Raw genomic sequence first — 72,089 nt, 5'->3', positions numbered from 1 at the left:
AAAATACAACAGATTATTACAAATGTAGGTAATGATGCAGACATTAAGCAAACGATAACGGAACACTTAAAAAAATACAAAATATTGAGTCGATTTTAGCTGAATACAATTTACGCTGCAATGACGATGATGATGATGATTTATTAAAATCAGAAACATTAATACAATCATTCAGCAATGATATTGATGTTATATCAAAGAAATATATGGAATACATTAATTCTGAAGTATCTACATTGTATAAAAACGGTTGAGGTGATTGCGGATGATTATAGAAATAGTATACAGAATATGCTTTTCAGTAAGTATATTACAGAACCCATAGAAGCATTATATCAACGATATAAGCAATGGGAACAAGAATTATTGAAATACGAAAATAAATTAAATGATAATGTTAAAACGCTCACGCATACTATCGATGATATATCGAATATAAAGGATGTTTCACATGCGTTTAAGGAATATGTAATTAAAATGTTAAAGATGAAATTAACAAACGAGAATAATGCTTATATGGATTGTCTACAGTATAAATATACATTGAAAGAAGATTTTCGTAGGCTATATTGTAGTAAATTAAAGCAATCTTTACGAGATGCACGGGAAACGTTAATGAAACGATTAGAGGAATACAAGCATGCGATGAACAGCGTTAATAGTGTTGAAGATGCTACTAAATTGAAGTTAAATACGTATAGTTTAGAATGGCGAAATCAGATGTTGTTGGAGGCATTTCAATCCTATCAGCACTTAAAACAATTGACTATAATAGAATGTACAGTATCAGATGATAATTTTAAGGAAGAAGCCGATGTCGGTGAAATCACGCAAATGTTTCAAAACAGTATGGCTGAATTGGATAAAACGTGTGATGCTTACGCGGATCAGATTCAACTTGAAATATTGATGAAAAGTACGCCTAATATTGAAAACAAATTGGAGAATGTTCAGAATATTAAGGAGTTTCATAAAGATAACGACTTCGTACAAACTATTCAGTTATACAAGATCATTTGCATGCAGTGTATGAACACTAATAATGATATATTAAATAATATAAACGCATTGCAATCTGTTTTAGAAAGGGTTGAGTCGCTAAATCCTATTAACCATACCCAATGGTCTGCTTATATTGCAGATTTAAAAATGAAAATAGAAACGGAAACTAATATGATGAGTATTATACGTGAACAGCAGGATCGCATTAGGGAAAGGAGTTGTTTGAAAAGATCAAAAGCGATTTTAATCTTAAAAAAATGAAATCGATGCTGCCTTGTCAAAAATAGTAGTAGATTTTACAACCCCAGATATGCATACATATACAGACTGCGTAGCTGCTAATGATATGGCACAACAAATCGTAAGTACGTACACACCTATTTGGCAAACAAAAATATGCACAGATATACTAGCTAAATATTTAGATATAGATCGAATGCGTAACGAATTAAATATTACTTGTAATAATTATTATGATGTGGATGAAGTCAGTCGAGAATTTAAAGCATATGTAACGAGAATTATGAATGATCTTAATGTAAAAATTGACGCTTTTCATCATGCAAAAGACAAACTATATAGTATTGGTAAAGAGGAATTACATGCATATATTGATGAATATATGCAAATGGTGGAAACATTGAAAGAGCTTGTAATGCGACTTACATCTGGTACAGACTATAGCTCAGCTGTACAAACATACGGAACATTTTTGGAAAAAATAGAAAGTGCAGTTTGTGATAGTACTAATATAATGATAAATATACGTGAACATGCACAAGCTGTGTATACAGCATACGATAAATATATACATTTGATTGATAGTTTTGAAGCTGCAATTAAAGCTGCATATGCCAAACAGAAACAAATGTTGATATATTTTGATACATTGACAAGTATTGGCATGTTGTTTGATGATAAGAAGATGATGGAAACAATGATATCTGAATTACAAGAATTACGTGATCGTAAAGTAGATATTGATATGTCTGCATGGACATTGCTATCCGAGCGTATTAAGAATATTGTTACATTGATCGACAAATACAATGTCATTAATTCTAACACAGATTTTACTAACGCAATACAAGTAATACGGAAAGCTTTAAAAAATGAGAAATATACTAATGTATTGCTGCATGAAATTGAGATAATCACAAGTTATATTAATATGCATAGTGATATAATTGAAGGGATAATTGATCCTTTTAAATATGCATTACTTAAAGTTGATCTTAAATCACAAATATCACAAATGGAATCTAATTTGTATAAAACAATTAAGGTCTCACATGACAATGTAATGTTCGTATTTAAAAATATTGAAAAAATTAAAAGTATTTTAAATAATCAGAACCTTCAACATGCACAATTGGTCAGTAGATTTACGGGTATGCGGTCCATATTCGATTCTAAACTTAAGCTATACCATGAGTTAATCACACAATCTTTGATAGCGGAAGACTCTGAAGCTCTAAAGGTAAAGATTGCATCATGTCAGACGTTGATGCAAGAATTAATGGGACACATATCTGAAATTACACAATGGTTAAAGGATGACGAGTGGATGGACCAAGACTATGCAGATCTTGAACGATATAAACAAGAAATGATAGAGGCATGTGGGGTATTAGAAAGAAGCACGGTACCTGATTTAGAACGCCGTATGTTACTCGCTATAGAGCGGGAAGATATAATTACAAGAGAAAAAGATCGATTAAATTCCATGTATAAATCTCATAGCACAGAGCTTACACGACTAGAAAAAGCTTTCAACGATTTAAAGGAAGTAGTGGATGAAATGTTTAATTCATGTTTGAATGAACACTTATATACAAATTTTAAGGAAAAAATTGATGATTACATAAACAATTCCGATTCGTCAATAGCGTTGGAAAGTAAAATTCATATGGCACAATTAGATGGAGATAATGTAAAGACTGAATATAGGAAATGTTTAAAACGGATAAAGGATAAACAAGAATTATTTTTAGTTCACAATAACACGTTCGATATGAAAATAGAAATACCAACTGTACCATTAGAAAATGATACTGACATGATTGCGTTGGTTAAAAATTTTGACAAATTAAAATATCGATTACATAAAATAAACAGTAATATATCCGAGTCAACGGAAAAATGGTCTAAATCTATTCACAACGAAATTGAAACTTTTAACATCAAAATTAATACACAAATCGCAAGACTACATGCTAAGTTAAATGAAATGTGTGATGCAGAATTACAAGCGAAACAGAAGTTAGAACAGGAACATAAACGAAAAATACAGCACCGTAAACAGATCATACACACTCTACAGCAACATATAGAAGTTAAAAGTAACCATATTGAGGAATTGGTGGAATCTGCAATAGAAACATGTAACCGAAAATTTAAGGTTATATCGGAACCGAATAATTACACATTAGATGATCTCAATAATATGCATACATTAAATGTTAACGTTTGCAAAATGACATTGGATGAAATCGATAAATGCTATACTAAATTTATGACCGATGTATGTAAAATAATTGGTATAGATAATGTTTTATTCCGATACATAGTAGATGGAGAAATTCCAATGAACAGTGACGATACAGTTGATGAGTTACAATTTCAGTTACTTCAAAAGGTTGAATTTAAGGAATTGAAATACGAATTTGAACATAATCTGAAATGTATGAACAATAAAATACGTGGTGTTATAGATAAATATAGGAAACATATTATTCAACTAATGGAAGATGCTAATATTAATTATGAGCGTGTACAACAAGAATTAGTTAACGCGAAAGTGTCATTTACTAATGAACTATTACATAATGAAGAAGCAATAGCAGATATGAAACAACATTACAGTTTAGATTACAATTTGTATTACACAATTGTTAATAATGTACAGAGAAATGTTCAAATTTTTAGGAATCTCGATCAACAATTAGAAAACAAGACGATTCGTGATCTTGAAAGTGAAGAGATTGAAATAGACGAAATAATAAATAAATGTTATAAATATAGCGAAGAATTAGAGGATATAATCAACTCTATGAAGAATGGAAGAGACATTGAAGGTGCAAATAGGCTACTTGCAGATATACAAACTTTTATTGATACCTGGTCTATATATGAACAGTTTAAATACGAGCTGAGTATGATTACTGATGATATAGTTGCAACAAAAAGTAACATCATGACGTATAAAACATTAAATGAGCTTGTAAATCAGGTATATCAAAGCGTGGGGAGTTTGAATGAGGAATTGCACATGTACAAATCGAGATTACAAACAAGACGAAATACTTTAATTGCAAATGAACAATCTGCACGACAACGTAATGCAGAGCTTGTTGAACATTTTCTGAATGAATTAAATATAATCCGAATTAACTTGGAAGAAGAGGAACTTGAACTAGTAAAGTATACTAATAATATAGATAAATGTATTGCAGAATTTACATCTGATCTATTAAAATATGAAACAACTATTAAGGATTACGTGAAGGAATGTGAAATCAATGATAGTAAAATATTACAAGATATGTATCCTCCTACAGTTACTATGATTCCTCAACAACTTAATTTCAGTATTACAAATGTAAAAACAAATGTGGTACTAATAAAACAAATGCGAGAAGATTTCGCTATTAAGAAAGTATATGATGATAAAGTAGAATTACTTTTTACGACACTTTCAGAAAGTTGTAGAGATGTAATTTCTAAATTGGAACAATTACAATCTAAATACAATATTGCGGTTAGTAATCATAATTATAAATTAAATGAAATTTACGAAAATTTTAAAACTACTATAAATTCAATTGAAACTAGAAGAAAGCTTTCTATGAAAAAGCGAGAAAAGACTAAACAACATATAGAACAAGCGATGGTCACATTAAATGATAATGTGGGTGATCTGAGAATTCAAGATTTAAGATCTCTATTATCCTTAATCGAGGATCTATTTGCGAAAATTGATGAGTCTAGTGTTATTTCATTTGATTCGTCTATTGCAGCGGTAGAAAAACAAATAATCATATATAATAAGCGTTATGCACAATTTATGAAAAAATATATTCAATGTACTAGTTCAGTAAAGGTAATGAATGAGTTATTGGAACAGTTGCGAGGAGTAGATCAAGATGTGAATTTTAGTGATCTTGTGCATAAATTCGAGAGCTTAGAAAAAACAATACGTATAGCCGAAAATGATATCATTAATAAACATGATAAGTATTTAGAAATAACACAAAATTTAAATATATTGAAAGGGTCCCGTCGTAAAGAATTGATTCAAAAAGAAAATGATCGTGTGGAAAGAATCAATATGGTTGTACTTGATAGTTGGAATAAATTGAAGCGAGAATATGACGTTGCAATTCAAACCTTTAACACTACTCTAAACACGTATCAACAGTTATGTAAAAATGCAGAAGATAAATTTCTTAGTATTAATAAATTTCTTGACAATATACCCTCTGTAATTAAATCCCGTGAAGAAAATGATCGTATATTAAGTACCATTAAAGAGTATGAAGACGAATTGTCGAAAATTGAATTCAAAACCGAGATGGACATTGCAAATAAAGCGTCTAGTCTTATAGAAACACAGAAACAAACAATTAGTAGAATAATACAACAAATTGATGAACTACCAATAGATGTGTTAGAACGTAATAAGATATCTCTCAATAATATATCACGAGACATTTTGAATACATATATACAACCATATCATTCCCCAATATCTGCTTTACGATCACAAATATTGCAGAAAAAGATTAATATTGAACGTAACATTATTTCTATAACAGATAATGAGGATAAAGATCGTATTTATAATTTGTATGAAGAGGAATATAAGAGGGTAGATAATATTAATAAATTGAACAGCAGCAGAAACTATGCCGATACATTAAGAGAATACGTTAATAATCAAAAAGAGCAAATTGAGATATGTATTGCATATATTAAACAAAAGGAAACATTGGTTAGGACGGGTGTGGAGGAAAAAATCATACAACAAGCTCGTGATGATATCAAGTCTACATACGAGAATGGTAGAATTCAATCAATAGACGAAATCGCATTGTATTCTGATTGTATATCTTTAATAGAAAGTGATAAACAACTATTGCTTAGCATAAATGATTTATTAAATAGTACGATTAATGGTACCACTGAAGATGCACGCCGCACCGTGAAATTGTTGGGTACAGTATATTTTGATCGATTTAAAACAATACGAGATCTCACACAAAAAAGAATAAAGGATAACATACACGTAAAAGAGACTTTTGAAAATGACATTCGATTGATTATAGAAGAATTTAATAGTGCTGTATTAAACACGTATAATACGATTGATGATGTTGCAAAAACAAGAGTGAAAACTCTTTTGGACAATATTCAACAATATGATTTAGAATGTAATAACTATATCGAACGAGTAGCAGATGCGATAAATATTTTAAATGAGAATCATTCTAGCTTTAAGAAAACACTTGTTTCTGAAATAGCTGAATGCAAAAATCAAGTTACTGAGTTACGTGATAATATTACTAGTCACGTACTTTTATCGTCTTCACAAATTGACAAAATATATTCAAATGTTTATAATATTATATCTATAATTGAGAATAAATATGTACTAGTTATGATGGATACACAAGATACGCAAGATATACAAGATACCGCTAACATAGAGCGTTCAATGCCTTTTTTTCTTCACTATATACCAGAACATGTGACGAAACCAATAATAGAGTCGCTTAAAAAAGTTCCCAAACACCACCCTAGCATGCATGGTGAAAATGCCAGTGTACAACGAAAATCTGCAGATTTATTAGATGAAATGAAACGTATAAATTTCGATATTGAAAATGAGTTGACAAACGTGCGAAACGTAATGAAAAAATTAAAAACAGTAATGGATGAAACTCGAGAGATTGTATATAATGAAAAGAGAAAAATTGATGCTACGCGTATTGATTTTAAAATGAAATTAGACAATATCATGCATGCAATTGCGTCTCGTAGTAAAACGATACAGGAAGCTAAACAACAGTCAGCAATTCATACAATTCATGAGGTAATGACGATTGCCAAAGTGCACGTAACAGCTGACGTAAATGAGAATATTTTAAAGAAGCACTTAGAAACTCAAAATGTATCACTAGCCAATATGAGGCATGTGGCTGATGTTCTTAAAAATGCAATTGCATCTGCTAAATATTCAGAAACGGTTAATGAACTCGCAATCGAAAGTGATCGTGTAAAAATGACACCCGAATTACATGCTGTATTTGAAGATACAAAACAATCTCTTAAAGATTCACATGATGTAATGACTAATGAATCATGAAGGTTTTTGACCAAATATAAGACTTGCAATGGGATTGCTTCAATGACACCGAAACAAACGCCTCCTCTTCCTACATGGGAATGGCAATGTATTTGGCAGCGACATGTACAGCCATGGATTAGGGCATATATGGACGAACGTCCTATATTTAAAGCGCTAAGTAAAGCCGAAGAGGACTACGATCCAATTGACATACGAAATATAAATTACGTAACACCCTCTGTGATACCAGCCTCTGATAGTATAGATTTACAAATAAAAACACATCCTTCCGATTATGAGACCGAATGACCAACCCTTCATTGTTGACGACTTATGATCGTTGTACACACTCGACAAGCCATTATGGCATCTCTATGTGCATGCCGATATCCCATTTAAAAATAGTCTATTTTGTTTGAATGACGCGTTAATAATTGGGTAAATGCAGGTGCTATAAGAGTATCTATTAAATTTTTAATAACAATATAGGAATCGAAACGTTCGTCATTTTCTTTAGTTATAGTCTTTCTGTACGGTTCCTCGTTATTAGATATCCGTGTTTCGTAATTTAACATGTCTTTAACGAGATATGTGTATATGTATCGCATACGTCGCTCTAACTCTACATCTTCATCTTCTTTATTATTAGTAAGGTCACCAGTACGATCGTTGCACGTATCACCGCCAGCTCCATCCAGCCAGTCCCTAAAATCTTCGTCTTCTGTTTGTGGAATAGTAGTATCATTACATATAATGATTTCTTCAATCAGCTCACATCGTCGCTGCAAATCAGAAATACAAGTACCCACAAGATTGAAAAATAAAGAATTATCACAACACATCATTGTATCTTTGTTATTATTCCATCCATATTTCCACACCGCATATACAAGCATCATATTAGGTAGTGTCGATTCGTAATAAAATAAAATCCGAGTGATTTCGTATATATACCACGAAATCTGACACTCCTGTAAATATTCATTCTCGTTGAATTCCATTACGAGAGATACAAGGTCGGAAACTGTGTTCGGTATTGCCTCACCTAAACGACTCGTGTTATGAAAGTAGAATTTACCACCTGGAATGTTACTGACTAATTGATTAAATTCACCTATGGAGGTCATTGTATTCACATTAGGTGTAGTACTGTAAATGCTCACACCAAATTTTAATACAGGAATGTTGGCTTTGCTATTAATTGTTCCAAATAAGAACGATGTGTGTATTTTTTTCTTGCAAAGTAAAACTGCAACGAGATGAAGCATTCTCTTTTCTCGATCCGAATAGTCGTCGTAGGATGCACAATCAGCGAGAATGTCGCGTTTGAATACAGTATACAAAAGGGGCGTTGGACCGTTGTCTACACCACCACATTCGGATAATTCAAACGCAATAGGAGATTTTTTGATACCACGTTCTGCAACCCAATTTCTAACGTTTGTATAAGGATGATAATTAACGATGCTAATTAATGTTTCATGTCGCTCATCATACACATGAATATCCATATTATGTTCTGGTGTGAATGTTATGAATATATTCCTTTCGAAATTAGCACTAATGTCCGCTCCTTCTTTACTTACTACTAATTCAGCATATCGATTCCATCTCATCTTCTCTTGTTCGTCATCCGAGTGTATAGGTGTTATTGCCACTGCAACTTCCTTAATCACACGTTTTGCAATATTGCTATGTTCAAGTAATTTCATACAAAACGACTTGCGTAATTTTTCACTTTGTAAGTTCCATAATTCATGCATTGCAGAATCATTAATAACGATATCCTTTTCACCTTTAGTAATAGTTTGTAAGATAAATGCATCTACTGGATCAATCGTAGATAATAATAGTCGCATATATCGCTCATTGTAAGGATTAGTGATTATATCGTAAACGATAGCTCTAATATCCCAAGTATTTCTAAGTCGTAAAAGTACCTCGTTCAATAGTGCATCAGATTGTACTATACACGTACTTTCAGTGCAAGTTTCATGTTTAGTGAATAATTCGTAAATTGTATGATTTAGTTTTGTATAACTAGCCACATCATATGCAGCTGCCGATTCTTTTTCGTAAATGTTATTTCTAAGCTTTTCAATTAATTCTTCATTAGACATAACTTTATACTTTTCATTGAGGCTTGTATTTGTTTCATTATAAGAGGTATTAATGCTAAAAACTGTAAGTAAATCCAATAATGAACATGGTGAACCTGCAATCACTTCACTCATTACACGATCTTTGTAAGCATACATTCGTATCATGAGATTTTCAATGTATGACACAATATCTTCCCTAACTTTGTTAGGATCCATTAGTGTATACGACTTCTCGTTATCTGTTTCTAAAAACATTTTACCTTCCGAGTTTTCCGCAATATTATCATTATAACTGTTTACATCAGCTGATCGTTTCTTCTTTAGCTTAGAGATCTCGCTATAACTATGATCACAAGAAGCATCCATCAAACGGCCGTTTGAGTTAGATAGTGTACTTCTAGGGCTATGCTTAATGATATAATCTAAAAGACCTGGTAGTCTTTGTAATCTGCGCAGTTTTAATGAATTGACTATAGTATGTAATATCTCATCATCATTGTTAACGGAAGATGAGAAGTGATGTTTAACTTTATTAAGAATAACGCTATTGGCATTATCCATATCAGAATCCAATGCATTGTGCATATTATTTTTCACTTCTGATCCGGCCAGTGTAAAGAATGCGTGCTGAATCACTGTATACGCATGTCTGGAATTATTAAAATAATCGAACGTATATTCCGCATCTAACGCTCTGAAAAATGCGGTTTTAATATCTTTAGTTGGTCCGTATAGTATTCCGCTTACGCACGCCCCTACTCTTCCTAATTTATTCAGCATCATTCGATCGTATGATTCATTTGAATACATTGCCATTGCAAATCTATATGATGATATTATGAATTTTAACGGTTGTTCTTCTATTGACTCAATGGATGACATTTTAAGAGCCGTTAAAAGTCTAATGTACCATGAATTGGTAGCTGTAACGGGCATATCTACATGTTTCAGTAACTCGTATATCTCAATATCAGACAGACTATTCGCAATATCCTTTGTTGCATCAACGGGTGCAAAAACCCATGTGTAAATGCATGCTTCTGTGGTTATGTTATTATCATTCCAATATTGAGCGGTCATTGGAAAGTAGGCCATCGATGCACGATCACATATCTTAACATCCGAATCTGTGTTGTTAAAGTGGCAATATGAAGTTACATCAAATGGAGGAATTTGTGCTTTCCCGTCGGTCCAATAAATAAATGGCATTACCAATTTTCTACCCATATTCCTCGTTATTTCATCATCATATACCACCCCCTCTCTTTCTTCGTCTTTATTATTTTCTTCTTCTTCCATTGCATATAAGCAAAAAGCGGTAAGCATGAAATCTAACGTGCATATACGTCGTCCATTTGCGACTGAAATGAATCCATAAGCGCCATATTCTGATGTGATATCCCTTATGGTGGAATCATTGTTACGAGCTATTGCTAATTCGATTATTGCATTACGCCATTCGTCTGGAATCTCATCATCACATACTTCTCTCATACATGACGGTTGAGTCATCCTTATGGATGACGATATATTTTGAAATTCAGCATGAGCCTCCTCTATGACTTTATCGTAATCCCAAATTACATTTGGTAATTCCCCATAATCGTATGGTAAATCCACGGGGTCTCTGGGTGTGGGAATAGTTACATTATCTGGTATACTCGCGCTGAGCGAGCTCTGTCTCTCTTTCACTTTATTTATGAAAATATCATATGAAGTCTTAATTTCACTCATAATTATATCTTTAATTGTATCTCTACGTATTTTTTTTCTGCAACATGCTGACAATAACGATTTCTTACAATCTCAATAAATATTTCAGTATTGTCACATCCATTACTGCCACATTGATTAGTCACAAGCAACTGCAACCCTTCTATATCGTCAATGGATGAAAATGCAGATACTAAACATTGAGACCCAAATTGAGTTAACATGTGGCTGTGACGGCCTTGTTCGATTGGTACGGTACCCTGCAACATACACACGTATTTATAGAATACTTGTTTATTATAATTCTGTATACATTTCTGCATTGCATATTCTAATATGGTATCGTCCATATTGATAATTATATTCTTTATTTATAAATTGGGTGTGATGTTGTTATTAAAGGTTTTTATTACATATTATCGATAGCATTTTTACTCCGTTTTTTATCATAATTAATAACATCTTCATTATCATCATATAGTGACACACATACACGCATCGATGCTAAAATATGAGAGGTTAAAACTCCTGCATATTTAACTGAAACATCATCAATAACACTTTCGTGTGAACATTTTCCATCATCACCAAGCCATGTACTGCAGAAAATTGAAACCAAACCACAATCCACACACACACGCGCTTTATGGTTAGTCGTATCCCCTTGCGCACCTAATCTCATCAGCGACTCTGTCGCGCCGGTAGCATATAACGCCGAACATTCCATCTCACCCATTCGTGCACTGCCATCATTAGCACGTCCTTCCGTCGGTTGTCGTGTAAATGTGTTATACACGTTAGTTCCATTTCGATAATGGAATTTATCTTCAGGTACGTTTCGTTGCTGAAAAAATGATGTGCGATGCACTTGTAATTTATTCAAAGTTATACGACCATCACCTAATCTGAACTTTTGTAGAGAATATCTGTTGTTCTTCAGCTGACCGACCGTTAATCGAGACATAATAGTTACGGGATGTACAATAACATCGGGAATACATAACTCGTCTTGAATGCCACGAGGCATTAAATAATCGGGTAATATATTACATACGACACCCTTTTGCCCGTGAGGCGTAGCAAATTTATATCCGAGCATTGGCGTTGCACATTTTGTTATAAACACGGCAAGTTTGCGGTCACTTATTCCAACCCAATAACAATTCTGAAACGCATAACCTACACTGCTACGTTTACCTGCAAAGACGGCAATATATTTGTTAGTTGATGCATCTCGCATAACCACTATTGGCTGTTTGCGTTCTCGAATAGCAGTTCCGGGTTCTACACCCCATACATCATCGGCATATTGAATGCAACACTCGGGTGGTAAAGAATCATATATTACACATCCATACGCATTTGCAGGTACCAACAATCGTTTGATGTGAACATAAGCAGTTCTCTTTGCAAACGACATAGACAATACTATTCCATCTTCCACGCACGAACCCATTGCGAGTGGAAGCACGTTTGCCTCGCTACCATAATGTCCTACATCTGACCAAAGAAGCACTTTGTTCTCTCCATTTCGTACCCATGTGCGCTTTCCATCCATGGTGAAGCCCTTAGAGAGAGCCTGTTTGATCATCCCAAACCCCAACGTATTACGCGCGGGATCATTATGAGGATTAAAATAATGTTTAGTTGCCACACATTCTTTTAACGGCAATATGGGTCGTGCAGGATGACACATCGTACCCCCTCTTTGTGCATTATACAAAGTACCTCCAGTAGCCGAAATATAAAGTGCCACACGATCTTCATAATGTATGTGTAAATATGGAAATGATTTGCAAAAAGCATTTAATATCTGTTCTGTTACAATAACCTTACCTTCTTGTAATTTATGATTGAAGAACACAGCAATTGGAGGAAGGTATAGTGATGTCATTGCATTATTATTTTTGCTTCCAACACTATGCGCTAACCACCACGATGCCACCATTTCTCGAACCAAAAACGTCGTTCTAGCATTCAATCGAAACGAAAATTCAGTTTCTGGTAGTACGTGTTTCGTCATACCAATATCACTACCATCTGGAGTGGCAATTGCAGATACATATCCGTATTGAGACATTTGTACTTGCCTCATGTAAGATTGTTTAGTGGTCTTATTAAAATTAACAACAATTCTATGTTCGTTAATTATACTAGCTAATGGAGATTCTGATGTAGCAGATAGCACAAATCTTGAATAATGTGGAGTCATTGAGTTTGCATTTGCATGTTCCACTCTTAATAAAGCAGATATCAATCCTATATGTCTATCTGTTATTGAATGTTTACTAGATATCATGCATTGCAGCATTCGAAAATTCTTTCGAAGTTGTTTCTGAACGTGATCAATAAACACGTGAGATGGTTGCTTTACAGTTTTATACGCATATGCATTAGTGTTGGAAACGCCTTTATAACCCATAACACAACTCGCAAATTGTAATCTATTGGCCATACACGCAGAGCCCAGTTGAGGACATAATCGCATCAACTCACGCTCTTCCGCATCGTCCACTATTGTGCATTCTGCAGTAGGAGAATATGTCGATATTACTGTAATAGGTACATTACCATACGCCAAATAACCCGTTATTATATTTACGGGAACGTGATCAGTCGTATTGTAAGATTTGTAAATACAACATATAGATCTACGCTGTTTATCATTAAGTGGTCGCTTTCCGTTATATTCAGATGCACCCCATAGAATACCATTCTGCTCTTCATGCTGCTGTGCATACTGAGGTTGCTTATGTTGTTTCATACGCGATAAATATTTCTTATAACGCGTTGCAGTTAGACAATTATCTCTACTAATACATGGTATATCAGGTGAAATGGATTCAAAAGCCGTAAAAAATTTTTCTTTTCCTTTAACCATTATACGACCTACTATTCCATAAATATCGTCTTGAGGAACAAAGGGTGCTAACGGTAAATAATTTGCTCCATGATATATGTCTGTACATTTACCTTCATTTGGATATACAACTCGTAAATAAAAGAAGCCCATGAAACTTCTGTAATTGCGAGTACATTCAGATGCTGACCTTGGTATGTATACCCAAGGTATTAATCTGTCGTCAGACTCAAATATTGAATTCAATAAGCAACTCCACATTGTATCAAATAGCCAACCTCCTTTATCTAAAGCTATGGCTAAAGGAAAATCTACGTCATCTTTCACATCATATTTAAATTGTAATCCATAATATGAACACAAATCTTTTAATATCGGAGTTGGCGAACCTACTAAGGCATCATAAGTTCCAGACATGACGCAGTGTAGTGATTAAAACATCTTTATTTTTTCAATTATTACACAATGCTGGTTTCCACGATGCAATAAGGTAATACTAATATCGATTTCACTTGCACATACCATAAACACAAATAAAAATTGTAAATTACCATACAATATTGCTCTAGCTTACTGAGCTCTTTCAAATGTTAAAGATTGCATAGATATGTTGCAAATAGAAGATTGTATGGATGTAGTTGTTGCAGTCATAGGTATGATTATCGGATCAGAGCGTGGAGACATGGGAGTAGGTGAAGGAGAATTTGGAGAAGACATAGAAGATAGCATAGATGTAGTGTTGGTTGTAGTAATAGGTATGATTATTGAATCAATAACTTGAGATATAGGGGTAGAACTTTGCGAAATCGGAGAAACAGTGGGATCAACTTCCATGTATCGGTTATGTTGCTCTGCCAATAATTGGGTCGCTGGTATCAAAGAGGTCTCCACATGATTATTACGTTTCTTTTTTTTACTTATTGTACATTTATCATCATTAATAACATCAATAATGTTCCGTTTTGTAGACACGTTGGTTGGTGTTGATAACAAGATTTCCTCATAGTACTCAGATACACCAGCGAAATTGTTATTGGCGCAAATAACGTTACTATGGGTATGTTTCAGTTGTTTATTAACCATTTTAACCCACTCAGTTGCCAGTTTAACCTTCATCAACTCATGAAATGTACGTAAAGTCATATTGGTTTGATATCGAGTTTCCAAAGCACTCTTTATCCACATTTGTTGCATTCGAGCAACCTTATAAATACAATTAGCAACACGCAATTTCTTTTTAATAGCAGAAGGTTTTCTGAATATATCACTTGAACGATGTAGTAATTTCATAATTTTATGAATCTGTACTATAACTTCGCGAACGTCCTTAGTCAAAGCATCGGCATCAGTATGATAAATAAAATTATAATAAATCATAATTGACTTTGCAATCTCTAACAGTACACCCTTAAACTGGAAAAACTTTTTGTCAGTAATAACATTTGGTATGTAATCTTCCATATCTCGGCATGAAGTTGCATTATGTATATTGATATCTTCTTCTTGTTCTTGATGATCAGTAGTATATTTGTTAGTCTTCCCATCATTCAAGTTGTTTGTCATCTTTTTTTCATCCGTATCATTATTAAACTGTTGAAATTGATGCTCATCATTATCGATATCAGGAGTTGTAGAATTATTGATCTCCGTCGTGATATCCTGAATGGAGAAAAATAAAACATAATCAACATTTTTTAATTTATGTTTCATAAAGTACATAAGTGATATTCCATACCGTTTGCGTTACAATGGCACTTTCTGCTATGTTTCCATTGTTCAGAGCAGTGTGTATGGAGATCCGTTTGATGTCCTTAAATAGTAAAAAATAAATTAATTGTAATCTATATAGTAAAGCTTCGCGAGTATCTTACCTTTTCTTCAGTAATACCTACTTTTATAATCGTTTCAGCATTGAAGGTTTCCTTGCTTGACTCATTAAAATCATTACTAATCGATGAAGTGTTAACGGAATCCATATTAATAGCTGTTGGGGAAGAAAAACACATTTTTTAACCATTGACTTTATAAAGAATGTAAATTTAATAAACAGAACAAAAAAATTACTTACTATTGTGAAGTAACAGGGGGGGGGGGAGGCCCGTGCTCCTACTTTTCTCTCTATATAAGTGAACTCACACGGCGCTCATTACTTTTTATACAGAACTGATAAGAGTCTGGCGGGATGTTTTCTCATATCTACAAAAAAACATTCATAACACTATACCACCCTTATCTACTATTTGTCATGCTTTAGTAAGTACCTTTTTGTCCTAAGATAAGACCGGGTACGGGTCTTATCAGCTAAGTAAAAAAAAAACAAATCAATGCCAAAAGGAGTTTCACGTTTAAGAGAAACATATAAAGCGCGACCAGAGTGTTTTTATCAACAGGTAAAAGAGACATAAGCGTACACAAAAAATCTATTTTCGTGGTATTCATTTCATTTCATTGAAAAAATGCTCGGAGTAAATGATTATATAAAATCTTAATATCGGGACTTTTCGCCATTCTGTTTACAACGAAATCAAAAATTCGATTAACACGTCCGTTAGTGTGCGGCAGTTTATCTTTCTCGATGCCATCTTCATCACTGGTACATGAGTCGCCCATTTCCTCATGACATGTAGCATCTTCTTCGTTATAGGTTAGTAAATTGTGAATACAATCTTGCAATGTTCTTAATTGCTGCCGTTCTTGTCGTTGTTGTCGCTGTTGCAGGATCCCAACTGTAACGTTACTTGGTTTGACGCCAATGTCGTCGAGATACATAACTTTACAATCTTCTTCAACCGCACAATCGGTTACTGGTAAACTGCAATCGAGGCGTTCCACTTCTTCGCTTGTAATGCCATTTTGATAATAATTAGAAAACAATGTGTCTATGATTGCAGGTGCATGACACATATCATCTAATTCTTGTTTCAATAACATTAAAGTAGTATAGTTGTTATGTTTACATAGCCCACCACATTCATTACAAATATCGGAAGAAGCAGTTCCAAGCATCGATCGTAACATTTTCTTCTTCGTCATACGTTGGTCTTCTTTTTCCTTGTTTTGTTGATGGTGCGAGTTGCTCTCTTTCTTTTGCTGTAGTCGGCGCTGTGAGTTGCTCTCCTTGTTTTGTTGGCTCTCCTTTTGCTGCTGTCGGTGTTGTGAGTTGCTCTCCTTGTTTTGTTGGCTCTCCTTTTGCTGCTGTCGGTGTTGTGAGTTGCTCTCCTTGTTTTGCTTGGCTCTCCTTTTGCTGCTGTCGGTGCTGTGAGTTGCTCTCCTTCTTCTGTATTGGAGTTAACGATTGACGTGGGATAGATAGAGTTTGTAATGTAATTAATGTATCCTTTACGTAAGGTTCTCCACGCAATTTTTTTGATACAAGATTGACATCTTCGTCCGATTCCATGTCTTTTAAGCAACGCTTCACGTGCATATTTGAATCTGTCATAATCTAATCCAGTTTTAGTGAATGAAAGAGCAGATACTCTAGCACGAGTAACAGCTTTATGAATGTTGAAGTATGGTTTCACTATTCTGTTGTTAACAACGTACACCGTAGAAACAGTACTTTCGCGAGTAGCACAGTATCCGTTTTTCACAATTACAATGTTCGATATGACTTCGGATGCAGACGGTACAGTGCTATTTATATACCACAACATTTGCGGTGTATTGTTGAGTATTGGTTTTGCATCACTTTTTTTGTTTTCTATATCAGTAATAGAATTGAATAATCTGTGTTCTATAAAACAGCAACATAATGCAATTCTTGTGGTAAAGTTGTCTTCATTAATCAATGATTTCAAATTGACAAGTAAATCTTCAGATCTCCTACGATGCTTAATATGATTCTTAACGCGCGATAATAATGTCGCAATAGCTTTTCTCTTAATTATAGTTACAGTCCGGTTTTCAATACATGTTTTACTTCGTTGATATTTTCTTTGTAAAGTATAATTACACAGTGCTTTTTTTCTATTTTGAAGAACTATGGCATTCATCACACTACCAGTACCACCAAAAGTACAAGAACTGGGACCTGTTGATGTATTTAAGACTACTGGTGGTTATGACGTTGAAAGTATCAATGATGGTGACACTGATGATGACGAATGTGATGCTGCAAGCAGTACAGTTGTAATAAGAAATCCTCCACAATTGGTAATTACCAACAACAACGATGGTATGGAAGACACTGATGTAGAGCGAAGAAAGAAACGGTCGTCTAATAAAGACACTGGTATGTATTTTATGAAATTTGTTTATCGTTTACGCCAATCTTTCTCCCCAAATCCAAAGAATTCTCTGTATAATCCTCCCATTATAAATTCTTCTATTATATATTGGCCAGGTTTACGATAACATTCATATGTATCTGTATTATAAGAAACACGAAGCTTGCCTTCACAATATTGCTTATGATACATCAACAGAGGCATACCGCGTTTGATGTAACGTCTGAATTCAATACTTTCAGTGCCACCATTGTCAGGACCTTGTGTTGCATCAAAAACCCGATTATATTCGGCTTGTTCAGGAAATACAACATTTAAATCGTTAAAATTTAAAATGGCAGGGGCAATTCTACATTTAGAAGCAGCTGAATCCCACCATGTAAACAATGAATGTGGAATATTACTTCTCTCATCCTCATTTAGAGCGGTTTTAATTTTATAATTTTCCTCTACATATGCTATATCCGTTTCAGTTGCGTTAGGCGTTTTAGTTGTAAAGTAACAAAATCGACCCCATTTAGGGTCGGTACCATTGCTTTGTGCTGCTATAAATTTTTCTCGTGTAATGGGATCACCGTCCACGGCATTGCGACATCTGACTGCATTACATCCTTCTCGAGTAAAAACAAATTTCCCACCGGGACATTTTTCTTTGATTTGGATGGGTGTATAATCGGGAAATCTATTTTTATCAGCCCAAGGACATGGATAGTAAATTTCTTCTGACTCAACCCATTTGACGAGATTATCTCCAAAAATTCTAGCAGTCGCAGTGTTTAATCGATTATCATATAATAATTTTGCTTCCGAATATGTAGCGGCATGAATCCAATCTAAATTTGTGGGTTGAAACTTTCCTGGAAATACTTTTAAATTGATATCCGTATTGTTATCATCATCGATGTCATCATTATCATCATTTGTAGTATCGATTTTCGAAGTTGTCTCTTTTATTGTCGCTGAGGTCATATCTGTATTATTTTTGTGTATTCATTTTCATGATGCCATATTTTGATTTTGTTTTTTTTAGATACGAGCAACGAGTTAATTAGTACATTGGAGTATTACATGGACGTTGGATACAGACCGAAAGGAGGAGTTCTTTCAGATATTTGCTGCCCACAAGACACAAATCCAAAATATTATAATTATGGCACTGTGTATGACAAAGCAAGTAGCAAACGGAAAGGTGGTAGTGGTGGTTTGAAAATATCAGAGGGCTCCGTGGAGCAAGAATGTAAAATGTTAATTGAAAAACATGCTTTGGTATATCCCAAGAGAGCAACTGCAAAATATGCAGTTGTTTATGTTGATATATTTGGAAACTGGAATAGAAAGCAACACTTTAGAGACTATATTGCCGATGGATTCATAGACGAAGAAACGGATACTTGTTATAATACGTCTGCAACTACCACCACTGTTGACAGAAAAAATATTTCTCCTTTATTTTTTGAGTACGTAGAGGATGCCCCTGCAGCTGCATTAAAAGAATATGGCCAAGTAATCGAACAACTTGCAACATACCGTGGTTATGATCCAGATCGTTTATTTGTTAAAACAATTAATGGAGTGCAAGATGTGTTTGTGGTACCTTTGAAATATAGAACCTTATTTAGCTTTTTGATACCAAAACATGTTAATGTACTCACTCTGGCTTATAATTGGACCACCTCCGGTAATGATGTGAAACTCATTGAGCAACCCGAACATACTGGTTTACCAATGTCTCTATCTAAGTATCTCTTTCACAGTACATGCAAACCCAGTAGGCCATACGGAGGAAGTAGAGCTAATGCAACAGGTGAAAGTCATCCCATTGTATTTGAATCATCATATTTGTTTGTAATTAATATCACTGATTATGCATCGAAAGAACTTGCTACTGATCACTACAAAAATATCATGGTGACTATGCAACGTACAGAAATGAGACTGCGACAAATCAAGAAGAATGAATATGAGTGATAAAAAATGTACAACTCATGTGTGGTATTGTCCGTATGTTTGTATATACCATCAGAAAATAAAAAAAGGAACAATTTACATATCATTATAACTAAGCATTCTAATTTTGTTCATTTGTGCAATCAGTTCAGGAGTTGCATGGCCTAAATGCTCAAGTACGGCTAGAAAATGATGAAACGCATTAGCATTATTTTCATTTTTTGGTAAGTTTTTAAAATATTGAATGGTATGTCTAATTAACGAAGGAGGTGATGGGGTATTGTCAAAAATACTTTGTATTGCTTTGCTAGATGCAGTTATTCCCCCACCAGCTAGGTCATGAATTTTACTATTTTTGAAGCAAGCAGTTAATAATGCGTACATAGAATCATTTTGAGATGTCATTGGCATCGGTGTGTCTAAATCATATTTAGTTCTAGTGACTAATCCAGAACTGTCATAATGCGTATACGTATGATCTACAATCGCTTGCTTACTAACCGCTAGACTGATACGTGGATCCATACCTACGTGAATAGTATGTGCAGGTTTAACTCGAATGCACGTCTCATAATCATTAACTGCAGTTGTTGTTGGAGCATGTCGAGTGGGTAAAATATCTTTAAAAGGAACTCCCCGAAATAAAGGATGAATTTTATTATAAATCGTAACTTGCTTTCCTGCGTTAAAATTAATGCCGTAAGGCGTTTCCATCGCGCTACTATCAAGCGAACAAATGCCGTGCTCAATTGAGCGTTCATATTGTTGTCGATTAGCATATAACGTTTGCAATGTTTTTTTACGCTTACTAACCATTCTTTTTTCCATATCATTAAGACCCCTGTTTACAAATCTAACATCACCCGTAACCTTATTGTATATGATATTATCCGATGTGAAGTCCTTAGGAATTTCATGTTGCGTAATTCGTGTAAAGCTAAGAAAAGGAGTTGTTTGAGAATTAAATGTAGTGATGAAAAATCTGTGTTTTTGATTTGGTCTACGACGAGCAGCTCTAAGTGCTCTGTTAAGTGATTGTGTGAATTGGACTGGTGCTGGGGAAATTGGAATAAATTGTTTAACTACGTGCTGACACCCGCGTGGTGACTCTTTGATTTCCATATTATTTGGGGGTTTATACGTGTTTAAAGTATTGAGTGCTAATAATTCCGCAATCATTTCAACATTGGACGTGAAACGATATGTATGGTAATTATCGTGATAAGGCATGGTTGTTGTTTTTTAAGTATCAGTTTATTCTTTCATCGGTTTCTTTTGTGCTTCAGCTGCTTTTATAGCCACAATTGACCTGTAAATGAGGTCGTCAAAGGCACTGAACCTGCTTACAGAGAAATCACCACAATCAGCACCACCTACAGGAACTTTGGCATAATTAAATTCTGCAGAATTTTCCAATATCCAATACTTGTCCAAGATGATGTCTTGTGCAGATCTAAATTTAATCCATGGAGATGGTGATGGCATGCGATGATCCGACATTCCGGTATATAATTCCGCTCTTGGATCGACTGCACAGTGATGATAAAAATCCATGGCTAAATTGACGCATATATCTGCAATACGATGAGCCAATGGTTGTTGTGTGATTTCGTAAATCCCCACAGATGACAATGTACTATTAGCATGTTTAGTAATGATGGTTTCCAACCACGAAGACATTTGTAATCGTTTACGCACGATATCATCATCATCTTGAAAAGCTGCATCTTGAATAGAATTTATAATTGGTTGAGGATCATGCATAATCTGCAAAATTTTTGCATGTATATCATGATACATAGGAGCAGCAAATAAACATTCATGAATCGACTCAGCAACATTCATGCATTGTGTACTAAACTTGTAAGGAAGCTTATTACACAAAGATGCAGCGGCAGGACTAAGGGCAAGCGTGTGCGTTGGCCATGAATTTAGTAATGTATCGTATACAGTTCCAAACATGAACGTGAACGTATCCGTCTCGAATACATTGCGAGACACAAACGGCAAGCCACATTCCATTGTAATTATAAACGTCTCATCCTTTTCTCGCTGTTGCAATAATTGCTTATCATCTTCAAATTCGTCATCATCATCTCCTTCTAAATAAAAGACTGTGCATTTGTATGAAATTTCACCAGTTTCATTATCTATTTGTTTTTCACAAATCATCCTATCCGTATATCTAGTGACATAATCCATTAAACATTCTTCTGGTTTCACAAAAGCTGTTTCAGAAATGTTTATAATCGCTTCATCATCACCATCATCATCAGCACGGTCTTTATCGTTATCAATAAATGTTGCTGCTGTCAATGATTGCTCATTCCTTTCTCCTTTCGCAACCCGCAACAATCTATCTACGAGAGCCGGTAAGACTACAGAATTTATTGCTGCGCCACACATTGGAAACGTAAGAGCAGTCTTTGAGTAATAGCACGTACCATTCTCTGTAATACTAAAGTGATCCCTAAATATCTTTATAGTTTGTCTTGTGAACCATTTCCCTGGAAACCAGTCACATGTAATCTCTTTCCATTGCACGTTTGTACCAAATGTGTTAATTAAATTTGCTAATCTAATCGCACCCCATAATGGAGCTATAAACATTACATTGGTCAAATCTCGGTTGAATATTTCATCTGACACTCTTTCATCAACATTATTAACACCACTTGTTTCTCGATCTTCTCTATGATTAGATGTATTTTTATTTTTTGTATCGTGTCTTTCTCCTTCATTCGAAATGCTGCTTTTTATATCATAAGGTAATTGATTATCCATTATAATCATACATTTATTTGTTATCTTGGTAATAGCTATCAAATATAAAATCAGGTAAAGTACGACCTGTTTCAGCGAACAGCCACACTTTAAGAAGTGCTGATATACAATCGTATGTAGGATCACGGGAATATGCTCTAGTGCTAAGCACTATATGTATTAGCGTTATTAGGTTTTCTACATGCTTAAGAAACGTAGGAGAGTTTATCATACAAGTGAATACATCTTTTATGGCGAATGGTGAAATCGGTGCTCGCTTTCCTGTTTCTGGATTGACCAGTGCATAATGTTGACGTTGATTATGTTGCCGTTTATAGTGTTGATTAGGTCTCATTGGAATTGCATATGCCATTGCACTGGTCCTTCCTATGTACGTTTCGCAAAAATGATCATCCAATCTAGAAGTGTATAGGGACCAAAACAGTAACCAGCATGCGTACCAATCAGCAGGCACCAAATCGGGTACCATCACGTTCTCATCGGCATGTTTTTTATTCCAACAATGTCTAGCGTTACACATCAATCTAGTGTGTTCAGATAAACGAAAAGCTCGCCTTGGTACTTTCAATTCATCATACATTGCATCGAGAGGAGGTGGGCTTGGAATTTTATCGTTATATTTCTTAAACATTTGTTCAATTGTAAATGGTTGTTTCATTTCTCGTTTTACAAGACCTCCTGGTAAAAAGCAATGGCGTTTTACCAATAACTCAAGATCGTTAGGGGAAAGAATTGGAAAAATCTCAGCACACATGTTAACGTACACCTGATCTGACTTTTGCGCTGTCCAATTGCTTAGACCAAAGAGATCGTGCCTTGTTAAGTATTCTGGAGCTATAGCAGATACGCGCACATTCTCATGTAATGTGTAAATAACTTTCATGGGTACTCTTTCAGCATTGGTATACGCAGGTGACGTGAAAAATGCACGAGCATTTGTATCAAGCCAGCTTTGCACTGTAGTTGCAGAATCTTCGGGGGGAGGCATGTTATGTAGTTTGGCAAAAACATATGTAAAATGACGTGCGTTAGAGCCACATACGCAAACCGAAAAAAGTGATCCTGCGCTATGTATCAATAATAGTTCGTCGGCCAAATCAATCCATTGATTGTTGCTCTTACGCAGAAAATAAATTATTCGTATTATTTCCCATAAAACAGGACCTAAACTTATTGTTGCATTTGTGTTCGTTAATCTAACGGCCTCGTTAGCAATCAAATCTTTATATGCGTATAATACATCACGTCGTATCATCATTTCATTTGGAACAAACCGTGCATAATCTTTATCGAAATGCACACGTGTGACGTCTTTATTTCTTGAAATCGTGTACTGATCCAGCATATTCATTACTCGTTTAATTTCGGAGCATGTATATGTAATTTTCTCTTCATCTAACCACCAACGCGAAATAAAGTCCTTCATACCATCGAATATAGCTTTACGTAAATTAAATGTATTTTCTTCGGAAGGTGTCCGTTCTGACATTAGATGATGTCTATAATGTTGCTCACACCAGTAAGCGCACATATGTGTTAGTAAGTTCCATAATTCTTCATTATTAGAAAGAGGTGGTGTCGTGAATAAACAACCAATTTCAACCGGATTTCTGCAAATTTTAATAGTTGACATTATTGCATTTTCTTATCCTTATTAATTTGCAAAAATTACATATTTTACTATACACATGCTATTCATGGTTATTCAGTTTTTTTTCTCACATGGAGAAACCTCTCTATCCTCTCAGTGACAGTCATTCCGTAAAAAAAAGTGTTCAACAATATCATCTTGAATCAATAGCGAACGGTCGCTTTACCATGATTAATGATATCATTGTTTCGATCTGTCTTCGTTGTTAATAGCTTTCTACATGTGAATATCAACCCACAAAATTATTCCAAAATATTTGCTTGTAACATATTTTCTAACCAAAAACATACACGATGGCGATGTCATCTCATAAAAACAATATCGCGGTCGTCTTGATAAAAAATAGAGAGTCATTCAATATTTGCTACACTAATCACGTCATTGATTGTCCGACGCGTGCTCTTCTTTCCGAATTGCAAGCACCTGCGGCTGCATTCACAATTGTCTCTCCATTATGCAATATAGCAAGATATATATGTACTTTGCGAAACACGCGCCCTAGTATCAACGGCGATATTGGCAATATTGTTGGAGACACATCATTAACTTATAAAATTGATTTCATTCTTAGAAATTTAACAGTGCAGAAATGCAAATTGCACCATCGGCAGACTATTAGATATTACAATTGCAGTCTAAATTTTATAAGCCGGGTACTGCATATGTTACTGAAAGGCTATAATGGTAGCAATGATTGCCCAGCAATGTTTGGAAATTGTCATTATTTATTATGGACTGTAGGAGTTATAAAACATTTACCTTACATATGTTTATGTTTACCTCAACATCCATTTCTTGTAAATTTATGTAAAATATTAATTGAATTTGTAGATGACATTATTACTACTTGTTATGCTGCTGACTTTAAAAGCGACTTAGATCTTCTCATACAAGTACACGATAATAAAATTGCAACAATACTTGTAGAACAAATTCTTCGAAAAAATGATAAGGTGAAAAATAAAAGGCCAGTAATAATCTTACCTGAAAATATCATTTCACTCAAGACTCGGTTCCGTTTACAGTTAATGAAACTGATTGCAGATCATTCATCCTCTTCAATTCCTTAATGGGTAATATGTATGTTCAGGTGGCAATAGTCGTATTGTAGTTACGGCATAATAATTCCGTAAAGATTGTAAATACAAAGGAATATCACTTTCTTTTACAGTTACAAGACGTTCAGATAATGTCCATACTTCATTGGGAGTCATTAAAGGCTCAGTGGTGTCCATAGGTTCGTTTTGGTCTTCATTGTTGTTTTCCATCAGTATATTTTTATAGATGTTTTACACATCACATTATATATATGTCAATCAATAAATGGGTAATAAAAACAAAACACACACATAAACGTGTAAAATCACATTTGTTTTATTACACTTTTGTACATTTCAGCAAAAACCACATTTTATTACACATTTTTGTATAATTTTTAACAGAACCACATTCTTCATTACACTTTGTGTATTTTGGATGGTGTTGGTTCATTCAAATCTGAATCATCTTGTAATCTCTTACTACTATTGGATGATGCACAACTAGTCTCATTGATTATTAAATCATTACCAATGTTTTTATCACTGCTTTCTTCATCTATGTTTCCTCCATCACATTCACTGTCTTCTGGTAAAATCTTATTCGGTGCTGATTGTACCCTTACAGATTCCTCGTCCTCCTCAAATGCCCAATCAACTTGTTCGTATCCTTCGTCATCATTTTCAGATTCATTATCGTTATCGCTTGTTTCAGTGTCACTTTCTTGCTCAAGCTCAATTTCTCGATAAACCTCATCTTCAATGTCATCTTCATCTAATAATATACCATCTATATCTTCATTACAATATATATCATCATCTACCATAACATCAATCTCTTTTTTAATCTGAAAGTTCCTCTTTTTTCTGACTTCGGGAATAACCACAGAATGTGCTTCAGGATCGTCACTGTCACTTGGGTATAAGGAGGGTGGTATGTCTTCTACCATCAGCTTGATATCGGCCAAAGAAAAAAAAGTTTTCAAGTGACACCAGCAATCCTCCGGAAGATCATTGACGCTTTGTCCAATAAAATGTTGAAATAAGTCTCTGCTGTTATATTTCAAGTATCGCTTGAAAGGTGCTATGACTCGATCGACATCTAACGTAGATTCTAGAGAATCTTTAACTGTTTTACGCAATAAAGGATCAGGAAGCATTATTTCAAGCATGATTTTATCTAATGAATTAGTAGGTAGTTGACCAGCAACAATGTTCTGTACTACTCTTCCCAACATCATTCTGTTGCGAAAACACACTTCATTAAGCGCTACATCTTCCGATGAAGATGGCATCATAGTTTCAATGCTCATCAATGTGAAATTACCTATATATCTGGGGTCCTTAATGACGCTATTCACAAAGTATTGTCTATGAACATAAGGAATGTGATACATTTTCAGATTATATACTGGATTCCGCTTAAACAAAGAATGTGCCATAACAATACCAATACGAGTATCTTCAGCTGGTATGTCTATCAGATCAATATTCTTAAGCATAATGCTCGTAATCATGTCATGTGTACATATAGATTTCATTAGTTGTATACGTATATCTTTATCATCTTGTATTGTGAATGGAACGTCATGAAACCCAAACGACACAGTCTTCAAATTCATTAACGATATAACACAATTTAGAGCATGTTCATATGTATGATAGCTATTATCGCTCAAATTATAGTCAATCTCCAACACTGTCACATTGGTTACTGAGCATAATGCAACGATATCGTCCATTATAGTGCAATGTACGTCCACAATCTGTTCTGTGTTACGTTCAATATCTCGTATCGAATTTGCAATTTGATTTATATGCAACACATTAATACCTTTTTCTCGAGCCATTGTTAGGAGTTGTAGTGTTGGCATCCGCACTGCTAATACCTTCAGTTTGGTAAAATTTTGAATCAAATACCTCAATGGATCCATTTCTATATGTTTACATCCAAACATTTCATCAGGGTAACCTTCCCATTGCCACATGCATTTTTTGATAGCAAATAATCGTAATTTGTCTGGCTTAAGGGCATTTATAAGTGCCCAATATTCTGCTATTGTAACGAACACGAATCCACCCGATGGCTCCTCCATGGTAATATCCAATTCTTCAATACAATTATTACGAGGTATGAATTCTCCCATTTCACATAAATCTATACCAGCAACCCACGCGGTGTAAGTCACATTTAATGTCTTCAAGAACGAGCATCTCGTTAGATGCTTTAAAAATAAGCCATACACGCTTGGCTTTGAAATCGTTATGTCCAATCTAGTCAAATATGGGGCATTTATGGATACTATTCGTACAATAACGTTATTGCATGGTACTACGGGCATGTATAAAGGTCTATTACCTATGGCAATATCTCTACGTTTTACCTTCCCATAATCATCTAACGATACGTGTATAATTTGCTTGGGACGAACGTATTCACATATCCAAGAAAAGCCTACATCTGCATCAAGTGATTTAACATTTTCACACAGACAGGCAACTAATGTTCCTAATATAATCTTAATGTACGGACCATGCCTTATACATACATCGGTAGGGTTCATGTCCCACATGGTAGTCATGACTGCTGTGATACGATGTCCATGCAAGTAAAGAAATGCTAATATTGCAAAGAGATTCTTTTCACATAGAACACATGGATTACAATATAATTGTAAAGCAAGCTCATCCGCGTAGCTATATTCACATACTTGCATACCTCCATTTCGAATCACGTTATTCCATAAGGTTAGAGTCCTGATGCGTATAGGACCATCTAAGTTAGTCATTAGACAGAATGGTGGATTGTCACAGAAACTAAACAACATTTCCCTAATTTCAGAAATATTAATATTATTACTATCGATACTCATTAAGATTGGTTCCAATTCACTTAACATAGTAGCATACACTTGCTGATTAGGTGATACACTTTCAAATGATGATAATGACGTTAAATGCGGAGGAGACGTTCATTGCAATCTTGATAGCGATGCCGCTTGTAGTATGCATTCATGGTTAACCATCTTCAGCACTTCTCCAGACTCATTTCCCACTTCATCAGACACTTCATTGGGTTGTTGATGCTGCATAAAAACAAATAAAGAGTGACTGAGTCTGACAAAGTATTTGCATGGCAAAAAAGCTATATCTGTTTATTTTTTCTATCTGGAAAATCATCTTCTTTCTTCATCTTCTTTCTTCTTTTGATTTATTCTTCTTTCTTGATCACGCATATACAGCAATTACATTTCAGTGTCCCAGTGTTCGCATACAGTCGTGTTCCAGTGTTCGCATACAGTCACATCAGTGTTCGCATAGTCACATCAGTGTTCGCATACAGTCACATCAGTGTTCGCATACAGTCACATCAGTGTTCGCATACAGTCACATCAGTGTTCGCATACAGTCACATCAGTGTTCGCATACAGTCACATCAGTGTTCGCATACAGTCACATCAGTGTTCGCATACAGTCACATCAGTGTTCGCATACAGTCACATCAGTGTTCGCATACAGTTGTGTTCCAGTGTTCGCATACAGTCACATCAGTGTTCGCATACAGTCGTGTTCCAGTGTTCGCATACAGTCACATCAGTGTTCGCATACAGTCGTGTTCCAGTGTTCGCATACAGTCACATCAGTGTTCGCATACATGGTTCCAGTGTTCGCATACAGTCACATACAATGATTGATAATTAGTTAAATGGGCATGTAGAGGTACTACGTATGACATTACCGATAGGCAGTGGTTGATCCATAAACTTGTTATATGGATAGAATAATCGCAACGTCTCATTTTTACCCAGTTCGTTGTGCAGTTTAATGTCACTTAAACTGATGAAACGCTGTAGATGATTGAAACAGTCTTCATTTATAACCGTTATACCACAATCTCCGATGATTTGCTGCCATGTTGTAATGTCAATGGTGCTTTGTGTTTTTTTTTAACCAATAGCTTTTGTATGTCACTTTCTATTGGGATTTTAGAAAATGTCATCAACATGTCATGCAGTGCAGGGTGATCTTTCATGAGATCATAAATTATACGATCCTCTAAACTTAAAAATGGTTTGTCATTAACTATGTCTTGAACCACTTTATTTAAAAACAGTCTATTGCGCGCACAAACGTTTGCCATGGTATTATAACCATCTGTCGATTGTATGATTCGATTTAATTTACAGATCGTTTTTGCAACAAATGATAATGTGATTAAAGTAAAATTACTCAAATGTTTGTTTTCATTACTTAATACGGCAAAAACATTACGTCGTTGTAGCATGTTCAATTGTGATATACACATATAATATACTGCTTTAGCTTTGTTGAGTGATGTGTATATAGCATGCGCAATTCTATTCTGATAATCATGAATGACGTTTATTCCGTCTATGGAAATCTGTCTTACATTGTAATGAGTGCATACATCCTCAATAAGTGTAATTTGCATCTCATCAGTTAAGGAATACTCGTGCGAATTGAACTTAAATTTCACACTGTTTAAATTAGGCAGCAATTTTATCAGTCGACATGCATTGTCACATGCATTAGGTGTTCGAGTGTTATATATAATAGTTATGTCGGTAACAGTGTCCACTGCTGGCTTCATCATATTAAGGTTAATTTCAAAGTCAGCGAAATGTCTTATCGACTTGGTATGTTTACATATCACTTCTGACATGTCGGTCCTTTCTGTACATGCATCGACAATATTGATATTATTTTTCTTAGCGAGTTCAAATAACGCATAATTTGGAACGCGCACATGCAATTCTTCTAATTTCTTGAATTCCTTTAACATATATTCCAAGGGGTCACGTGCTAATGAAAATTTTTCTGTACTTCTTTCATCGTGAAATTGTGGATAATCTCCTCGTGCGTGACACCATTTAACTGAGATACGTCGTATTGTTTCAGGATTTAATTTCGATGCAATAGTCCAATAATCAAATTTTGTAATAACAACGCTATTATTAAATATCATATCTAGTGTTTCTAATTTTGAGCTCGGTATTTTTTCCATTAATTTAGTCATAAAAAAACAGCGATACATATTTCCAACTGACTGTATCATTGTCCATACCGAAAATTGCATGAACATAAACATGAGTGTTAGACTTTTTAAGGACTTGCATGCAGCAAGACCAGTACTGTTACATAACAAAAGCAAGACATTGTCTTCTGAAATAACTATGTCAATTCTTGTAAGTACTTCAGCATTTAATGAAAGTAAATGCATAAAGGCATCAAACAATTTGAAACGTTGATAAGGTTCATGTGATAGTGTAGTGTTTGATGCAGTGTTCAATGTGGAATCTTCACTGTATAATTGGGCCAATACTGAATCCTGCATGCCCATAACCCGCTTAATACGTAAGCAATCTAAAAACCAAGGCATACGGTATTTAAACATAACAGTATCTGTATTAACACAATAGGTTTGCAGTGCTGCTTTAACAGTATCCATTATGCACGACTTATGCTCTGTTATCTCAGGAAATATACCACTTACAGATGAGTGGATTGTTTTTATGCGCTGTCCGTGTATATACAAAAACGCAAGAAAATCAAAGGAACTACTATGCAAATAAGAATGTCGTTTGTCAAAACAATTGCCAAAACACACTCTGGGTAGCGCGCTTATTTTCAATGTTAAGCCGGTCGTTGGATTAATAAATACTAAAAAACTTGTGAAACGTTTGTTCCAAAATTGGAGATGCTGTTCTGTCAAATCAACAGCAGTCTTTTGGATTTCAAGTAATGGCATACATGGGATGCTTGCCATCTCAGCACGTAACTTGTGGTATGCTCTTCCATATTGCATTGTAAGTTCGTGTAGACTGGTAGCATTACATGTGTTGTAGTTTGTCAAATATGACAATACGCTCACCATTCGTGTACCAAATTCTAAATCCTCCATGGCACTTGGTCCAAGAACGTCTTGTGCTGTAGCAATCATTTCTTCAGGAAGATTACTCGCCTTCACGAGTGCTTCTGAAACACCGTGTAGCATGCTGGTACGTTGCATCTTGACTGAGAGTATTGTCGACTAGCAACAGCGGATGGAAGAACCTTGGTTGCTGGTAGCAGTGGATACAACACTTCACGGTTTCCGATTTGGAAGAAGCATGCATGGAAGAGAGCAAAGACGATATTATATAGGCACATCTGTGCCGCGTTAGCGGGTTTACGAGAGAAAGACGATATTATATAGGCCCATCTGTGCCGCATCAGCGCGGAATTTTTCTTTCTAGTTTCATGAGGAGTGCAAGTGGTGATATCTAATACTGTGCATACATGTGCATAAGTGCTTTGTTTTATCAAGGAGCGTGTGTGGTGTCAGTGAATGTGTGCGTAGGTCTTTTTTTATCGGAGCGCGTATAAGAATGCTGTGTTGTGCTTTTAAGGAGCGCGGCAGGAAAAATGTACTGCATTTGCAAACGGTGTTCGGTATACATATGATACGGTGCTTCTAGGAAAGTGAGATATGATAAAAGTTCTTGGAAGCGTGGTCGGGGATGCACTTAGACTCATGCGTTAGAAATAATATGTGCAATATGATATATTACCGATAAAAACGAAGGACTCTCGGTGCTTGTGCTCTTAAGCGTTGACTTATCGGAAACGCTGTATTATCCCTGAGAGTCGTTTATCGCAACCGTACTTAAAAAGGGAATCATTTCAATGATGACGTTACATACTCTCCGCTTGCTTGCAGGGGAGGGGGTTACTCGGACATATTTATCTGGAGCGCTCGGGTATCGTGTGGCTGGGCTGCTCATTGTCGTCACTTGCACGACAATAAGATGCCGAGAGAACAACGGCACAGAGAGGTGGTCGAGTTAGAACTCCTAACTGATTTATGTCGTGAGATTAGACTGTTGGAGCCACAGTTGAATTCAGTGTCAGAACTTTTATCAAGTTTATCATTATATGAAACCATGTATTACCAATATGTTTTTGGAGAAGTTGTTGTTCAAGGATGTGAAGAAATACCACATTTATGTCCGTATGCGAGTAGAAGTAGTTTACCCATTTGGAATCAAATCCTAATGTACGTAAGCGTACAGGTCGACTGGATGGATATAGATATGATTCGTTTGGAACCGATAATCAAGCTGTATTTAGTCAATCGACCATTGAGTGTATGTAGCAAGAAGATGGAGCGAGTTGCTGGTGTTGCAATGTATATTTTCCTTAAGCACTATGGACTTCTTGTGAAGGAAATTCTAGTGGATGGCTGGTGTTCAAGCACTTCAATGGAGAGTCTGGTGTCTTCCATGAACACACTTTCATTAATTGGAAAACGGTGCAAGTGTGTCAATACTGTGATTATTGACCAGATGCCATGTGAACATATCTCTCGAAATGTTTATGCCATTTTACTCAACATGTGCTCAAGAGACTGCCTGAAATTGCTTTATGTACGGCAAGACCCTTTCCTCAATCTGAAGAAGATCCTGCATATGCGCAACTCTCCACTGCAACGCCCACCATCGGCATTAAGTAATACCAAGATGCGAAAATTACTATCAGTGCTCAAGATCCTCAATACTTCAGGTAAGAACCAATAATTTTATTTATTGAAAAAGTAAATGTTGCGTGTATTCAGTACTAAAAATGAATCGTGTACAGATAGTTAGGGATTATGACAATAGAACTACAGATGCTTTCTTTATTAGAAATAGGTAAAATTTTTAATGCTTACTTTATCACCAAACAATAGTAAAAATTATTTCTATTTTTTTCCAGAAAGAGACCAAAATGTTGCCATCATCACAGTCCGCATTGGGATTCTTGGATCTACAGTGACCGAGATGATGCTAGAAGGGGACAAGTACATACTGTCTTCAGTTGTTTCTTCATTAGAGAAATCATCAAGTGTATTTGAAACAATGAAAGACGATGCTCCTGCAACAAGTGTTGACATTGGAGATAGCGTTAGAACATTCACAACACTTATAATGGAAATTATAACGTATATCTCTTCTGCATATTATAATAATAATTACCAAATGTTGCCAGTGAAGGTTCACATAAAATAAAACACTGATGTAATTGTTACATATTAATAAAGAATAATATGTGATTAAAGCAATATCGTTTATTTCGTGTTATTTTACTACCTCTTTATTCTTTAGTTTTCGTCTTCTTTCTCTTCTTCTTTAATTGCAGTTGTAGTGAACCATGGATCTTCATTCAAAATTGCATCATTCGAAGATGATGTACTGCGACAACTGAGCAGCAACGAATCCAAATTGTTTAACAAACGAACATTATTTCCAGCATTATCCTTTATAAACTGCCATTGCTCATCTCTGGATGCATATGGATTAATGCTGGTGATGGCTTTAATTATTTGATCTCCATCTAAAATATTACGAGCCACAATAGTCCCTATACCATTTAATATACGAGGGTCTTGTTGCTCTTTGATGCCTAAGAAATGATCCACGTAGGTTCTGAGTCCGATCATACATGCTCGCTCGCTGTCGTCTGGCTTTCTTCCACTGCAAATACATTTTAAAAACACGAGTGTTTCAAAAGGTATTGGTACCACATTGTTTACATACACGTCAGTACATACTCCATCAAAAACCATACAATCGTCATGTGGTATTGCATGTAGAATTGCATCCTTAGTCCATTGGTTACTTGGTGCATGATGAGTGGCTGCTGCCCATCCTAGTCTGTCTTGAATGAGATCATCATAATTTTGATACACTCTACCACCCTTTCCACCATAATAGTAACTTGTATCGAGTGAGTGGAAGTTTGTGGTTTTTTGTTTTTTTAACGTGTGGAGCGCCAACTTTCTCCCTGCACCCACTACAGAGACTGCCTCGAAACAGTGGGCACTATATTGAGTAGAAATGTATATGTACACGGTTGTGGTCACGGTGGAGGTCGGTGTTCGTGAATCTAAATTTTTCTTTGCACTACCTCCAAAATAGACCAATTCATTTGCAGTGTAGTAATTGCCAAGATATGCGTTAGTTTTCGTCCACCAATTTTCAACAGTCATCGTATACGTACGATTGTAACCACTAGGTGGCTTATCCACGCTGTAGCGTACTCTGCTATCGTATAACATTCGCCCTGGATCATTAACATCCACAATGACGTATGTCGGTGCTACATGAACTTCTTTTGGGTATAAACTGGGTACTTTAATGGCTTTCTCAAACGCAGCACCAAACTGGTCATTTATGCTCATTCCTTTACCTTCCCAGAAAACAAAATGTATTTTCTGATATGATGCTGGTGTATCGGTTATACAACCCACGCTCTTGTTGCGACGTGTTACCACGGATACTTGCTTAATTATTAAGTTCAGAAAATCACGAAAGGTATGTCCTGTATCAACCACCAGTTCCTTGTCTATAAATAAACGGCTATGTTGAGAAGGTAATGCATATGTTACAAATGTGTTTATGTAAGGGGCAGATGTTTTGAAAAAGTAATATACGTTACCACTATTTGCGTGATCAACTAGCACTATAGGACTGCATGATGCAACAAAATTGAACCATACTATTCTAGCACGTCTACTGTATGTAGTAACACGGGTACCGTCAAAGCGCTTTCTGTATATGCTGTTTGGAGTAACGTTCTGCAGAACTGCATTCACAAACGGCATGTCGCTAGATGGAATCGTGTATGGAACGTGCACACACTTCAATCTTTTAATCATTCCAACGTAAGCTTCATAACCAAATCTAATCATATGTGCAATAACCTTATATTCTCTTTTAGTCATGGTATATCGATCCATAAGTTCCAAATTAGGATGAATAGTGCTAAATATACACTCATTCAACACTCCAACTAGCAGTTCTCTATCACATGTAAATGAACGAGTGGCAACGCAGCACGTGACATAATTCGAATCTACAGCCATATTGGAATCTAATCCGATTATACATGCATTATCGGACAACATAGAAATCACCACACCCTGGGTAACTACTTGATTCACCATATGTGGTGGGTCAACATTGAGAGATGAAAGTAATGACGAAGGAGTGCTATCGGATGAAATAAACATGTCAAAATATTTCATTGTAGCCTTCTCTATTCCTCTGCGCAACATCATCCATATACTTTGATATTGTTGGTGTTGTAATTCTTCTCTGTATGTATCTGCATTGATTTCTTCATCTTCATATTCATCTTCCTCTTCATCTTCTTTATCTTCTTCATAATTCTCCTCACACTCTTTTGCATTATTCTCATCATCTTCATTATCCTCTGCATCTTCATCGCTTTCCATCAATGCTCTTAATAGATCATCGTCTGTAGAGTCTGATGATGGTATAGTGTTATGTATCGATACAGTCTGTGATCCTGGCGTCTGATGCTGATGCTGTGATTGATCAACATTTGTAGCCACAGGCGATGGTGTTGGAAATATGAACCACTCATTGACAATAACGTCCACAAGATACCTAATACCAATTAGTCGATCAGTCACAAGCCTCTTGAGTATGGAGGTGCCATATTTCATTTCAACTTCATATACAATCTTACATGTACTATCAAAATTTATATGCCCATCTTGCGTAGTTATATATTGGTAGTTATTCCTATGACCATATGAGTTGTTGGCGTATGTGAAATCCACATATATCCCAATCACCTTTTCGTGTTCACCCCACCACCACTTTGGTTTCATCATTCGTATTAAACGTTTTAGTTGCATAACAGTGTGGACATTATAAGTCTTGTACGTACCATCTGATTTTATATGGCACGAGCAAAACTCATTATTGAGATCTCCAGTCGCTATGCTTTCATTCTGAAATATCATACGAATCACATCGGATAAATTATCCATGGAATATACATACCAATTTTTAGCATCTATTGGAACAAGTTCAGAGTCCGTGACATAGATACTACTGGAATCTCGAGTTGATTTTAACATCAAATCTTCGGTAACTTGAGCAATCCTGTTTCCCATATATTTGTTTAAAACACGATAGTGGTATGAAATTGCAGAATCCGTTGTTGCTGTATTATTACCACTCACATCAGCATCATTAATTCCATCACTTCCTGATGCGGGCACTTGCTTGCTGTTTGAAGTCACAAAATACACATGATCGGCAATCACTTTCGGTTGCAGATTTGGATATTGTCGGCATAATTGCTCCACATACCAATTCCTAGTGTCTACAGATAACTTCTTGCTTATAATTTCTTCCAGCAGATACCTTCCTGAAACGTCGTAATATTCCATACACGATATCCTCTGTTGTTTGTCCCATGGATCTTTTGAAGTGTGTGATCGACATTCTTCGTCTTCTTTTTTCTCTAGTACCATCTCACATGAAGGCGATGACTGCAGCCACGTAGGAACCTTCCATCTTTCTAATAGGCCGATAACGTAATCAAGATACATCTTATCTACCTACTGATAAGATAAGAGTGCCCGCTCCACCCCTTTCATTCTATATATTACCATCATTACTAATAAAAAATGAAAAAAAAATACACTATGTTAAAATTTATGCCTGTTGACAACATTACTAAACAAAGACGTACTTTATAATACGAGAACAGCATTATAAAACACATAGAAAGAAAGGCTTTGTGCACGAGAACAGCCATTACACTAAAAAAATGCCTCCAGAATGGTATTGCTAAACGCAGTTTCGTAGAGAATGCGTACAGATGTTAAATCATTTGTGGACAGCATATATCTATTATTGAGGTGGTGCATTGTCCTACAATGACAATAATGGTATCTTTTCGTTATCACATGTGACACTTAACGTCTGCTATCAGCTATCATAACTTATCCCTTCTTTTTTAAGCAAGATAATACTTTACGTCGACTCCCTGCTGACGTCATGCACGTTGTACGGCACTGTATATAGGCTCGTCATCATACTTGCTCGTCAGCACCAAAAGCATGATGTCGCTCACATGCAAAGAGGTGTATGAAGCGACTCTCGTGAAAAGACTTTTATTAAGTGTAGGCTTGAAGCTGTGTAGAGGTAGGCTGAAAAGTATTGCTGCTCCTTATATAATAGCCACCAATGAATTACATTATCATCGTTACATGGACGATGGACTGCATTGCTTGACTACCGTGATTACTAATCACAGTAAATGCTGCATCTCATCGATGGACGTAACTCCGTACTTGCTCTCATCTAGTGCAATAGAAGAATTCGGCAAGATTCAAACCTCCAATAACATCAAGGAACTGTTTGTGCAATGTATCGACTCAAACGGACGACTACCCTGCTTGATTGCAACGTTCGACAACCTTCAGAAGCTTTGGATTCAATCTCCTGTGGTCGTGAGCGATTTTTTTTTCCAAGTATCACTGGCACCTGCAATCGCTTCTCGCCTAACGTGCATCGACTTGGATGGAATTGCTTTTGAGCATAACTACCAAGCAACTGCAATGTTATATGCGTTAAATAACGCATCTCGTCTAAAGGAGTTGTATGTGACGCTACTTGATGGAACGAAATTGGAACATGCATTCGTTGCTAACCCATGCCAACCATTCCTGCTAAACATTCGATACGTGTGCAAGGCAAGATATAATCGGCTAGGTTCTTTAATTAATAGAATCAATGAGGACAACAAACAGCAAACATGTTTCAGACTTGATTTATCTCGTACAGTAGCTCCTAACAAAGAATTTGTAATTGAAACGCTTAAAGCACTAAGACATCTAAAAGTGTCCAGTATAGTACTTTTTCAATGGATTGATACTGAAATGCCCACTCCAGATGTTAATATTTTAAATAAGACATATTCACCAATGCATTGGTCAAATCCACCTGAACACATCATGGATGTAATGGATCTGTATACATGTGATGAACTTTATAAAGCATATCATCATTTTTGTGTAGACACATGCGCGGATCACGTGCGGTTTCCTAATCACCATCATGTAACATCAAATGTAATTGCTAGTTTTATAAAGAACATGGAAAATCGCGAAAATCGTGTAGACATTAGACTGGATGTAGATATTATGAATACGCTAAGATTACAATGTTTTGGATATGTTAGATCTAAGAAATTATATATATATCATTGGTCTTGCATAGACCCCGAATATCAGCCTTCTACACTGCTACATGTGTTTATGTCGGACACAGATTCGAAAGATGATACTATATATTCAATTCCTCATTCGAATGTGACATACGAAAGTCCGTATCAATGCAGAAACGTAAAAACAGTGAATTTGCTCCATAAGACTTATTACACGGAAGTAATCCATGAAAAACGTATCGATCAAGCTGAACATTTAAACATCCAAATACCATTTTTAGTGACCATAAACATTGGCATCTGTATTCGAGAAATGATTCTTATTGACGGAATTATGTATATATACAGTCATAATAAGAAAGAGTATACCCCCCACGTACTACAGTTTGTGGACTATAACTGTATCAATATGCGCAAGTATAGCATATATTGTTTATCACCTATTTTATGGTACATTGCAAACTCCATAAACAAAGCACCGATGGAAATGTATACATTGCTGCAACCAAATAGAATAATCGAGAACGTAGCTTCACAGGTAAAATTCGCTGCACACGCATACGAATGTTCAGGAATGGACATCAAGTTTCCTTGCTTTCACGAACACACTCTCATGTTATCAGCCGAGAAAGAGAGAAGTGAAGAAGCTGCTATATCTGCAACCAGCACTGGTACTGATATATATGATGATACTGGAAAGGATGACACGAATAAGAGAAAGAGAAGTGGAGAACTTACTGTATCTACAGCCAGTAAGGAACGAACGAATAAGAGAAAGAGAAATGAAGCAGATGAAGATACAATCAAAGAACAATATGAAACTGACATAGTGCTTGCTTTAGCACGAGCAGAAGGTGATCGAACATTTCTTGATCGTATAACTAACGTTTGCAACTTATTCATGCTCTACATGCATGGAACACACTTGACATTTCGTTATATAGAACTGCCAAATACATTCATGCTCACCTATATCTTGGATACATACTTTGGAAATAGTATGAATTTCTGGGTGGATTTCAGAGCGGTTAATGGGTTACAAATGAGGAATCTATTACTATTAGAGCTTGCTCGTACGTGTGAAAGCAAACGCTACATGCATAGAGCGTTATATTATACACAGTATGCAAAATATCCGTATTTTCATTCTGATGACGAAGAAGATGATGTAGAAACAAGAAATGCTGATCATTCATTGAATGAATACATTATTGAAGACCTTGCCGATGAAGACGATGAAGAGACTGAAGAAGAAGAGTATGTTGAAGAAACGGATGATGAAGCAAGAGAGCAAGAGGTGGATCAACCAGATCAAGCTGCTGCCGAAGAAACGGACGATGTGCGAGTGCAAGCTGCTGCCGAAGAAACGGACGATGTGCGAGTGCAAGCTGCTGCCGAAGAAACGGACGATGTGCGAGTGCAAGCTGCTGCCGAAGAAACGAACGATGTGGGAGTGCAAGCTGCTGCCGAAGAAACGGACGATGAAGCAAGAGAGCAAGACGTTGAGGTGGATACAGATCAAGCTGCTGCCGAAGAAACGAACGATGTGGGAGTGCAAGCTGCTGCCGAGATGGGACACGGATCAGTCAATCAAGAGGGACAAAGTACCATTCCTATTACCGACTATGACAGTGATAACGATAATCCACCCAGTAAAAAAATTATGTATGCTTCTTTTCATAACGCCAAGTGGAATAGAAATTTACACTGTAATGACAGTGATATTGAAGGAATACCTCCAGCTGATATAACTGTACATCGCCCATTGGACAGCACCGGTAAACTAATGGCGATGACATCTGTTACTCATGAGGACTATGTTCTGCACGAAAAAATACCAGATATGGTACTAAGTGACGTTTCAAGATTATTATTAGTCTTGGAAAAACGGCCTTTTGTGCCAGTACCACCGAGCTCAAAAAATACCGAGCTCAAAATTAGAAACACTAGATATGATATTTAATAATAGCGTTGTTATTACAAAATTTGATTATTGGACTATTGCATCGACAATATTGATATTATTTTTCTTAGCGAGTTCAAATAACGCATAATTTGGAACGCGCACATGCAATTCTTCTAATTTCTTGAATTCCTTTAACATATATTCCAAGGGGTCACGTGCTAATGAAAATTTTTCTGTACTTCTTTCATCGTGAAATTGTGGATAATCTCCTCGTGCGTGACACCATTTAACTGAGATACGTCGTATTGTTTCAGGATTTAATTTCGATGCAATAGTCCAATAATCAAATTTTGTAATAACAACGCTATTATTAAATATCATATCTAGTGTTTCTAATTTTGAGCTCGGTATTTTTTCCATTAATTTAGTCATAAAAAAACAGCGATACATATTTCCAACTGACTGTATCATTGTCCATACCGAAAATTGCATGAACATAAACATGAGTGTTAGACTTTTTAAGGACTTGCATGCAGCAAGACCAGTACTGTTACATAACAAAAGCAAGACATTGTCTTCTGAAATAACTATGTCAATTCTTGTAAGTACTTCAGCATTTAATGAAAGTAAATGCATAAAGGCATCAAACAATTTGAAACGTTGATAAGGTTCATGTGATAGTGTAGTGTTTGATGCAGTGTTCAATGTGGAATCTTCACTGTATAATTGGGCCAATACTGAATCCTGCATGCCCATAACCCGCTTAATACGTAAGCAATCTAAAAACCAAGGCATACGGTATTTAAACATAACAGTATCTGTATTAACACAATAGGTTTGCAGTGCTGCTTTAACAGTATCCATTATGCACGACTTATGCTCTGTTATCTCAGGAAATATACCACTTACAGATGAGTGGATTGTTTTTATGCGCTGTCCGTGTATATACAAAAACGCAAGAAAATCAAAGGAACTACTATGCAAATAAGAATGTCGTTTGTCAAAACAATTGCCAAAACACACTCTGGGTAGCGCGCTTATTTTCAATGTTAAGCCGGTCGTTGGATTAATAAATACTAAAAAACTTGTGAAACGTTTGTTCCAAAATTGGAGATGCTGTTCTGTCAAATCAACAGCAGTCTTTTGGATTTCAAGTAATGGCATACATGGGATGCTTGCCATCTCAGCACGTAACTTGTGGTATGCTCTTCCATATTGCATTGTAAGTTCGTGTAGACTGGTAGCATTACATGTGTTGTAGTTTGTCAAATATGACAATACGCTCACCATTCGTGTACCAAATTCTAAATCCTCCATGGCACTTGGTCCAAGAACGTCTTGTGCTGTAGCAATCATTTCTTCAGGAAGATTACTCGCCTTCACGAGTGCTTCTGAAACACCGTGTAGCATGCTGGTACGTTGCATCTTGACTGAGAGTATTGTCGACTAGCAACAGCGGATGGAAGAACCTTGGTTGCTGGTAGCAGTGGATACAACACTTCACGGTTTCCGATTTGGAAGAAGCATGCATGGAAGAGAGCAAAGACGATATTATATAGGCACATCTGTGCCGCGTTAGCGGGTTTACGAGAGAAAGACGATATTATATAGGCCCATCTGTGCCGCATCAGCGCGGAATTTTTCTTTCTAGTTTCATGAGGAGTGCAAGTGGTGATATCTAATACTGTGCATACATGTGCATAAGTGCTTTGTTTTATCAAGGAGCGTGTGTGGTGTCAGTGAATGTGTGCGTAGGTCTTTTTTTATCGGAGCGCGTATAAGAATGCTGTGTTGTGCTTTTAAGGAGCGCGGCAGGAAAAATGTACTGCATTTGCAAACGGTGTTCGGTATACATATGATACGGTGCTTCTAGGAAAGTGAGATATGATAAAAGTTCTTGGAAGCGTGGTCGGGGATGCACTTAGACTCATGCGTTAGAAATAATATGTGCAATATGATATATTACCGATAAAAACGAAGGACTCTCGGTGCTTGTGCTCTTAAGCGTTGACTTATCGGAAACGCTGTATTATCCCTGAGAGTCGTTTATCGCAACCGTACTTAAAAAGGGAATCATTTCAATGATGACGTTACATACTCTCCGCTTGCTTGCAGGGGAGGGGGTTACTCGGACATATTTATCTGGAGCGCTCGGGTATCGTGTGGCTGGGCTGCTCATTGTCGTCACTTGCACGACAATAAGATGCCGAGAGAACAACGGCACAGAGAGGTGGTCGAGTTAGAACTCCTAACTGATTTATGTCGTGAGATTAGACTGTTGGAGCCACAGTTGAATTCAGTGTCAGAACTTTTATCAAGTTTATCATTATATGAAACCATGTATTACCAATATGTTTTTGGAGAAGTTGTTGTTCAAGGATGTGAAGAAATACCACATTTATGTCCGTATGCGAGTAGAAGTAGTTTACCCATTTGGAATCAAATCCTAATGTACGTAAGCGTACAGGTCGACTGGATGGATATAGATATGATTCGTTTGGAACCGATAATCAAGCTGTATTTAGTCAATCGACCATTGAGTGTATGTAGCAAGAAGATGGAGCGAGTTGCTGGTGTTGCAATGTATATTTTCCTTAAGCACTATGGACTTCTTGTGAAGGAAATTCTAGTGGATGGCTGGTGTTCAAGCACTTCAATGGAGAGTCTGGTGTCTTCCATGAACACACTTTCATTAATTGGAAAACGGTGCAAGTGTGTCAATACTGTGATTATTGACCAGATGCCATGTGAACATATCTCTCGAAATGTTTATGCCATTTTACTCAACATGTGCTCAAGAGACTGCCTGAAATTGCTTTATGTACGGCAAGACCCTTTCCTCAATCTGAAGAAGATCCTGCATATGCGCAACTCTCCACTGCAACGCCCACCATCGGCATTAAGTAATACCAAGATGCGAAAATTACTATCAGTGCTCAAGATCCTCAATACTTCAGGTAAGAACCAATAATTTTATTTATTGAAAAAGTAAATGTTGCGTGTATTCAGTACTAAAAATGAATCGTGTACAGATAGTTAGGGATTATGACAATAGAACTACAGATGCTTTCTTTATTAGAAATAGGTAAAATTTTTAATGCTTACTTTATCACCAAACAATAGTAAAAATTATTTCTATTTTTTTCCAGAAAGAGACCAAAATGTTGCCATCATCACAGTCCGCATTGGGATTCTTGGATCTACAGTGACCGAGATGATGCTAGAAGGGGACAAGTACATACTGTCTTCAGTTGTTTCTTCATTAGAGAAATCATCAAGTGTATTTGAAACAATGAAAGACGATGCTCCTGCAACAAGTGTTGACATTGGAGATAGCGTTAGAACATTCACAACACTTATAATGGAAATTATAACGTATATCTCTTCTGCATATTATAATAATAATTACCAAATGTTGCCAGTGAAGGTTCACATAAAATAAAACACTGATGTAATTGTTACATATTAATAAAGAATAATATGTGATTAAAGCAATATCGTTTATTTCGTGTTATTTTACTACCTCTTTATTCTTTAGTTTTCGTCTTCTTTCTCTTCTTCTTTAATTGCAGTTGTAGTGAACCATGGATCTTCATTCAAAATTGCATCATTCGAAGATGATGTACTGCGACAACTGAGCAGCAACGAATCCAAATTGTTTAACAAACGAACATTATTTCCAGCATTATCCTTTATAAACTGCCATTGCTCATCTCTGGATGCATATGGATTAATGCTGGTGATGGCTTTAATTATTTGATCTCCATCTAAAATATTACGAGCCACAATAGTCCCTATACCATTTAATATACGAGGGTCTTGTTGCTCTTTGATGCCTAAGAAATGATCCACGTAGGTTCTGAGTCCGATCATACATGCTCGCTCGCTGTCGTCTGGCTTTCTTCCACTGCAAATACATTTTAAAAACACGAGTGTTTCAAAAGGTATTGGTACCACATTGTTTACATACACGTCAGTACATACTCCATCAAAAACCATACAATCGTCATGTGGTATTGCATGTAGAATTGCATCCTTAGTCCATTGGTTACTTGGTGCATGATGAGTGGCTGCTGCCCATCCTAGTCTGTCTTGAATGAGATCATCATAATTTTGATACACTCTACCACCCTTTCCACCATAATAGTAACTTGTATCGAGTGAGTGGAAGTTTGTGGTTTTTTGTTTTTTTAACGTGTGGAGCGCCAACTTTCTCCCTGCACCCACTACAGAGACTGCCTCGAAACAGTGGGCACTATATTGAGTAGAAATGTATATGTACACGGTTGTGGTCACGGTGGAGGTCGGTGTTCGTGAATCTAAATTTTTCTTTGCACTACCTCCAAAATAGACCAATTCATTTGCAGTGTAGTAATTGCCAAGATATGCGTTAGTTTTCGTCCACCAATTTTCAACAGTCATCGTATACGTACGATTGTAACCACTAGGTGGCTTATCCACGCTGTAGCGTACTCTGCTATCGTATAACATTCGCCCTGGATCATTAACATCCACAATGACGTATGTCGGTGCTACATGAACTTCTTTTGGGTATAAACTGGGTACTTTAATGGCTTTCTCAAACGCAGCACCAAACTGGTCATTTATGCTCATTCCTTTACCTTCCCAGAAAACAAAATGTATTTTCTGATATGATGCTGGTGTATCGGTTATACAACCCACGCTCTTGTTGCGACGTGTTACCACGGATACTTGCTTAATTATTAAGTTCAGAAAATCACGAAAGGTATGTCCTGTATCAACCACCAGTTCCTTGTCTATAAATAAACGGCTATGTTGAGAAGGTAATGCATATGTTACAAATGTGTTTATGTAAGGGGCAGATGTTTTGAAAAAGTAATATACGTTACCACTATTTGCGTGATCAACTAGCACTATAGGACTGCATGATGCAACAAAATTGAACCATACTATTCTAGCACGTCTACTGTATGTAGTAACACGGGTACCGTCAAAGCGCTTTCTGTATATGCTGTTTGGAGTAACGTTCTGCAGAACTGCATTCACAAACGGCATGTCGCTAGATGGAATCGTGTATGGAACGTGCACACACTTCAATCTTTTAATCATTCCAACGTAAGCTTCATAACCAAATCTAATCATATGTGCAATAACCTTATATTCTCTTTTAGTCATGGTATATCGATCCATAAGTTCCAAATTAGGATGAATAGTGCTAAATATACACTCATTCAACACTCCAACTAGCAGTTCTCTATCACATGTAAATGAACGAGTGGCAACGCAGCACGTGACATAATTCGAATCTACAGCCATATTGGAATCTAATCCGATTATACATGCATTATCGGACAACATAGAAATCACCACACCCTGGGTAACTACTTGATTCACCATATGTGGTGGGTCAACATTGAGAGATGAAAGTAATGACGAAGGAGTGCTATCGGATGAAATAAACATGTCAAAATATTTCATTGTAGCCTTCTCTATTCCTCTGCGCAACATCATCCATATACTTTGATATTGTTGGTGTTGTAATTCTTCTCTGTATGTATCTGCATTGATTTCTTCATCTTCATATTCATCTTCCTCTTCATCTTCTTTATCTTCTTCATAATTCTCCTCACACTCTTTTGCATTATTCTCATCATCTTCATTATCCTCTGCATCTTCATCGCTTTCCATCAATGCTCTTAATAGATCATCGTCTGTAGAGTCTGATGATGGTATAGTGTTATGTATCGATACAGTCTGTGATCCTGGCGTCTGATGCTGATGCTGTGATTGATCAACATTTGTAGCCACAGGCGATGGTGTTGGAAATATGAACCACTCATTGACAATAACGTCCACAAGATACCTAATACCAATTAGTCGATCAGTCACAAGCCTCTTGAGTATGGAGGTGCCATATTTCATTTCAACTTCATATACAATCTTACATGTACTATCAAAATTTATATGCCCATCTTGCGTAGTTATATATTGGTAGTTATTCCTATGACCATATGAGTTGTTGGCGTATGTGAAATCCACATATATCCCAATCACCTTTTCGTGTTCACCCCACCACCACTTTGGTTTCATCATTCGTATTAAACGTTTTAGTTGCATAACAGTGTGGACATTATAAGTCTTGTACGTACCATCTGATTTTATATGGCACGAGCAAAACTCATTATTGAGATCTCCAGTCGCTATGCTTTCATTCTGAAATATCATACGAATCACATCGGATAAATTATCCATGGAATATACATACCAATTTTTAGCATCTATTGGAACAAGTTCAGAGTCCGTGACATAGATACTACTGGAATCTCGAGTTGATTTTAACATCAAATCTTCGGTAACTTGAGCAATCCTGTTTCCCATATATTTGTTTAAAACACGATAGTGGTATGAAATTGCAGAATCCGTTGTTGCTGTATTATTACCACTCACATCAGCATCATTAATTCCATCACTTCCTGATGCGGGCACTTGCTTGCTGTTTGAAGTCACAAAATACACATGATCGGCAATCACTTTCGGTTGCAGATTTGGATATTGTCGGCATAATTGCTCCACATACCAATTCCTAGTGTCTACAGATAACTTCTTGCTTATAATTTCTTCCAGCAGATACCTTCCTGAAACGTCGTAATATTCCATACACGATATCCTCTGTTGTTTGTCCCATGGATCTTTTGAAGTGTGTGATCGACATTCTTCGTCTTCTTTTTTCTCTAGTACCATCTCACATGAAGGCGATGACTGCAGCCACGTAGGAACCTTCCATCTTTCTAATAGGCCGATAACGTAATCAAGATACATCTTATCTACCTACTGATAAGATAAGAGTGCCCGCTCCACCCCTTTCATTCTATATATTACCATCATTACTAATAAAAAATGAAAAAAAAATACACTATGTTAAAATTTATGCCTGTTGACAACATTACTAAACAAAGACGTACTTTATAATACGAGAACAGCATTATAAAACACATAGAAAGAAAGGCTTTGTGCACGAGAACAGCCATTACACTAAAAAAATGCCTCCAGAATGGTATTGCTAAACGCAGTTTCGTAGAGAATGCGTACAGATGTTAAATCATTTGTGGACAGCATATATCTATTATTGAGGTGGTGCATTGTCCTACAATGACAATAATGGTATCTTTTCGTTATCACATGTGACACTTAACGTCTGCTATCAGCTATCATAACTTATCCCTTCTTTTTTAAGCAAGATAATACTTTACGTCGACTCCCTGCTGACGTCATGCACGTTGTACGGCACTGTATATAGGCTCGTCATCATACTTGCTCGTCAGCACCAAAAGCATGATGTCGCTCACATGCAAAGAGGTGTATGAAGCGACTCTCGTGAAAAGACTTTTATTAAGTGTAGGCTTGAAGCTGTGTAGAGGTAGGCTGAAAAGTATTGCTGCTCCTTATATAATAGCCACCAATGAATTACATTATCATCGTTACATGGACGATGGACTGCATTGCTTGACTACCGTGATTACTAATCACAGTAAATGCTGCATCTCATCGATGGACGTAACTCCGTACTTGCTCTCATCTAGTGCAATAGAAGAATTCGGCAAGATTCAAACCTCCAATAACATCAAGGAACTGTTTGTGCAATGTATCGACTCAAACGGACGACTACCCTGCTTGATTGCAACGTTCGACAACCTTCAGAAGCTTTGGATTCAATCTCCTGTGGTCGTGAGCGATTTTTTTTTCCAAGTATCACTGGCACCTGCAATCGCTTCTCGCCTAACGTGCATCGACTTGGATGGAATTGCTTTTGAGCATAACTACCAAGCAACTGCAATGTTATATGCGTTAAATAACGCATCTCGTCTAAAGGAGTTGTATGTGACGCTACTTGATGGAACGAAATTGGAACATGCATTCGTTGCTAACCCATGCCAACCATTCCTGCTAAACATTCGATACGTGTGCAAGGCAAGATATAATCGGCTAGGTTCTTTAATTAATAGAATCAATGAGGACAACAAACAGCAAACATGTTTCAGACTTGATTTATCTCGTACAGTAGCTCCTAACAAAGAATTTGTAATTGAAACGCTTAAAGCACTAAGACATCTAAAAGTGTCCAGTATAGTACTTTTTCAATGGATTGATACTGAAATGCCCACTCCAGATGTTAATATTTTAAATAAGACATATTCACCAATGCATTGGTCAAATCCACCTGAACACATCATGGATGTAATGGATCTGTATACATGTGATGAACTTTATAAAGCATATCATCATTTTTGTGTAGACACATGCGCGGATCACGTGCGGTTTCCTAATCACCATCATGTAACATCAAATGTAATTGCTAGTTTTATAAAGAACATGGAAAATCGCGAAAATCGTGTAGACATTAGACTGGATGTAGATATTATGAATACGCTAAGATTACAATGTTTTGGATATGTTAGATCTAAGAAATTATATATATATCATTGGTCTTGCATAGACCCCGAATATCAGCCTTCTACACTGCTACATGTGTTTATGTCGGACACAGATTCGAAAGATGATACTATATATTCAATTCCTCATTCGAATGTGACATACGAAAGTCCGTATCAATGCAGAAACGTAAAAACAGTGAATTTGCTCCATAAGACTTATTACACGGAAGTAATCCATGAAAAACGTATCGATCAAGCTGAACATTTAAACATCCAAATACCATTTTTAGTGACCATAAACATTGGCATCTGTATTCGAGAAATGATTCTTATTGACGGAATTATGTATATATACAGTCATAATAAGAAAGAGTATACCCCCCACGTACTACAGTTTGTGGACTATAACTGTATCAATATGCGCAAGTATAGCATATATTGTTTATCACCTATTTTATGGTACATTGCAAACTCCATAAACAAAGCACCGATGGAAATGTATACATTGCTGCAACCAAATAGAATAATCGAGAACGTAGCTTCACAGGTAAAATTCGCTGCACACGCATACGAATGTTCAGGAATGGACATCAAGTTTCCTTGCTTTCACGAACACACTCTCATGTTATCAGCCGAGAAAGAGAGAAGTGAAGAAGCTGCTATATCTGCAACCAGCACTGGTACTGATATATATGATGATACTGGAAAGGATGACACGAATAAGAGAAAGAGAAGTGGAGAACTTACTGTATCTACAGCCAGTAAGGAACGAACGAATAAGAGAAAGAGAAATGAAGCAGATGAAGATACAATCAAAGAACAATATGAAACTGACATAGTGCTTGCTTTAGCACGAGCAGAAGGTGATCGAACATTTCTTGATCGTATAACTAACGTTTGCAACTTATTCATGCTCTACATGCATGGAACACACTTGACATTTCGTTATATAGAACTGCCAAATACATTCATGCTCACCTATATCTTGGATACATACTTTGGAAATAGTATGAATTTCTGGGTGGATTTCAGAGCGGTTAATGGGTTACAAATGAGGAATCTATTACTATTAGAGCTTGCTCGTACGTGTGAAAGCAAACGCTACATGCATAGAGCGTTATATTATACACAGTATGCAAAATATCCGTATTTTCATTCTGATGACGAAGAAGATGATGTAGAAACAAGAAATGCTGATCATTCATTGAATGAATACATTATTGAAGACCTTGCCGATGAAGACGATGAAGAGACTGAAGAAGAAGAGTATGTTGAAGAAACGGATGATGAAGCAAGAGAGCAAGAGGTGGATCAACCAGATCAAGCTGCTGCCGAAGAAACGGACGATGTGCGAGTGCAAGCTGCTGCCGAAGAAACGGACGATGTGCGAGTGCAAGCTGCTGCCGAAGAAACGGACGATGTGCGAGTGCAAGCTGCTGCCGAAGAAACGAACGATGTGGGAGTGCAAGCTGCTGCCGAAGAAACGGACGATGAAGCAAGAGAGCAAGACGTTGAGGTGGATACAGATCAAGCTGCTGCCGAAGAAACGAACGATGTGGGAGTGCAAGCTGCTGCCGAGATGGGACACGGATCAGTCAATCAAGAGGGACAAAGTACCATTCCTATTACCGACTATGACAGTGATAACGATAATCCACCCAGTAAAAAAATTATGTATGCTTCTTTTCATAACGCCAAGTGGAATAGAAATTTACACTGTAATGACAGTGATATTGAAGGAATACCTCCAGCTGATATAACTGTACATCGCCCATTGGACAGCACCGGTAAACTAATGGCGATGACATCTGTTACTCATGAGGACTATGTTCTGCACGAAAAAATACCAGATATGGTACTAAGTGACGTTTCAAGATTATTATTAGTCTTGGAAAAACGGCCTTTTGTGCCAGTACCACCGAGCTCAAAAAATACCGAGCTCAAAATTAGAAACACTAGATATGATATTTAATAATAGCGTTGTTATTACAAAATTTGATTATTGGACTATTGCATCGACAATATTGATATTATTTTTCTTAGCGAGTTCAAATAACGCATAATTTGGAACGCGCACATGCAATTCTTCTAATTTCTTGAATTCCTTTAACATATATTCCAAGGGGTCACGTGCTAATGAAAATTTTTCTGTACTTCTTTCATCGTGAAATTGTGGATAATCTCCTCGTGCGTGACACCATTTAACTGAGATACGTCGTATTGTTTCAGGATTTAATTTCGATGCAATAGTCCAATAATCAAATTTTGTAATAACAACGCTATTATTAAATATCATATCTAGTGTTTCTAATTTTGAGCTCGGTATTTTTTCCATTAATTTAGTCATAAAAAAACAGCGATACATATTTCCAACTGACTGTATCATTGTCCATACCGAAAATTGCATGAACATAAACATGAGTGTTAGACTTTTTAAGGACTTGCATGCAGCAAGACCAGTACTGTTACATAACAAAAGCAAGACATTGTCTTCTGAAATAACTATGTCAATTCTTGTAAGTACTTCAGCATTTAATGAAAGTAAATGCATAAAGGCATCAAACAATTTGAAACGTTGATAAGGTTCATGTGATAGTGTAGTGTTTGATGCAGTGTTCAATGTGGAATCTTCACTGTATAATTGGGCCAATACTGAATCCTGCATGCCCATAACCCGCTTAATACGTAAGCAATCTAAAAACCAAGGCATACGGTATTTAAACATAACAGTATCTGTATTAACACAATAGGTTTGCAGTGCTGCTTTAACAGTATCCATTATGCACGACTTATGCTCTGTTATCTCAGGAAATATACCACTTACAGATGAGTGGATTGTTTTTATGCGCTGTCCGTGTATATACAAAAACGCAAGAAAATCAAAGGAACTACTATGCAAATAAGAATGTCGTTTGTCAAAACAATTGCCAAAACACACTCTGGGTAGCGCGCTTATTTTCAATGTTAAGCCGGTCGTTGGATTAATAAATACTAAAAAACTTGTGAAACGTTTGTTCCAAAATTGGAGATGCTGTTCTGTCAAATCAACAGCAGTCTTTTGGATTTCAAGTAATGGCATACATGGGATGCTTGCCATCTCAGCACGTAACTTGTGGTATGCTCTTCCATATTGCATTGTAAGTTCGTGTAGACTGGTAGCATTACATGTGTTGTAGTTTGTCAAATATGACAATACGCTCACCATTCGTGTACCAAATTCTAAATCCTCCATGGCACTTGGTCCAAGAACGTCTTGTGCTGTAGCAATCATTTCTTCAGGAAGATTACTCGCCTTCACGAGTGCTTCTGAAACACCGTGTAGCATGCTGGTACGTTGCATCTTGACTGAGAGTATTGTCGACTAGCAACAGCGGATGGAAGAACCTTGGTTGCTGGTAGCAGTGGATACAACACTTCACGGTTTCCGATTTGGAAGAAGCATGCATGGAAGAGAGCAAAGACGATATTATATAGGCACATCTGTGCCGCGTTAGCGGGTTTACGAGAGAAAGACGATATTATATAGGCCCATCTGTGCCGCATCAGCGCGGAATTTTTCTTTCTAGTTTCATGAGGAGTGCAAGTGGTGATATCTAATACTGTGCATACATGTGCATAAGTGCTTTGTTTTATCAAGGAGCGTGTGTGGTGTCAGTGAATGTGTGCGTAGGTCTTTTTTTATCGGAGCGCGTATAAGAATGCTGTGTTGTGCTTTTAAGGAGCGCGGCAGGAAAAATGTACTGCATTTGCAAACGGTGTTCGGTATACATATGATACGGTGCTTCTAGGAAAGTGAGATATGATAAAAGTTCTTGGAAGCGTGGTCGGGGATGCACTTAGACTCATGCGTTAGAAATAATATGTGCAATATGATATATTACCGATAAAAACGAAGGACTCTCGGTGCTTGTGCTCTTAAGCGTTGACTTATCGGAAACGCTGTATTATCCCTGAGAGTCGTTTATCGCAACCGTACTTAAAAAGGGAATCATTTCAATGATGACGTTACATACTCTCCGCTTGCTTGCAGGGGAGGGGGTTACTCGGACATATTTATCTGGAGCGCTCGGGTATCGTGTGGCTGGGCTGCTCATTGTCGTCACTTGCACGACAATAAGATGCCGAGAGAACAACGGCACAGAGAGGTGGTCGAGTTAGAACTCCTAACTGATTTATGTCGTGAGATTAGACTGTTGGAGCCACAGTTGAATTCAGTGTCAGAACTTTTATCAAGTTTATCATTATATGAAACCATGTATTACCAATATGTTTTTGGAGAAGTTGTTGTTCAAGGATGTGAAGAAATACCACATTTATGTCCGTATGCGAGTAGAAGTAGTTTACCCATTTGGAATCAAATCCTAATGTACGTAAGCGTACAGGTCGACTGGATGGATATAGATATGATTCGTTTGGAACCGATAATCAAGCTGTATTTAGTCAATCGACCATTGAGTGTATGTAGCAAGAAGATGGAGCGAGTTGCTGGTGTTGCAATGTATATTTTCCTTAAGCACTATGGACTTCTTGTGAAGGAAATTCTAGTGGATGGCTGGTGTTCAAGCACTTCAATGGAGAGTCTGGTGTCTTCCATGAACACACTTTCATTAATTGGAAAACGGTGCAAGTGTGTCAATACTGTGATTATTGACCAGATGCCATGTGAACATATCTCTCGAAATGTTTATGCCATTTTACTCAACATGTGCTCAAGAGACTGCCTGAAATTGCTTTATGTACGGCAAGACCCTTTCCTCAATCTGAAGAAGATCCTGCATATGCGCAACTCTCCACTGCAACGCCCACCATCGGCATTAAGTAATACCAAGATGCGAAAATTACTATCAGTGCTCAAGATCCTCAATACTTCAGGTAAGAACCAATAATTTTATTTATTGAAAAAGTAAATGTTGCGTGTATTCAGTACTAAAAATGAATCGTGTACAGATAGTTAGGGATTATGACAATAGAACTACAGATGCTTTCTTTATTAGAAATAGGTAAAATTTTTAATGCTTACTTTATCACCAAACAATAGTAAAAATTATTTCTATTTTTTTCCAGAAAGAGACCAAAATGTTGCCATCATCACAGTCCGCATTGGGATTCTTGGATCTACAGTGACCGAGATGATGCTAGAAGGGGACAAGTACATACTGTCTTCAGTTGTTTCTTCATTAGAGAAATCATCAAGTGTATTTGAAACAATGAAAGACGATGCTCCTGCAACAAGTGTTGACATTGGAGATAGCGTTAGAACATTCACAACACTTATAATGGAAATTATAACGTATATCTCTTCTGCATATTATAATAATAATTACCAAATGTTGCCAGTGAAGGTTCACATAAAATAAAACACTGATGTAATTGTTACATATTAATAAAGAATAATATGTGATTAAAGCAATATCGTTTATTTCGTGTTATTTTACTACCTCTTTATTCTTTAGTTTTCGTCTTCTTTCTCTTCTTCTTTAATTGCAGTTGTAGTGAACCATGGATCTTCATTCAAAATTGCATCATTCGAAGATGATGTACTGCGACAACTGAGCAGCAACGAATCCAAATTGTTTAACAAACGAACATTATTTCCAGCATTATCCTTTATAAACTGCCATTGCTCATCTCTGGATGCATATGGATTAATGCTGGTGATGGCTTTAATTATTTGATCTCCATCTAAAATATTACGAGCCACAATAGTCCCTATACCATTTAATATACGAGGGTCTTGTTGCTCTTTGATGCCTAAGAAATGATCCACGTAGGTTCTGAGTCCGATCATACATGCTCGCTCGCTGTCGTCTGGCTTTCTTCCACTGCAAATACATTTTAAAAACACGAGTGTTTCAAAAGGTATTGGTACCACATTGTTTACATACACGTCAGTACATACTCCATCAAAAACCATACAATCGTCATGTGGTATTGCATGTAGAATTGCATCCTTAGTCCATTGGTTACTTGGTGCATGATGAGTGGCTGCTGCCCATCCTAGTCTGTCTTGAATGAGATCATCATAATTTTGATACACTCTACCACCCTTTCCACCATAATAGTAACTTGTATCGAGTGAGTGGAAGTTTGTGGTTTTTTGTTTTTTTAACGTGTGGAGCGCCAACTTTCTCCCTGCACCCACTACAGAGACTGCCTCGAAACAGTGGGCACTATATTGAGTAGAAATGTATATGTACACGGTTGTGGTCACGGTGGAGGTCGGTGTTCGTGAATCTAAATTTTTCTTTGCACTACCTCCAAAATAGACCAATTCATTTGCAGTGTAGTAATTGCCAAGATATGCGTTAGTTTTCGTCCACCAATTTTCAACAGTCATCGTATACGTACGATTGTAACCACTAGGTGGCTTATCCACGCTGTAGCGTACTCTGCTATCGTATAACATTCGCCCTGGATCATTAACATCCACAATGACGTATGTCGGTGCTACATGAACTTCTTTTGGGTATAAACTGGGTACTTTAATGGCTTTCTCAAACGCAGCACCAAACTGGTCATTTATGCTCATTCCTTTACCTTCCCAGAAAACAAAATGTATTTTCTGATATGATGCTGGTGTATCGGTTATACAACCCACGCTCTTGTTGCGACGTGTTACCACGGATACTTGCTTAATTATTAAGTTCAGAAAATCACGAAAGGTATGTCCTGTATCAACCACCAGTTCCTTGTCTATAAATAAACGGCTATGTTGAGAAGGTAATGCATATGTTACAAATGTGTTTATGTAAGGGGCAGATGTTTTGAAAAAGTAATATACGTTACCACTATTTGCGTGATCAACTAGCACTATAGGACTGCATGATGCAACAAAATTGAACCATACTATTCTAGCACGTCTACTGTATGTAGTAACACGGGTACCGTCAAAGCGCTTTCTGTATATGCTGTTTGGAGTAACGTTCTGCAGAACTGCATTCACAAACGGCATGTCGCTAGATGGAATCGTGTATGGAACGTGCACACACTTCAATCTTTTAATCATTCCAACGTAAGCTTCATAACCAAATCTAATCATATGTGCAATAACCTTATATTCTCTTTTAGTCATGGTATATCGATCCATAAGTTCCAAATTAGGATGAATAGTGCTAAATATACACTCATTCAACACTCCAACTAGCAGTTCTCTATCACATGTAAATGAACGAGTGGCAACGCAGCACGTGACATAATTCGAATCTACAGCCATATTGGAATCTAATCCGATTATACATGCATTATCGGACAACATAGAAATCACCACACCCTGGGTAACTACTTGATTCACCATATGTGGTGGGTCAACATTGAGAGATGAAAGTAATGACGAAGGAGTGCTATCGGATGAAATAAACATGTCAAAATATTTCATTGTAGCCTTCTCTATTCCTCTGCGCAACATCATCCATATACTTTGATATTGTTGGTGTTGTAATTCTTCTCTGTATGTATCTGCATTGATTTCTTCATCTTCATATTCATCTTCCTCTTCATCTTCTTTATCTTCTTCATAATTCTCCTCACACTCTTTTGCATTATTCTCATCATCTTCATTATCCTCTGCATCTTCATCGCTTTCCATCAATGCTCTTAATAGATCATCGTCTGTAGAGTCTGATGATGGTATAGTGTTATGTATCGATACAGTCTGTGATCCTGGCGTCTGATGCTGATGCTGTGATTGATCAACATTTGTAGCCACAGGCGATGGTGTTGGAAATATGAACCACTCATTGACAATAACGTCCACAAGATACCTAATACCAATTAGTCGATCAGTCACAAGCCTCTTGAGTATGGAGGTGCCATATTTCATTTCAACTTCATATACAATCTTACATGTACTATCAAAATTTATATGCCCATCTTGCGTAGTTATATATTGGTAGTTATTCCTATGACCATATGAGTTGTTGGCGTATGTGAAATCCACATATATCCCAATCACCTTTTCGTGTTCACCCCACCACCACTTTGGTTTCATCATTCGTATTAAACGTTTTAGTTGCATAACAGTGTGGACATTATAAGTCTTGTACGTACCATCTGATTTTATATGGCACGAGCAAAACTCATTATTGAGATCTCCAGTCGCTATGCTTTCATTCTGAAATATCATACGAATCACATCGGATAAATTATCCATGGAATATACATACCAATTTTTAGCATCTATTGGAACAAGTTCAGAGTCCGTGACATAGATACTACTGGAATCTCGAGTTGATTTTAACATCAAATCTTCGGTAACTTGAGCAATCCTGTTTCCCATATATTTGTTTAAAACACGATAGTGGTATGAAATTGCAGAATCCGTTGTTGCTGTATTATTACCACTCACATCAGCATCATTAATTCCATCACTTTCTGATGCGGGCACTTGCTTGCTGTTTGAAGTCACAAAATACACATGATCGGCAATCACTTTCGGTTGCAGATTTGGATATTGTCGGCATAATTGCTCCACATACCAATTCCTAGTGTCTACAGATAACTTCTTGCTTATAATTTCTTCCAGCAGATACCTTCCTGAAACGTCGTAATATTCCATACACGATATCCTCTGTTGTTTGTCCCATGGATCTTTTGAAGTGTGTGATCGACATTCTTCGTCTTCTTTTTTCTCTAGTACCATCTCACATGAAGGCGATGACTGCAGCCACGTAGGAACCTTCCATCTTTCTAATAGGCCGATAACGTAATCAAGATACATCTTATCTACCTACTGATAAGATAAGAGTGCCCGCTCCACCCCTTTCATTCTATATATTACCATCATTACTAATAAAAAATGAAAAAAAAATACACTATGTTAAAATTTATGCCTGTTGACAACATTACTAAACAAAGACGTACTTTATAATACGAGAACAGCATTATAAAACACATAGAAAGAAAGGCTTTGTGCACGAGAACAGCCATTACACTAAAAAAATGCCTCCAGAATGGTATTGCTAAACGCAGTTTCGTAGAGAATGCGTACAGATGTTAAATCATTTGTGGACAGCATATATCTATTATTGAGGTGGTGCATTGTCCTACAATGACAATAATGGTATCTTTTCGTTATCACATGTGACACTTAACGTCTGCTATCAGCTATCATAACTTATCCCTTCTTTTTTAAGCAAGATAATACTTTACGTCGACTCCCTGCTGACGTCATGCACGTTGTACGGCACTGTATATAGGCTCGTCATCATACTTGCTCGTCAGCACCAAAAGCATGATGTCGCTCACATGCAAAGAGGTGTATGAAGCGACTCTCGTGAAAAGACTTTTATTAAGTGTAGGCTTGAAGCTGTGTAGAGGTAGGCTGAAAAGTATTGCTGCTCCTTATATAATAGCCACCAATGAATTACATTATCATCGTTACATGGACGATGGACTGCATTGCTTGACTACCGTGATTACTAATCACAGTAAATGCTGCATCTCATCGATGGACGTAACTCCGTACTTGCTCTCATCTAGTGCAATAGAAGAATTCGGCAAGATTCAAACCTCCAATAACATCAAGGAACTGTTTGTGCAATGTATCGACTCAAACGGACGACTACCCTGCTTGATTGCAACGTTCGACAACCTTCAGAAGCTTTGGATTCAATCTCCTGTGGTCGTGAGCGATTTTTTTTTCCAAGTATCACTGGCACCTGCAATCGCTTCTCGCCTAACGTGCATCGACTTGGATGGAATTGCTTTTGAGCATAACTACCAAGCAACTGCAATGTTATATGCGTTAAATAACGCATCTCGTCTAAAGGAGTTGTATGTGACGCTACTTGATGGAACGAAATTGGAACATGCATTCGTTGCTAACCCATGCCAACCATTCCTGCTAAACATTCGATACGTGTGCAAGGCAAGATATAATCGGCTAGGTTCTTTAATTAATAGAATCAATGAGGACAACAAACAGCAAACATGTTTCAGACTTGATTTATCTCGTACAGTAGCTCCTAACAAAGAATTTGTAATTGAAACGCTTAAAGCACTAAGACATCTAAAAGTGTCCAGTATAGTACTTTTTCAATGGATTGATACTGAAATGCCCACTCCAGATGTTAATATTTTAAATAAGACATATTCACCAATGCATTGGTCAAATCCACCTGAACACATCATGGATGTAATGGATCTGTATACATGTGATGAACTTTATAAAGCATATCATCATTTTTGTGTAGACACATGCGCGGATCACGTGCGGTTTCCTAATCACCATCATGTAACATCAAATGTAATTGCTAGTTTTATAAAGAACATGGAAAATCGCGAAAATCGTGTAGACATTAGACTGGATGTAGATATTATGAATACGCTAAGATTACAATGTTTTGGATATGTTAGATCTAAGAAATTATATATATATCATTGGTCTTGCATAGACCCCGAATATCAGCCTTCTACACTGCTACATGTGTTTATGTCGGACACAGATTCGAAAGATGATACTATATATTCAATTCCTCATTCGAATGTGACATACGAAAGTCCGTATCAATGCAGAAACGTAAAAACAGTGAATTTGCTCCATAAGACTTATTACACGGAAGTAATCCATGAAAAACGTATCGATCAAGCTGAACATTTAAACATCCAAATACCATTTTTAGTGACCATAAACATTGGCATCTGTATTCGAGAAATGATTCTTATTGACGGAATTATGTATATATACAGTCATAATAAGAAAGAGTATACCCCCCACGTACTACAGTTTGTGGACTATAACTGTATCAATATGCGCAAGTATAGCATATATTGTTTATCACCTATTTTATGGTACATTGCAAACTCCATAAACAAAGCACCGATGGAAATGTATACATTGCTGCAACCAAATAGAATAATCGAGAACGTAGCTTCACAGGTAAAATTCGCTGCACACGCATACGAATGTTCAGGAATGGACATCAAGTTTCCTTGCTTTCACGAACACACTCTCATGTTATCAGCCGAGAAAGAGAGAAGTGAAGAAGCTGCTATATCTGCAACCAGCACTGGTACTGATATATATGATGATACTGGAAAGGATGACACGAATAAGAGAAAGAGAAGTGGAGAACTTACTGTATCTACAGCCAGTAAGGAACGAACGAATAAGAGAAAGAGAAATGAAGCAGATGAAGATACAATCAAAGAACAATATGAAACTGACATAGTGCTTGCTTTAGCACGAGCAGAAGGTGATCGAACATTTCTTGATCGTATAACTAACGTTTGCAACTTATTCATGCTCTACATGCATGGAACACACTTGACATTTCGTTATATAGAACTGCCAAATACATTCATGCTCACCTATATCTTGGATACATACTTTGGAAATAGTATGAATTTCTGGGTGGATTTCAGAGCGGTTAATGGGTTACAAATGAGGAATCTATTACTATTAGAGCTTGCTCGTACGTGTGAAAGCAAACGCTACATGCATAGAGCGTTATATTATACACAGTATGCAAAATATCCGTATTTTCATTCTGATGACGAAGAAGATGATGTAGAAACAAGAAATGCTGATCATTCATTGAATGAATACATTATTGAAGACCTTGCCGATGAAGACGATGAAGAGACTGAAGAAGAAGAGTATGTTGAAGAAACGGATGATGAAGCAAGAGAGCAAGAGGTGGATCAACCAGATCAAGCTGCTGCCGAAGAAACGGACGATGTGCGAGTGCAAGCTGCTGCCGAAGAAACGGACGATGTGCGAGTGCAAGCTGCTGCCGAAGAAACGGACGATGTGCGAGTGCAAGCTGCTGCCGAAGAAACGAACGATGTGGGAGTGCAAGCTGCTGCCGAAGAAACGGACGATGAAGCAAGAGAGCAAGACGTTGAGGTGGATACAGATCAAGCTGCTGCCGAAGAAACGAACGATGTGGGAGTGCAAGCTGCTGCCGAGATGGGACACGGATCAGTCAATCAAGAGGGACAAAGTACCATTCCTATTACCGACTATGACAGTGATAACGATAATCCACCCAGTAAAAAAATTATGTATGCTTCTTTTCATAACGCCAAGTGGAATAGAAATTTACACTGTAATGACAGTGATATTGAAGGAATACCTCCAGCTGATATAACTGTACATCGCCCATTGGACAGCACCGGTAAACTAATGGCGATGACATCTGTTACTCATGAGGACTATGTTCTGCACGAAAAAATACCAGATATGGTACTAAGTGACGTTTCAAGATTATTATTAGTCTTGGAAAAACGGCCTTTTGTGCCAGTACCACCAGGAACTTATACTTATTTGTCATGTATTACACGCACATCTACCTGTGTATGTTCCATTTGTAGTCACACGTATTAAATTTGCTTGTGTTGTCACGCTAATGAAGGACTCTGAGTAATTCTCTCCTCTTCATCTTCTGTGTAATATGACAATATGTAGACATCACAAAAATCACATAGAACATAACAGATGTTTATTCTTTTCATGTTTACTATAAAAAACACATCATTAACCACACAACATATAAGAGTGTTGTATGCTAATGAAGGGCTCTGAGTAATCCTCTCTCTCCTCTTCATCTGCTATGGAATATCACATTGTAGACATCACAAAAAAATAAAGATCATAAGTGATGTTTATTCTTGTTTCTACGATAAAAAGATTTTCATGACACCTTTAATAATATTGCGGCATATTGGACAGTTGGATAGGTTTGAAATGCATCGTATACACGTAGACATGTGCCCACAAGGTAATATTGCCATATTTGCTTCATTTTCCATGCAAACCTTACACTGCAATTTGCATGTATTCTTTTCCTCTTCATTGGCATCACTATCTTCATCACTTTTCTTATTAATAATGCCATGATAAAATTCTATTACAACTTGAAAAGCATCCTTAATAGTTGCGAAACCGCTATTTTGCACTTTCATAGTAGTCAGCAATGTAGCGTTCACATCTTTTTGCGATAGTTCCATTATTTCCATATAGTCCTTGATAGGACGTGATTCCATCCACATTATTGCTTCTGATTCATAATCAATTATAGAAGAACGGTTGCTTGGTAGTCGATGAATGGGTAGCGTCTCCTTTCCTTCTTTATCGCCATTTCGACACTTATTAACATATTGGTTACCCTTCATCATTAATATAAAATTACATAGAGGTAACCATTTAGCATGTTCTTCCCATGCAATATCTTCTGCTTTCCAATCGCATAAAGCACCGCCACAAAAATAACACTTCACCAGGTCTTCATATCCAGTGAAAAGGAAACCTGCAAGTGCAAGTGCTGAAGGAGAATAGTTATTATTCCACTTATATTTGCTAAACGTTTGCACTCTTGATTCCAATGTTGAGTATTGTGGATATAGTGGGGTTCCAACAATAGGTACTATTCCAAAAGTATCATATAAGCCGCATACATCTTGACCTCTGCATAATTCGTTGATATACGCACAGTTAGGAAAATGTTTCGCATGTTCCACTATAGGATCATCTGCGGCACACCACAACATGAGAGCTCCTTTACAGACGACACATTTCACCACATCCGTGGTTAGTTCTTGGTTCATGAAATAAAATCCAGCTCTGGCCATCGTTCTAGGCGATGGAGTCTCATGCGGCCATCCACTAGCAAATGTTCTCACCCTATTTTCTTCATAACACATACTTGCGATGTCCATATCATAGTGTTCACCCTCAAGGGGTTGATCGGGAATAACTACCGGCATAGTGTCGCTGTGTAGACACAAAGGACGGCACAGTTAGAATGAACTCGGGTGTACTTGCAGGCCTTTTTATCCTCTTCCTATCACCACCACTCCTTTAGAGTAATCTATGTTTATTCTCACTATCTACAACACTGTGAATATACCTCTGTCGTTATCTCATTTTCTTAAAAAAGCATATCCCTTCATTCTATTGACGATTAACCTCAAATCACTATATTGAAAAGAGCGCTAAGAAATACCTATACCTATATATATTGGTAACACTGGTGTTTGCACATGTGGTTTTCTATAGATAACAAATAATGTCTAGATCCACACTTCAAAAGAATGTTAAAGCGATAAATAACATTGAAGAAGATATAATAACTCGATCCATACAATCTGCTCGAGATATTACTCAACAAGCATTGATTTTAGATAAACGGTATAATGGCGATGCTGAATGTATATATCCATTAACAACCTCATTGTCCATACCTCTTGCCATTACTGAGGTACTTGTAAATTGCTCGTACCCAATGGCTTCAAGGACTCTTTATGGAGCTATAAACACTATAGTGAAACATTCAAACTTACAATTATTACAGAAATCAAACGTTTCTCACCCCCAGTGGTGGTTAAATGCTATCCAAATGCCAGATGCACATATTGCATTTAAGGCAAAACTTTATCGTGCAAAAGAAGAAAATGTAAACGAGGATGAACCAATATTTCCTTTATTTGGTGAAACTGCATCAAAATCATCATCATCGCTACACCAAATTACATTCACCAATAATAAAGAAAACATCAAATGACGGTAATGACAATATGGACACAACATAACTTGGATACAATGGATGCATACAACCAAACATGAGTTATAAAACGTTCCAACGAATCATTATACTACTGAACCATGTTTTCTCTGCTATAATCTAAACATATACAAACAAAAAGGGTGCAAAGAAGAAAATGTAAACGAGGATGAACCAATATTTCCTTTATTTGGTGTAACTGCATCAAAATCATCATCATCGCTACACCAAATTACATCATTTTCATCAATAATAAAGAAAACATCAAATGACGGTAATGACAATATGGACACAACATAACTTGGATACAATGGATGCATACAACCAAACATGAGTTATAAAACGTTCCAACGAATCATTATACTACTGAACCATGTTTTCTCTGCTATAATCTAAACATATACAAACAAAAAGGGTGCAAAGAAGAAAATGTAAACGAGGATGAACCAATATTTCCTTTATTTGGTGTAACTGCATCAAAATCATCATCGCTATATCAAATTACATCATTCACCAATAATAAAGAAAACAAATGACGGTAATGACAATATGGACACAACATAACCATGTTTTCTCTGCTGTAATCTAAACCTATACAAACAAAAAAGAAGAAGGTGCATATTTGAAACATTTTCCATAATTATAATATTTAGCCTTATCATATGTATACATATCTCGCAATATATTGTATTGCAAAATATGTTTACGACATTTCCACTTTATTGGTCTACAATCGTACATTGACATTGCGTATAATACATGGTCGATTTCTCCTTCAATAAATTTGCGATTAATAGTTCGTTTCATGGATATCATGAAACATTGCAGCATTGCCTGCTTTTGCCAATTAGATATTTGTCTTGTTTGCTGTAACACCAATGTTCTAAACCATTGTTGAGAATAATAAATTCTAGCTAGATATAACAAATCTTTCCTTTCATTCAATCCATCTGAACATGTCACAAATTTAACAACTTTCTTCATAGTAGGATGTACAATTCCATTATACACCCAAATTCCAAACCTTTCAGAAATATCCGACCATGTGTGGCTTGATAACTCACTGGTTACTGGAACATGATTAAAAAAAACGTTGTAAACCTTCAATTTTTTATCTCTAATTAATGTTCGAGTAGCTTCTTTTAAAGCTCCTCTAAAAGTGGTTGATTCCACATCAATAGAAGCAATTAGGTCAATCTCTAAAGTTCGTAAAGGCACCATATAGATAGAAAAAACATCTCTATCTTTCAGACAAGATAGTATGTCTGTTACTCCTTGTGGATATTCATCGTAATTTAATTGAATCTTTACAGCACTTGCAATAGCAAAAAGCCATCTGAAGAAATTCAGAACTACTTCTTTATCAAAAAGCTGAAAAATGCGTTTACAATCTTGTATATGCACTTCTACATTAGCTTTAATATTCTTCTCACCAACTAATTCAGTTACAAATGAGGTTGGGCGTATATCATATATGTATTGAGGATCATACAAATCATACAAGTTGAAATACATTATTGCAGTTAGTCTTGGAGGACCTGCAAAAGTACTGTTAAAGTACATAGTTCTACTGTTAGGTTTGCTGGCATTACATAATTTAAACACCAACGTGCTATTACTGTTATTGTGATTTATATCGAGTAGAGAAAATATCTCATCTTTTACTGAAATAAATTTTTCACAATCCCAATTACCATTTGGCGAAATGTCAGACGACTGAGCAGTGTGTAACAGCATATTTTTTGGCATCCCAGATTCATTCTTACAAGCATGTGTGAATATTATCTCTTTGAAACACCTCATCTCAGGAAGTTCTAATTGGTGTGTAGCTAAACATTCCCACATCCATGACTTTCCAGTAAATGGCATTTTTGTATAACCATCATGAATTTTATACATGCCCGTAGTACCATGCAATAACGTTATTGTACGAATAGTATCCATAAATGCCCCATATTTGACTAGATTGGACATAACGATTTCAAAGCCAAGCGTGTATGGCTTATTTTAAAGCATCTAACGAGATGCTCGTTCTTGAAGACATTAAATGTGACTTACACCGCGTGGGTTGCTGGTATAGATTTATGTGAAATGGGAGAATTCATACCTCGTAATAATTGTATTGAAGAATTGGATATTACCATGGAGGAGCCATCGGGTGGATTCGTGTTCGTTACAATAGCAGAATATTGGGCACTTATAAATGCCCTTAAGCCAGACAAATTACGATTATTTGCTATCAAAAAATGCATGTGGCAATGGGAAGGTTACCCTGATGAAATGTTTGGATGTAAACATATAGAAATGGATCCATTGAGGTATTTGATTCAAAATTTTACCAAACTGAAGGTATTAGCAGTGCGGATGCCAACACTACAACTCCTAACAATGGCTCGAGAAAAAGGTATTAATGTGTTGCATATAAATCAAATTGCAAATTCGATACGAGATATTGAACGTAACACAGAACAGATTGTGGACGTACATTGCACTATAATGGACGATATCGTTGCATTATGCTCAGTAACCAATGTGACAGTGTTGGAGATTGACTATAATTTGAGCGATAATAGCTATAATACATATGAACATGCTCTAAATTGTGTTATATCGTTAATGAATTTGAAGACTGTGTCGTTTGGGTTTCATGACGTTCCATTCACAATACAAGATGATAAAGATATACGTATACAACTAATGAAATCTATATGTACACATGACATGATTACGAGCATTATGCTTAAGAATATTGATCTGATAGACATACCAGCTGAAGATACTCGTATTGGTATTGTTATGGCACATTCTTTGTTTAAGCGGAATCCAGTATATAATCTGAAAATGTATCACATTCCTTATGTTCATAGACAATACTTTGTGAATAGCGTCATTAAGGACCCCAGATATATAGGTAATTTCACATTGATGAGCATTGAAACTATGATGCCATCTTCATCGGAAGATGTAGCGCTTAATGAAGTGTGTTTTCGCAACAGAATGATGTTGGGAAGAGTAGTACAGAACATTGTTGCTGGTCAACTACCTACTAATTCATTAGATAAAATCATGCTTGAAATAATGCTTCCTGATCCTTTATTGCGTAAAACAGTTAAAGATTCTCTAGAATCTACGTTAGATGTCGATCGAGTCATAGCACCTTTCAAGCGATACTTGAAATATAACAGCAGAGACTTATTTCAACATTTTATTGGACAAAGCGTCAATGATCTTCCGGAGGATTGCTGGTGTCACTTGAAAACTTTTTTTTCTTTGGCCGATATCAAGCTGATGGTAGAAGACATACCACCCTCCTTATACCCAAGTGACAGTGACGATCCTGAAGCACATTCTGTGGTTATTCCCGAAGTCAGAAAAAAGAGGAACTTTCAGATTAAAAAAGAGATTGATGTTATGGTAGATGATGATATATATTGTAATGAAGATATAGATGGTATATTATTAGATGAAGATGACATTGAAGATGAGGTTTATCGAGAAATTGAGCTTGAGCAAGAAAGTGACACTGAAACAAGCGATAACGATAATGAATCTGAAAATGATGACGAAGGATACGAACAAGTTGATTGGGCATTTGAGGAGGACGAGGAATCTGTAAGGGTACAATCAGCACCGAATAAGATTTTACCAGAAGACAGTGAATGTGATGGAGGAAACATAGATGAAGAAAGCAGTGATAAAAACATTGGTAATGATTTAATAATCAATGAGACTAGTTGTGCATCATCCAATAGTAGTAAGAGATTACAAGATGATTCAGATTTGAATGAACCAACACCATCCAAAATACACAAAGTGTAATGAAGAATGTGGTTCTGTTAAAATTATACAAAAATGTGTAATAAAATGTGGTTTTTGCTGAAATGTACAAAAGTGTAATAAAACAAATGTGATTTTACACGTTTATGTGTGTGTTTTGTTTTTATTACCCATTTATTGATTGACATATATATAATGTGATGTGTAAAACATCTATAAAAATATACTGATGGAAAACAACAATGAAGACCAAAACGAACCTATGGACACCACTGAGCCTTTAATGACTCCCAATGAAGTATGGACATTATCTGAACGTCTTGTAACTGTAAAAGAAAGTGATATTCCTTTGTATTTACAATCTTTACGGAATTATTATGCCGTAACTACAATACGACTATTGCCACCTGAACATACATATTACCCATTAAGGAATTGAAGAGGATGAATGATCTGCAATCAGTTTCATTAACTGTAAACGGAACCGAGTCTTGAGTGAAATGATATTTTCAGGTAAGATTATTACTGGCCTTTTATTTTTCACCTTATCATTTTTTCGAAGAATTTGTTCTACAAGTATTGTTGCAATTTTATTATCGTGTACTTGTATGAGAAGATCTAAGTCGCTTTTAAAGTCAGCAGCATAACAAGTAGTAATAATGTCATCTACAAATTCAATTAATATTTTACATAAATTTACAAGAAATGGATGTTGAGGTAAACATAAACATATGTAAGGTAAATGTTTTATAACTCCTACAGTCCATAATAAATAATGACAATTTCCAAACATTGCTGGGCAATCATTGCTACCATTATAGCCTTTCAGTAACATATGCAGTACCCGGCTTATAAAATTTAGACTGCAATTGTAATATCTAATAGTCTGCCGATGGTGCAATTTGCATTTCTGCACTGTTAAATTTCTAAGAATGAAATCAATTTTATAAGTTAATGATGTGTCTCCAACAATATTGCCAATATCGCCGTTGATACTAGGGCGCGTGTTTCGCAAAGTACATATATATCTTGCTATATTGCATAATGGAGAGACAATTGTGAATGCAGCCGCAGGTGCTTGCAATTCGGAAAGAAGAGCACGCGTCGGACAATCAATGACGTGATTAGTGTAGCAAATATTGAATGACTCTCTATTTTTTATCAAGACGACCGCGATATTGTTTTTATGAGATGACATCGCCATCGTGTATGTTTTTGGTTAGAAAATATGTTACAAGCAAATATTTTGGAATAATTTTGTGGGTTGATATTCACATGTAGAAAGCTATTAACAACGAAGACAGATCGAAACAATGATATCATTAATCATGGTAAAGCGACCGTTCGCTATTGATTCAAGATGATATTGTTGAACACTTTTTTTTACGGAATGACTGTCACTGAGAGGATAGAGAGGTTTCTCCATGTGAGAAAAAAAACTGAATAACCATGAATAGCATGTGTATAGTAAAATATGTAATTTTTGCAAATTAATAAGGATAAGAAAATGCAATAATGTCAACTATTAAAATTTGCAGAAATCCGGTTGAAATTGGTTGTTTATTCACGACACCACCTCTTTCTAATAATGAAGAATTATGGAACTTACTAACACATATGTGCGCTTACTGGTGTGAGCAACATTATAGACATCATCTAATGTCAGAACGGACACCTTCCGAAGAAAATACATTTAATTTACGTAAAGCTATATTCGATGGTATGAAGGACTTTATTTCGCGTTGGTGGTTAGATGAAGAGAAAATTACATATACATGCTCCGAAATTAAACGAGTAATGAATATGCTGGATCAGTACACGATTTCAAGAAATAAAGACGTCACACGTGTGCATTTCGATAAAGATTATGCACGGTTTGTTCCAAATGAAATGATGATACGACGTGATGTATTATACGCATATAAAGATTTGATTGCTAACGAGGCCGTTAGATTAACGAACACAAATGCAACAATAAGTTTAGGTCCTGTTTTATGGGAAATAATACGAATAATTTATTTTCTGCGTAAGAGCAACAATCAATGGATTGATTTGGCCGACGAACTATTATTGATACATAGCGCAGGATCACTTTTTTCGGTTTGCGTATGTGGCTCTAACGCACGTCATTTTACATATGTTTTTGCCAAACTACATAACATGCCTCCCCCCGAAGATTCTGCAACTACAGTGCAAAGCTGGCTTGATACAAATGCTCGTGCATTTTTCACGTCACCTGCGTATACCAATGCTGAAAGAGTACCCATGAAAGTTATTTACACATTACATGAGAATGTGCGCGTATCTGCTATAGCTCCAGAATACTTAACAAGGCACGATCTCTTTGGTCTAAGCAATTGGACAGCGCAAAAGTCAGATCAGGTGTACGTTAACATGTGTGCTGAGATTTTTCCAATTCTTTCCCCTAACGATCTTGAGTTATTGGTAAAACGCCATTGCTTTTTACCAGGAGGTCTTGTAAAACGAGAAATGAAACAACCATTTACAATTGAACAAATGTTTAAGAAATATAACGATAAAATTCCAAGCCCACCTCCTCTCGATGCAATGTATGATGAATTGAAAGTACCAAGGCGAGCTTTTCGTTTATCTGAACACACTAGATTGATGTGTAACGCTAGACATTGTTGGAATAAAAAACATGCCGATGAGAACGTGATGGTACCCGATTTGGTGCCTGCTGATTGGTACGCATGCTGGTTACTGTTTTGGTCCCTATACACTTCTAGATTGGATGATCATTTTTGCGAAACGTACATAGGAAGGACCAGTGCAATGGCATATGCAATTCCAATGAGACCTAATCAACACTATAAACGGCAACATAATCAACGTCAACATTATGCACTGGTCAATCCAGAAACAGGAAAGCGAGCACCGATTTCACCATTCGCCATAAAAGATGTATTCACTTGTATGATAAACTCTCCTACGTTTCTTAAGCATGTAGAAAACCTAATAACGCTAATACATATAGTGCTTAGCACTAGAGCATATTCCCGTGATCCTACATACGATTGTATATCAGCACTTCTTAAAGTGTGGCTGTTCGCTGAAACAGGTCGTACTTTACCTGATTTTATATTTGATAGCTATTACCAAGATAACAAATAAATGTATGATTATAATGGATAATCAATTACCTTATGATATAAAAAGCAGCATTTCGAATGAAGGAGAAAGACACGATACAAAAAATAAAAATACATCTAATCATAGAGAAGATCGAGAAACAAGTGGTGTTAATAATGTTGATGAAAGAGTGTCAGATGAAATATTCAACCGAGATTTGACCAATGTAATGTTTATAGCTCCATTATGGGGTGCGATTAGATTAGCAAATTTAATTAACACATTTGGTACAAACGTGCAATGGAAAGAGATTACATGTGACTGGTTTCCAGGGAAATGGTTCACAAGACAAACTATAAAGATATTTAGGGATCACTTTAGTATTACAGAGAATGGTACGTGCTATTACTCAAAGACTGCTCTTACGTTTCCAATGTGTGGCGCAGCAATAAATTCTGTAGTCTTACCGGCTCTCGTAGATAGATTGTTGCGGGTTGCGAAAGGAGAAAGGAATGAGCAATCATTGACAGCAGCAACATTTATTGATAACGATAAAGACCGTGCTGATGATGATGGTGATGATGAAGCGATTATAAACATTTCTGAAACAGCTTTTGTGAAACCAGAAGAATGTTTAATGGATTATGTCACTAGATATACGGATAGGATGATTTGTGAAAAACAAATAGATAATGAAACTGGTGAAATTTCATACAAATGCACAGTCTTTTATTTAGAAGGAGATGATGATGACGAATTTGAAGATGATAAGCAATTATTGCAACAGCGAGAAAAGGATGAGACGTTTATAATTACAATGGAATGTGGCTTGCCGTTTGTGTCTCGCAATGTATTCGAGACGGATACGTTCACGTTCATGTTTGGAACTGTATACGATACATTACTAAATTCATGGCCAACGCACACGCTTGCCCTTAGTCCTGCCGCTGCATCTTTGTGTAATAAGCTTCCTTACAAGTTTAGTACACAATACATGAATGTTGCTGAGTCGATTCATGAATGTTTATTTGCTGCTCCTATGTATCATGATATACATGCAAAAATTTTGCAGATTATGCATGATCCTCAACCAATTATAAATTCTATTCAAGATGCAGCTTTTCAAGATGATGATGATATCGTGCGTAAACGATTACAAATGTCTTCGTGGTTGGAAACCATCATTACTAAACATGCTAATAGTACATTGTCATCTGTGGGGATTTACGAAATCACACAACAACCATTGGCTCATCGTATTGCAGATATATGCGTCAATTTAGCCATGGATTTTTATCATCACTGTGCAGTCGATCCAAGAGCGGAATTATATACCGGAATGTCGGATCATCGCATGCCATCACCATCTCCATGGATTAAATTTAGATCTGCACAAGACATCATCTTGGACAAGTATTGGATATTGGAAAATTCTGCAGAATTTAATTATGCCAAAGTTCCTGTAGGTGGTGCTGATTGTGGTGATTTCTCTGTAAGCAGGTTCAGTGCCTTTGACGACCTCATTTACAGGTCAATTGTGGCTATAAAAGCAGCTGAAGCACAAAAGAAACCGATGAAAGAATAAACTGATACTTAAAAAACAACAACCATGCCTTATCACGATAATTACCATACATATCGTTTCACGTCCAATGTTGAAATGATTGCGGAATTATTAGCACTCAATACTTTAAA

At 36.3% G+C, this 72,089-nt stretch overlaps 2 protein-coding genes across 2 annotated transcripts; one reads left to right on the top strand and one right to left on the bottom strand.

Moving 5' to 3' along the window:
* The first annotated feature begins 39,277 nt into the window (after nucleotides 1-39,277).
* On the top strand, nucleotides 39,278-61,388 carry LOC119444822 (nucleolin-like). The gene is made up of 5 exons (XM_037709164.1): nucleotides 39,278-39,374; nucleotides 39,921-40,307; nucleotides 50,250-50,636; nucleotides 60,579-60,965; nucleotides 61,336-61,388. The coding sequence occupies exons 1-5, from the start codon at nucleotides 39,278-39,280 to the stop codon at nucleotides 61,386-61,388; spliced, it is 1,311 nt and encodes a 436-aa protein (XP_037565092.1).
* A 250-nt stretch (nucleotides 61,389-61,638) lies between these two features.
* On the bottom strand, nucleotides 61,639-62,592 carry LOC119444821 (baculoviral IAP repeat-containing protein 7-like). Its single transcript, XM_037709163.2, has one exon. The coding sequence runs from the start codon at nucleotides 62,590-62,592 to the stop codon at nucleotides 61,639-61,641; it is 954 nt and encodes a 317-aa protein (XP_037565091.2).
* Between the last annotated feature and the right edge of the window lie 9,497 nt (nucleotides 62,593-72,089).

Source organism: Dermacentor silvarum, chromosome 3 (assembly GCF_013339745.2).
Source record: "Dermacentor silvarum isolate Dsil-2018 chromosome 3, BIME_Dsil_1.4, whole genome shotgun sequence".
Taxonomy (NCBI): domain Eukaryota; kingdom Metazoa; phylum Arthropoda; class Arachnida; order Ixodida; family Ixodidae; genus Dermacentor; species Dermacentor silvarum.
The sequence above is the reverse complement of the archived record's forward strand: the minus strand, read 5'-3'. Positions and strand labels throughout refer to the sequence as shown.

Bases quoted from the DNA above. Each gene is read 5' to 3' on its own strand.
- LOC119444822 (XM_037709164.1), top strand. From the start codon at position 39,278: ATGGACATCAAGTTTCCTTGCTTTCACGAACACACTCTCATGTTATCA. The intron at 39,375-39,920 runs GTACTGATATAT...ACATTATTGAAG, and splicing joins TATATCTGCAACCAGCACTG to ACCTTGCCGATGAAGACGAT. The intron at 40,308-50,249 runs GTACCATTCCTA...ACATTATTGAAG, and splicing joins AGTCAATCAAGAGGGACAAA to ACCTTGCCGATGAAGACGAT.
- LOC119444821 (XM_037709163.2), bottom strand. From the start codon at position 62,592: ATGGCCAGAGCTGGATTTTATTTCATGAACCAAGAACTAACCACGGAT.